The sequence below is a fragment of the Pseudorasbora parva genome, chromosome 22, assembly GCF_024679245.1.
Source record: "Pseudorasbora parva isolate DD20220531a chromosome 22, ASM2467924v1, whole genome shotgun sequence".
Lineage (NCBI taxonomy): Eukaryota > Metazoa > Chordata > Actinopteri > Cypriniformes > Gobionidae > Pseudorasbora > Pseudorasbora parva.
In genome coordinates, this window is record NC_090193.1 from 36,143,136 (window position 1) to 36,213,853 (window position 70,718).

At 38.3% G+C, this 70,718-nt stretch overlaps 7 protein-coding genes across 10 annotated transcripts in view; 4 read left to right on the plus strand and 3 right to left on the minus strand.

The window, feature by feature from the left end:
• The first annotated feature begins 9,598 nt into the window (after positions 1–9,598).
• On the plus strand, positions 9,599–13,458 carry LOC137058420 (PHD finger protein 13-like). Of its 3 annotated transcripts, none has more exons than XM_067431686.1 (5): positions 9,599–9,797; positions 10,523–10,563; positions 12,772–12,873; positions 12,960–13,069; positions 13,152–13,458. In XM_067431686.1, the coding sequence occupies exons 2-5, from the start codon at positions 10,525–10,527 to the stop codon at positions 13,228–13,230; spliced, it is 330 nt and encodes a 109-aa protein (XP_067287787.1). In that variant the 5' UTR covers positions 9,599–9,797; positions 10,523–10,524; the 3' UTR covers positions 13,231–13,458. The 3 variants fall into 3 exon arrangements, with proteins under 3 accessions (XP_067287787.1, XP_067287789.1, XP_067287788.1); XM_067431688.1 differs by having other exon boundaries at positions 9,603–9,797; positions 12,956–13,069; positions 13,152–13,437; XM_067431687.1 differs by having other exon boundaries at positions 9,606–9,797; positions 12,956–13,425.
• Positions 13,459–18,556: 5,098 nt separating this feature from the next.
• Positions 18,557–21,444, minus strand: LOC137058762 (F-box only protein 2-like). Its single transcript, XM_067432175.1, has 5 exons — positions 21,408–21,444; positions 19,582–19,708; positions 19,308–19,403; positions 19,085–19,223; positions 18,557–18,832 (listed from the first exon to the last, which is right to left on the minus strand). The coding sequence occupies exons 1-5, from the start codon at positions 21,442–21,444 to the stop codon at positions 18,698–18,700; spliced, it is 534 nt and encodes a 177-aa protein (XP_067288276.1). The 3' UTR covers positions 18,557–18,697.
• An 8,968-nt stretch (positions 21,445–30,412) lies between these two features.
• LOC137058299 (PHD finger protein 13-like) lies at positions 30,413–34,666 on the plus strand. Its single transcript, XM_067431532.1, has 4 exons — positions 30,413–30,590; positions 31,311–31,351; positions 34,170–34,271; positions 34,354–34,666. The coding sequence occupies exons 2-4, from the start codon at positions 31,313–31,315 to the stop codon at positions 34,459–34,461; spliced, it is 249 nt and encodes an 82-aa protein (XP_067287633.1). The 5' UTR covers positions 30,413–30,590; positions 31,311–31,312; the 3' UTR covers positions 34,462–34,666.
• Positions 34,667–38,911: 4,245 nt separating this feature from the next.
• Positions 38,912–42,433, minus strand: LOC137058144 (F-box only protein 2-like). Its single transcript, XM_067431334.1, has 6 exons — positions 42,338–42,433; positions 41,799–41,854; positions 39,938–40,064; positions 39,666–39,761; positions 39,443–39,581; positions 38,912–39,188 (listed from the first exon to the last, which is right to left on the minus strand). Exons 2-6 carry the CDS (start codon positions 41,833–41,835, stop codon positions 39,054–39,056), a joined length of 534 nt encoding a protein of 177 aa, XP_067287435.1. The 5' UTR covers positions 41,836–41,854; positions 42,338–42,433; the 3' UTR covers positions 38,912–39,053.
• A 5,005-nt stretch (positions 42,434–47,438) lies between these two features.
• Positions 47,439–60,435, plus strand: phf13 (PHD finger protein 13). Its single transcript, XM_067431191.1, has 5 exons — positions 47,439–47,593; positions 48,321–48,361; positions 51,834–51,935; positions 56,377–57,061; positions 58,238–60,435. Exons 2-5 carry the CDS (start codon positions 48,323–48,325, stop codon positions 58,462–58,464), a joined length of 1,053 nt encoding a protein of 350 aa, XP_067287292.1. The 5' UTR covers positions 47,439–47,593; positions 48,321–48,322; the 3' UTR covers positions 58,465–60,435.
• Positions 60,436–61,348: 913 nt separating this feature from the next.
• Positions 61,349–70,718, minus strand: part of dnajc11b (DnaJ (Hsp40) homolog, subfamily C, member 11b) — an 11,138-nt gene continuing 1,768 nt past the window's right edge. Inside the window, exons 3-17 of one of the 2 annotated variants that reach the window (XR_010900744.1) lie at positions 70,090–70,163; positions 69,886–69,987; positions 69,082–69,210; positions 68,880–69,002; positions 68,731–68,804; positions 68,460–68,649; positions 68,270–68,355; positions 65,454–65,570; positions 65,195–65,350; positions 65,014–65,083; positions 64,841–64,898; positions 64,075–64,217; positions 63,849–63,978; positions 63,094–63,176; positions 61,349–63,025 (exon numbers count right to left, since the gene is read on the minus strand). Coding sequence is in view for 1 of the 2 variants with exons in the window: in XM_067431864.1 (XP_067287965.1) it covers positions 63,000–63,025; positions 63,849–63,978; positions 64,075–64,217; positions 64,841–64,898; positions 65,014–65,083; positions 65,195–65,350; positions 65,454–65,570; positions 68,270–68,355; positions 68,460–68,649; positions 68,731–68,804; positions 68,880–69,002; positions 69,082–69,210; positions 69,886–69,987; positions 70,090–70,163 (1,478 nt within the window). In the remaining variant the exon portion in view is untranslated. The remainder of the gene's footprint in view (positions 63,026–63,093; positions 63,177–63,848; positions 63,979–64,074; positions 64,218–64,840; positions 64,899–65,013; positions 65,084–65,194; positions 65,351–65,453; positions 65,571–68,269; positions 68,356–68,459; positions 68,650–68,730; positions 68,805–68,879; positions 69,003–69,081; positions 69,211–69,885; positions 69,988–70,089; positions 70,164–70,718) is intronic. The other variant, XM_067431864.1, reaches the window with a different exon arrangement.
• The window catches only part of camta1b (calmodulin binding transcription activator 1b), a 391,981-nt gene continuing 386,277 nt past the window's right edge, over positions 65,015–70,718 (plus strand). The window contains exon 1 of the mRNA XM_067431861.1: positions 65,015–65,126. The gene's annotated coding sequence lies outside the window, so the exon portion shown is untranslated. The remainder of the gene's footprint in view (positions 65,127–70,718) is intronic.

The following is a 70,718-nucleotide window of genomic DNA, read 5'->3' on the forward strand; positions in this document are numbered from 1 at the left end:
GTCCATACAATAAAAGGTACCCCCGACCCTTCAAGCCAATGACGCCACTCCTCCAACGCTAACTTGACGGCCAACAACTCTCTGTTACCAATGTCATAATTGCGTTCGGCAGGAGAAAGACGATGGGAGAAAAACGCGCACGGGTGCATCTTGTCATCTGAGGGAGAGCGCTGTGAAAGAACCGCTCCTACCCCCACCTCTGACGCGTCGACCTCTACCACGAACTGACGTGTGGGATCAGGGGCGACTAAGATGGGAGCCGAAACAAAGCGGCTTTTCAGTTTGGCGAATACAGCCTCGGCTGTATCGGACCACCTGAACGTCATTCGGGGAGAGGTCAAGGCAGTCAGAGGTGCGGCTAGTTGGCTGAAATTGCGAATAAAACGCCGATAGAAATTGGCGAACCCCAGAAACCTCTGTAGGGCCTTACGGGAATCTGGACTTGGCCAATCCATCACAGCCTTAACCTTGTCAGGATCCATGCGCATTCCCTCCGATGACACGATGTACCCTAAAAAAGGAACAGACTGTGCATGAAAAGCGCATTTCTCCGCCTTGACAAAAAGCCCATTCTCTAACAACCTCTGAAGCACTCGTCTGACGTGTCGAACATGTTCCTGGAGAGACGAAGAAAAAATCAAAATGTCATCCAGGTAGACATATATGAATTGGTCGACCATGTCTCTCAACACATCATTGACGAGTGCCTGGAAAACCGCTGGGGAGTTGGAAAGGCCGAAAGGCATGACCAAGTATTCAAAATGCCCCCTGGGGGTATTAAATGCGGTTTTCCATTCATCCCCCTCCCCGATGCGAACCAAATGATAAGCGTTACGTAAGTCCAACTTCGTGAAGACGGATGCTCCCTGTAACCTCTCGAAAGCTGAAGACATCAACGGCAAAGGATAGGTATTCTTTACCGTGATGTTATTCAGCCCTCGGTAATCAATGCAAGGTCGCAGAGAACCATCCTTCTTCCCCACGAAGAAGAACCCCGCCCCCGCTGGAGAAGAGGAAGGGCGGATGAATTTGGAGGCTAGAGAATCAGAAATATATTTCTCCATGGCCTCCCTCTCTGGAATAGAAAGAGAGTATAGTTTGCCCTTAGGCGGAGACTTACCTGGGAGTAAATCTATAGCACAGTCATAGGGACGATGCGGAGGGAGAGAAGCAGCTCGGGACTTACTGAACACTTCCTTCAGGTCGAGGTACTCCGGAGGCACGTTAGACAGATTCACCGTCTCACTCTGAAAAACAGAACGAGAAACAGACGAACAAGCAGACACCAAACAAGACTCATAACATCTATCACTCCACGCAGACACAGAGTTTTGTCCCCAGTCAACCCTTGGATTGTGTAACTCCAGCCAAGGGTGACCGAGGACAACGGGAGCCAAAGGGGAGTCCAGGATGAAAAATGAAATGCGTTCTGTGTGGTTGCCGGAAGTGATCAGTGTAAGTGGTTCAGTGGTGAATGAAATGTCAGGGAGAACTTGTCCGTTGAGTGCGTTGACAGAAATGGTGTTCTTGAGTGCAATGGTGGGTATGTTAAGTTTGTGAGCAAGGGCAGAGTCAATGAAGTTACCTTCCGCTCCCGAGTCGAGGAGGGCGAGGCTGGAAAAATCCTGAGCTGCCCACAGCAATCTCACCGGGAGGAGAGTGGAGGATGAGGTCTTTTCCACGGAGATCCCGCCCGACAGTAGCCTTCCTTTTACCGCCGGGCGTGGTCTTTTACCGGGCAGGAGTCTAGCAGGTGTCCGTTCCCGCCGCAGTACAGGCAAAGACCACGGGATCTCCGTCTCGCCTTCTCCTCCCGGGAGAGCCGAGCTCGACCCACCTGCATGGGCTCCGGGTCGACGGTGTAGCTGACCGCATCCGTAGCGCTGGCCTGAGGGCATTCGACACTCCCATGCTGAGGCTCCATCCTGGACCTCAGCCGACTCAGACGAGCGTCCACCCTCAAAGCAAGGTCAATGAGACCGTCAATCTTCTCCGGAAGGTCGATGGCGAATATCTCCTTCTGGATGCGGTCAGCCAGCCCATGCAGGAACATGTCCCACTGTGCCTCCTCGTTCCACTTGCACTCGGCGGCCAGGGTGCGGAACTCGATGGAATAATCCGAGACCGAGCGGTTACCTTGGCGGAGCTCTGCGAGTTGACGTGCCGCTTCTCTTCCGGTCACCGCTCGGTCAAACACCCTTCTCATCTCTGCCGCCAGCGTCTGGAACGAGGAGCAGCAAGGATGTTGGTTCTCCCACACCGCCGTTCCCCAAAGTGCGGCTCGTCCGGAGAGCAGGGTGAGGACGAATGCCACCTTGGATCTTCCCGTGTTGAAAGTCTGTGGTTGAAGAGCGAAAAACAAGGAACACTTGGTAAGGAAGGCTCTGCAATAATTGCTCTCACCGGCGTAACTCTCGGGGGTAGGCAGACGTGGTTCCGGTTGCCGTGATGCAGATGGTGTGTGGGGAATCGGCGGTGGGTCGGGCACAGTGGGACCGACGAGTTGTTGCATCTGTTGGGTCAGCTCGGCCACCCGTGCCACCAAGGTGTGTACTGCCTGTCCTGTGGCAGTTAAGTTCGCCTCCTGCTGGTCCAGTCTCTCGTTGCTGCTGGTCAGTAGGGCGTTGATACTCGCTGAATCCATGGTTGGTCAGAGCGTTCTGTAACGGATTCACAGAGGCAGGATTCAATTGCAAGTAACTAGTTTATTGACAGAAGTGTCACAGAAGCCAAAACTCAGAACACAGAAGAAGTCCGGATAAGACGGAGCAGTGAGAGAGACTCTGTTGGCGACACGGGCAGGCTGTGAGCAGCAGTGACTCGGGAGCGCGGTTGAGGTAATCCGGGAAGGGATCCAGCGTTTCACGGAAGGGGGAAACGACAACCAACACAGAGACACAAGGGGAAACATCCAACAACGCTCTGACAAAGACAAGAGAGAAACAGAGAGACTAAATAGGGTGAAGGTGATGAGTTGCAGCTGGTGCAGGTGATCAGCCACAGGTGCGTGATGAGCCAATCCCAGGCTCCGCCCTCACCTACATTCAACACGGACCCAAGAGTGAGACAGGGAATCCATGAACCGTGACACTTTTACCCACACGATAGTAATCCAAAGAGCGTCTTCACGACACGCTGAATACAACACCTTACTTCCCTTAATTTTTCCACGCCACTTTCAAAAGGTCCCCACCGGGCCCTCTCTTCCCTTTTCCTGCTTCCTACTTCCTCTTTGCTATATCCACTTTCCCTAACGAAATCAACAAAACCCCACCTCTTTTCGTTCTCCCATTTAGCTTTTCATTTGCATGAATTTTAATAATGTAAAAACTGGAAATATATTTAGACTATTTGAACAATTTGATTTTTAGTTACTTTTGTTTCTTTTGTGCACTGCTACAGAGGACCCTAAGCGACGGTGAGAACCGAATAAACAAGTCCAATAAGAGAAAAGAGTTAAATAGATTAATCAAACACGTACTCAAATTTATAAATTATTAAAAATCTTTGGAAACCTTTTAGTTTATGGAGTCAGATGAAATATTGAGGTAATGCATATAGAAATGTATTGGATTTTAATCTTGTGTTGCATTGGGTTAATTCCCAGTGCCAAAAGGGAGGGGTTGTGCTGTTATCTTTTGCCTTTACAAGAACACAGCTATATGTGTGGCACTAATAATAGCAAACCAATTCACCCTTCACCACAGAAGTACCTCAATTTTTTTACAGGTCACAGAGACCTTGTTATCTTTTGCCTTTACAAGAACACAGCTATATGTGTGGCACTGATAATAGCAAACCAATTCACCCTTCACCACAGAAGTACCTCAATTTTTTTACAGGTCACAGAGACCTCAAATAATCAAATGTGTGTGCGACACCGTAAAACAAAATTCAAAGCAGACAACACCAAAACAGGTGAATCAATTTCTGCCCACAGATCTGACTGTAAAGAGAGCAACTGGAAATAAAGCCATGGGAACCAACCCATCGGAATTCATGACAGTATGAGCGATAAAAGCTCTGATTAATCCAGAAAAATTCTCCAGCAGAACTGGGGTTTCTAATGCTCACAGCAGACTGTGAAGGCTCGACTGTAAGAACAGTTTTAAGGTGTCACACACTGTACTAAAACAACAGCAACAATTCAGACCTGGCCGATGAAACTCTGTTTCATGTGACAGCCAGGATGAAAATTGCAACAGGCATAATAGTGCCATTCAAATAAGTCCACATCTGACTGAAGCTGTTGATAATGTCAGAATTAACTGTGATTCTCTTTGCATTATTTCTGTCTCAGGTTGACAACTGCAATTCCTTGGAGGATGGACACCAGGATGGGGCTAACACCCCCATCAGAGCCAGAACAATGGAATTGTCAGAACAACCTGGAATGATGGAGATGGGTGCGAAAACACTTAATGGGGTCATTCACACTTCACAAAATGTATACCTCCCAGTGTAGCACTGGAACTAAATTTTGCAACACAGATTGTTATTGATAAGACTCCACCCATCTCCACACAGAACACACACCTCCTTCACTACACCCTCATTTCACCTGAAACAGATCAAATCTATCCAGGTTGTACACTACACATAAAAGATGGCATAGAGTCCAAAAGTGTTACCTCACTAAAGATCTATTGTCCATCTTTTCACAACAACAGATCCAAATAGCTTCACACACACAGGATAGTAGAGTTGGTCACATGATGACAGTATCACAAAGACACACATAGCAAACGCTATTCACAACATCCTCATGGGAAAACACTGTATAACACATGTGCAAGGCTAATCACAAATTGATGAGGCAAATTCTAAAGCAGAAAGACAGACCTGCTATGGAAATTCAAAATTTTTAAACTTTCTGATTGTTATTGATGTGGTTGGAAAGTCAGAGGGCCCCTGATTTGTCAACACATCACTAATAACAGAAATATTATCAAAGTAGATAAAGCTGAAGTGTGACCACTTCAATCAATTTACAAAAATTAAAATTTGATCCTGTAATCGATTTTGATGTAGCCTGCCTGCTGCACTCACACACACACACACACACACACACACACACACACACACACACACACACACACACACACACACACACACACACACACACACACACACACACACACACTGTGACAAGGAATACACAATCTCCATTATTGAATGACTAAACTTATTTAGATCTGCCTTAATTGCATTGGAAGATTCCCGAACAAACACAGTGGTTATTATATATATATGTATATCTTCATAATTGTGATTGAATATTATTGATGTTATTATTATATGCATATCATCTATTTTAATATATAAACTGCACTGACTTTTTGCTGCATTTCTTTAAGTAATTCAGACCAAGAATACTAAAATTTCACTCTCACTTTATCCCAGTAATAGTAAAGAATTAGGTGATTAAATATATTTAATCCACCCCACCAATTATGACCTTGAAAAACACTTGAGAGAAGGTGTACCAATCGCACTGCTGACGTGAACCCACATTGTTCTTTCTTTTATGTTTTCTTGCATTATATGTTCTTATGCATTTCTTTACGGCTTCAAGTTCATCAGTGTTCAGTCGTTAAGTGGACATTAAGATGCTTTCAGGTGTCAACTATGGAGAAGCCTTCCACCTATTGAAGTCTACCCAGTGAGCCACACCATTGGAGGTGTGAGGATTACACAAGGAGAGTCAGATTATCGGGAAAGTGCTACAGAAGCAGAAGCTTCCCCATGAAGAAGTGACACGTTAACTGAACATTCACCAAGGTCCGAGACTGACTCTATGAATATGCTGTGCTGAACTACAGGTAGAACACCTGAACACATTTACCCACCAGCTGAATCTCAAGCTACACAAACCTGGCGAGACGGTGTCCTGCAGGTGAACAAAGAGCCTTCCGAAGAGCTCTGCAGCTGCTAAGACAATTTCTTCATCTCAAGGACTGAACCAACGTCTAACCAACGTCTAACAGTGATCCCATAGGACCACCAGAGTTTGACCCATTGGGATCAAGAGGTGGAACTGTAAGACTGAAAAAACTAGTATATGCCGAAATGTCTGAATGAAGAACAAGGACTCTCTGAGAAAATAAAGGAAATTAACATCTGAACTGTCCCTCACACAGCACTGGAGACGCAAGTCTCACCTCACTATCAGCTTATCTACATCTTTCCCTTTTGACCCACTCTCCCCCAATTCCTTCCCACTTTCATGCTGAGATCACTGAAAATATACCCCAGAATCTCTATATTACAATGTCAATCCACACGATACAGTATTATATGTGTTTGATATCGTTTGAAATGTCTCAGTGCGACTGGTACAAATATCTCAACTCCACAGAAGTTAACCAAAAGATAATCAATGTTTTAAGAGTTTAAAGATATCTTGTCTTAGTTTGGTGGGTGTGGCTTTCAGCCATTTGGCCTTTACATCAATACAAGTCTTGATCAATGCAAATTCCCATTGTGCACTCGTGTTTACATTTGAAAGAGTTTGTGCATTTGTTTCTGGGTATTTAAGGAAATGTTGCAAAGAGCTCAGGGCTTGACACTTTAAACCGGTCAGCCCGTAATGTTGGATGTCTCAAGATAGCCAGCATTATGTAGTTTTCAGAAGTCAGGTATATATTTCATTCTTTACTTCAGAGTATTTGATGTTATATATGGATTACCTTTGAATTGACTATGTAATTGGCTTTATACATTTACCTGACTGTTAAATAAATTGTTACACTTTGATTGATTCTGACTTGCTCTGGAATTATTCAGGTTGGGTATAATTTCAACAAAGGGTTAAACGGAATAATTAAATGTGTAGTTAAACTATTAAATATGAATGACCAAATAACCAAATGGCATTCTAACCTAAATTCTAAATTATCATTAAATGGAGTCAGATAACGAGGAATTGGAAATAAAATCCTTTATGCCCCGCTGAAAAGACCGAACGCGCAGCGACCTTCACCCGCCGATCGTTAGCCTTCGTTGGGACGATTTGGGCGGCCTTACAATATGTATAGAAGTTCAAGTTCATGGAATCCAGGGGCAGAATTTTAAGAAAAAATAATGATATTTGACCTTCTGGTAAAACATCAGAAAGCGTATACGTGTGAATTTAAATGTAAAGTTCAAAGACTTTTTGTCCAAAAATATATTCAAAAAGTCATACTTGAACTAAAGATGAAACAGCAGAAGGAATCTATTAGTAGGCATAGAAAGTTCAAGTTCATAGGATCCATACTCTATAACACTATAATAGTGATTGTATATATAATATATATTACAAATACCAAGTGCAATGCAAAGTGTGGGATGCAGTGGTGTAAAGCACGCCACCACTGGTCTCTAGAGCAATGGAGACAAGTTTTCTAGAGTGACCAGTCACGCTTCTCTGTCTGAAACAATTGTGTAAAAAAAAATCCATATTTAAAAGTTTATAAACTAAAATAACTAGCTGCAAACAGACATCTGTATGCATTTGATTTAAGTCAACACCGGTCACAAATTAGAAGTAAAAAAAGAGTTTTCAAAGAGAAGAGGATCTTTAGTTTGTTGCCCAGCACTAATTTCACAAATTAAAAACTAATTTCACAGTTCACAAAATTCCATTTTTTTGGTGAACTATCCCATTAAGTGATTGAATACCAGTGGACAGGGCCTTTGGTGAGATGATTTGAAACTCTTTGCGTTCAGTAGTCAGGGCACCGATCAGGACATAAGTCAACTAGCCTGACATGGTCATACTCAATTCTAGTCAGATTATGAGTCTGATGCTCCATTGGGCTGTGATTATGGGGCGTGTTTCAACCGAACCAGGAAAGACCTGAATTGGATAGACCTACAACCAATCAGAGCAACGAAGCGACGCATTGTCAAATGTTAACAGAGCTCAACTTCACTGTGTTGCCAAGTCCGCGTTTTTTTTTCTTCTGCGGGTTGTTTTCTATGTCCGCGGGTTGAAGCGACTATTATGTGATATATAGACCCATGAGTGCGAATTTTAGCAGGCAACCTTGCCAAAATAACACACACATTTTACCCCCCAAACGCCATTTTTTTCCGGTGAAGGTGAATGCATATACAAACAAGCTTTCTGTTTAAGATTTGAACAAATATAATCCAAGCCCTTTTGATGACGTGCATGATTACGTTACTGTTGATCATCTGTCCGTCATCGTCTAAAGCCCGCCCTGATGATTTCATTGGTCCGAACAGTTTCTGTTCTGGGATAATTACTCCTCTATGGATCGAGGTCAGACCGAACCTTCTGACCTAAAAATGTTGTGGGCGGGGCTAAGTTCGGCTGGCATCCAGGCTATAAGTCAACGGGATGACTCCCTGATCAGCGCCCTAACTACTGAACTAGGGAGCTGATTGAGACGCACCCTTCGTCATGTCTTGTTCTGAAGGCAGTCATATGCAAATGTTTTGTCAGTGTGATTTGCACAGATCCTGCACTATCAAAAAACGAGACATTATTGGAGCTTGATTAAATAAATTCTTTGTTTGTAATGAGGAGGACATTTTAAGCTATGAGACTTCCAAGATGTTTTAATGGTACAAAATTGTCTTATATGTTAAAAGATCATGGCAAATTTGATTTCAAATCTTATGAAAAAAACAACTCAGTACGTTTTGCAAAAATATTTTTGTGTAATGGAAGAAAGGTTCCTATTTGCAAGTATTACTAACAAATACAGAATTAAGTTAATTATTACAGGATATTAGTTAATTCATTATTAAATGAAATTACTTAATTTGAGATTAGTTAACTGAGTCAGATGCACCTGCACTATAATTTTTTTTAAATGACCCCATGTGAAATAATGTAATGCAGTAATGCTAACATTTTTGAGTGAATTGGTCAGCTGAAGGAAGGAGCTGATCATTCTGCTGTAAAAAGGAAACAAAGTTTGGAAAGTTGGAACCTACCCTTGATTTTGGTTCTTGTTTAAAGGGTTTATTAATGTATAGCTCCCAATGTGGCATTAAAAAGAAGTCTAAATCATGCTGTCATCTGGTGGCATGACATAATCAAGGTGTATTAACACTTTCTTCATTTAGTGATAATTCAGATCGAATCTATTTAGTATTATTTTACTTTTTTGGAATATAACCATATCTGAAACATGACTTAATATAATTTTATATAAAAGGATATGAAATTATTTATTAATTATTTTTGCTATAGGATTTTTAAGTATAAGTTTTAATTTGTAGACTGTAATTATGTGTATTGTGTTTTAGACTGCAATTTTATGCAATTAATAATTTTTTTTTTTTACTTTAACATTTTTCTGTTAATATTTATTGCAGTATGTTTCTCTTTAAAAATATCTAAACCTAGTCGGACAGAGTAAAAGTGTAAAATAAATAAAACTTTTGATGTAGTCCAACAAGTCAGACTTTTTACAGTAACAAACTCGTTTTTGTTTTTTTGTTTTTTGAAATAAATCACACTTGGTTCGAGTTTTTATCTAATTTAATTCTAATTCCAACTGCTTAGTGTATAATATTCGCATTTGTAAGTGAATATTATACTTCTGGCCAGTAAACTGACCAATAGATGTGTGATTCATATGAATCAACGGGGGGCTTTTATTTTGGCAGATGAGCAGATCGGTCTGTCTGGGTTTCACCCATCACATCTTCATCACATTCGGACATATATCATCACTGTTTTCTATCTCTCCTGCCACTGTCATCGTCTGTTTTTCGATCCAGGATAATTATCTGCCTCTTTTCCGTCGTGTGGTCCACTGTCTGTGTTTCAGCACCAGGTAAACGTGAATAAAACACCCCAAACACCAGTCACAAGAATGTTAGCATGACGGCTAGCCAATTAGCAAGTTCCAGCAGGGGAAGAAAAAAAGTGGATCAACTTTTGTTTAAAGACATTACAGTTCGAGCTAGTTGAAGATTTAGATGTGTAATATTGGGTATTGGTCATAATTAATGTGTTATGAATTATATAGTGCTATTAAACTTAACGTTAGATCAGGTAGTGCTAGCAGGCTAAGTTAACTGAGCTCGAGGACTGCCCATCAAAAAGATTAATAAAATAAATAACCCATATAACCATAACATACCTTTAATTTGAGATGTGAAGATTAATGTATAAAGTTGTCAGAGGAATGTTTTTGCAGGGCTTTTAGGTGTGGAGAAGTAACGTTAATTTACGTGACGTGACTCTGCATTATATAATATCATAAATCCCTTTAAAAAAACTTGTTCACTAATCTGACACGATTCATCTATTTAGTGATCGATTAAACTTAACAGTTATACCAAGGTTTTTAAATAACAGTTTGGTCCAGTCAGATGTTGATATGCGGCATATGTTATTATCAGAACTGATAGTATGTACGTTATGCATCAAAACAGGAAAGTTTAATTCGATGTATTTGTATTTTGTCTGTTATTTTGACGATATATCTGTCAGGATGTGAGTCGGATGTGGCCTAAAATGTGACCATAACCTAAAGCCGTTTTTTTTTTACACTAGAAATGGACAACAGCTCGACGACTTGTCCCTTTGATACACAGGTAAAATAATTTGATTTTCTAATTTCTTACCCAGATATGTTTTTTATTATTATTAATATTATTTTGGAGGTTGTTGCTGTTGTGTCATTCCATCATTTCGGCATGGATATATTTTGATATTATATTTTTCAGAGGAAGTGTCATTGTTTTAGGCTATCTCATTAGCCATAGCTGGCTAACCCATCGATGCGGTTTAGTTTGATTAAATTAGAGGAGATATAGTTTTGTTTCTGCTTTTCCTCATTGTTCTCACAGCTTTCATACGATATTTATTTTGTAACACTCGTTTTCATTCTCTCTTTGCCTGTACATGGAGTTGCTAACAAGCCTTTTAGTCACTCGGTAATATTCATTAAATTACGAAATGATTATTTTTGTCGATGCAGACGGCGTTTTAATATATCAAGCAAATTCATTGGGGTTTGATCGTGTAATTGAATGACGGGGATGTGTCGTTTACTCAGGTGTCAAATATGTCGAATTTTTGCACAGTTGACAGAGCCAATGAGCGAATGCGCATGCGCGTACATTGCTTCACTCCCCAACCTCTGGTTGGGAAAGTAAAGCTTAGCACAATATGTAAGATTAAAGGCACAATATGTAAGATTTTTTTAATTCAAATATCCAAGAGCAACAAGAACAATGTTTTATATTTCGTTGATTTGTGTACTTGCATTATCCAACATTTTTCCAAGAATGTTTAAATCAGGAGAAATAAGCAATTTTAAGCAGGACAATCAATGACAGCCATGTGTTATCCTCGATTTCTGGAAATCATGGAAACACCAAAGACACTTTATTATATTTTGTGTTTTATTAGACAGGTGAGCAACTCTTTGGATACATTCATGGAACACAGTTAGGTTTATTGTTGAAATCTCATTTTCTTGATTTACCGTGAGTACCATGTTTTACCATGCCTAATATCGATCTAGCTCACTGCAGTGTGACCAAGTGTGTCATAGCAGCCATCGAGCAAACACACAGAGTAGCATTATAACATAACATAACATAACATTCAGCACTCAAATAATGTATCTAATAAGATAAACAGCGCTGCGTTACCACACATACGCATGAGTGGAAGAAGCGGCAGCGGCAGCTGTGACATAATCAAAGCTCAGCGAAATCAAGCCGTCATCGAGCTCTTGCTGCGAAAAATAACACAATGTGGCTTTAACTAGAGTTAAAAGTGTTTGCCTTTTAATATATAGAAAATTTCAGAAACGGTGCCCATTCACTTTTTCACCTGTCTTGGTTCCAGAAGTTTTCCATAGGGATTTAAAAAGAAAAAATCTTTAAAAGTTATTAACCATAACCCAAACCAACCTGCTACAATGTAAACTAACATTAAATATTTTGATTTAAAGCAACAATTATTTGAAATTCTGACTTTAAGGTAAAGTTGACAGATTTGGTTTTGGTCCAAAAATATCAAAAACTACGACTTCATTCAGCATTGTCTTCTCTTCCGTGTTGCTCAACGTGTCAAACTGCTGAAATCACGTGACATTGGCGATACTCGTGGCAGATTAGGTTTGCTGCCGCTAGGGTGCGTCTAGATTTCTAGGCTATTAATTTATAAGTTATTGTTAAAGATCAATTTCCCTGTAGAGACCGTGAATAGGATTTTTAGTTTTGTAATCCGACTGACGCATAGAGAGAGATAAATACAAGTAAGCCTTTCTATGTTGATTCTCTTGAGAAGTGTTCAGACTTTGACTCTGTAAGGCTTTCAGAATTGTGCATTTTTTTTTTTTTGTGCTTGTTTGAACATCACGACCAGCCCAAACACACCCGTGACTCAACTAATGGTTAATGGCCTTTGTTCAGGGTGGGACTACCTGTTTGAAAGCAGGCATTCGTTTTTGTTGTTTTAATACATTAAATGATGTTGGTGATGAAGAAATGACACATTTCAACAAATATAATCCTGAGTCGTTTTGATGCATGGTTCACACTTTCAAATTCGGATTAATATGATGCGTAATAGTGCTCTTGTGATTGCGCAAACTAAGTGCATGAATATTTAATGAGGCATGCATTGCTTCGTTTCTGATTGGCTGATTATCTTTGCTTAACAACATTTAGTTAATAATCTGGTGCTAATCCTTTTAAAAAGTGTGAAATGGTATGGCATTAACCTTTTACAAAGTAAAAAAGTATATGCTTAAATGATTATCATTATTGACTCCGTTTATATTGCAGGGATACAGTTCAACATTTAAGCGGAAACGGACAGTGGAAGATTTCAACAAGTTCTGCACATTTGTGCTGGCATATGCTGGTTATATTCCGTATCCACAGGAGGTGAGTATTATCATGTCTTAGTCATGTAACTGAGGAGATTGTGGTAAAAATGATACTCTTAATGTGCTTGTACGTTTGCTAGAAAGTGCTGTCAGTGTTGCAGGGTGAAGCGGCCTTGCATTTCCTCAAGATCGCTCTACGATCTGACACATCCGACCTCCAGAGGTTCCTATCCTTGGCAGTGGTGTAGCACTGGGTGCTTTTTCTTTCTTTTCTTTTTTTGGAGGTGCAACCCCTTATGAGCTGCTTTGCTGCTGATGCTCTTGTTTGATCCACAGAAATGGTGGTGGCTCTTATGTCACGGCCGCTGAGAGACATCTCCCTCCAAAAAAACCTCAGCCCTCCCTCCCAGGGTAAGAGGGCCACTCCAGTCTCCTCATTCTCATCTCAGACCCTGTCTCTAAGTGCCATTCTTCACAACAGCAGTGTGTGTGCATCCACAAACACTTCAGTTTCAGGTCTTCCCTTTAATGGATCCTTCAAATGGATGGAGGCTAAATCGAGGAAACTCTGTTTGCAGGGAAAGGCATGAGGGCAGATAATAGCTCCAAATGTTCCAAAACCTAGTGAGCTGTCTGCTGTCTACAGAGGTCGCTGCCTTCTAAGGGAGCATCCTAACTGCTAGAATAAAGTGCATGGGACACTCAAGTCTCAGTTGACACTTGTATGTTGTTTAAAATGAAAGTATCTAATAGGGCTGGGCGATATGGCCCAAAAAAAAAATCCCCGATTTTTTCACCAAAAATTCGATTTACGATTTAAAACGATTTTTTTCCCCTCCTACTTAAAATCAGTCTGCAGATGACAAAGAAATTGTTCAAAACAAGTTTTAACTTTATTTTGTTTAGGTAAAATTAAATATTTGCAGCTTGGTAGAAGTGCCACCTGGGGTGCAAAACTTTCAGCATGTGAATAACCCCGGACTATTCCACAGTATAAATGGGCACCATATCTTTTGCAATATACAGTATACATATCAAAGGTTTATGAATTGATATGCAGATAAAATTAACTTTTATTAACAACAGTAATGTGCAAAAAAAGTATAGGGAAAATTTAAATGTAGCCTAATGCTCTTATTAAATATAGATTAGCATTGTTCTTCAATAGTCTCACACTGAACTGATCGACAGCTTCAGTGATTATTAAAGGAGCTCTTTGCTTTACTGTAATTTAGTCACAATTTGAAGAAAAGTTTAGTTTTTCCTGAGACTGTGACTTCGTACTTTCCATACATTAGGGAGTGAAAATCGCTAATAAATCAATAAGTGCTCTTCTGCTGGTTATAGTGGTGGGCATTTCATATCTTTTTTTAAAATAAAAATGCTACAAAATGGATTACACATTTTAAAAAAATAAACTAAAAAAAACATTCGACTATTTCTTTCACAAGACCCCTTTAAACTTTTAGTTTTACAAACCATCACATTAAAAATAACATTACAATCGGATATCTAGAGCTTTGAAGTGCTGGAAATAAGTGTGAAGCTCTTGAAAACCATTGGAAAGTGCTTGAATTTCAATCTCAAAAGGTTGTACGAATCCTGAGATAAATAATGACAACAACAACATTAAATCCATGTGGTTTTACTACAGTACAATTGTGGTAAATGTTGGTGTTTTGTGACTGAAACCCCTGACCTTCGCTCAGCTCTGTTTGATCTGATATCTGTGGTTTATAACAGAATTCTGCGCCGACCGCTTCCACTAGATCACAGTAGCAATGGTGTGTTGATTTAAACGGTCTCTCACTGGATCACCAGCGCTGTGTATCGTGTCTGTCACGAGATTGGCCCGTGTGTGAGCTCGCGCTGCGTTCGTGTCAGCGCAGCTTTAAATGAGTATAGCGCCTACCGCGGTTCCGTTCAGACTTCAAACACACTTTGCAGCGGGGTATTGTTAATTGTTCTGTGAAAAACTGAACCAATTACGAATGACACGGTATGTTGTTAGACGCGCTCCTTGTTGTTTGTGTACCTCTGTGGCAAACGCGCGCGGGGAGGGCTGAGCCATTACGGGAGCTCAGAGGGGGGCGTCGGCGGATTTGAAAGAGAACCGATTTTCATTCACAAAAATCGTCGTAAACTAAAAACTCGAATTAATTCATAAAATCGATTTATCGCCCAGCCCTAGTATCTAACAAATATTGGGTAGAATAGTCAGTTTTGGGTGCTAAGTAGGCAGTGAGGATAAATGATGATACTAACACTGTGGCACCCTCAGTTAATGATGAACATTCACTGTTAAGCAGATAAAAAGGCAGTGGCAAATCAAACTTTTTATTTTTATGAATTTTTTTTTAAATAGATGTGTATAACCTAGGTGGCCGATATGACCAAAATCTTATATCACGATATGATTAATTTCTTTTTTTCATGATAACGATTTATCACAATATAATTATTTTTTTGCTTTATATAAGGTTTTTATGATATAAGTTTTATATGCCATTGAGATTTCGTAATTCTTATTACCTTTTTCATTATAAATTCAATTAAAAAAAAAATTAAAAAAACTAATACCAGCCTAAAATAATATCAAGCTTACTGAAAGCAAGTAAACAGTGATAAAAAACAACAACAGAAAAGACAAATTAAATGGACCTACCTGAAAAACTCCAAACAGTAGTAATAAGAAATACAACACAAAATGTACTCTTTACTGTGTAAATTAAAGCTGTAGTCTGTAGTTTTTCCTCTTTGTCGCCATCTCTGTTCGAAAACTGCAATTGCAGTTATTCGCGGCATTATCAACTTCACGTGGGTTGTGCCTCGGTCGGCACAGCGCGGAGGAATCCATTGTTTTAAAGAGACTGTGCAACTGTCAGTCACCGCGCCGGTGTGGATACTCTGTCATTCAGAAACACAGACCTTACTGTTTGAAAGTATGACTGACATAATAATGCCATTTGAATACGTAAGTAGCTAACAACTACTTTTGTTTTGACCAACTAAGGGGGGAAAAGCATTGCAATAAATCAAAAAGATTAAATCTGATGATCATTTATCATTATCACGTCAAACCATGCAAACTATAATTTTTCAAAATGTAAATGTTAACATCAGCAATGTGTGACTACATTTAATGTCCATTAGGGCTACCAGTAGTTCAGTTTCCATTTATGTGCAGTGTGGAGTAACGTTAGAGGTGAATTGCTTCCTCTCAGAGCTAGCACAAAAAAATTGATGTTTACTATAGCACATAGCAAAACGAGAAAGGCACAACAAAGAAAACTCCATAACGTAATGCATTATGCGAAAAGTGTGCTGCTGTTGCATAGCCTAATTCAACCATTGATATGTCTTACCTGTCCAGCTGGGAAAAAACCCATTCAAAACATGGAGTTCACCTTTATTATCCTTGTTTTCGCATCGGCCTGGTTGTAGTCTCTTCTTTCTGTAGTCTCTCCGAAGTCCGAAGACTTTTGCATTTTTACAACGAACGAATGAATCTGAAATGGAGCAATATAACCTGCTTACCGGGACTTCTTTATGTGTACAGATATTACCTTAAGACGCAAAGATATGGTTGAAGTTCCCACGGAAATCCACCAGTACCACTGGAATTAAAAACATTATTATAAGCTCACTGTTGTAAATCGAGCTACGTTAAGCAGATAGTTTTGAACACTGGCTGGTTGTGTACTTGCTCAAATTTATTTTGAATAATTTTTAACCCCAAAAAGTTACAGACAGCAGCTTTAAATATGCACGTATTCTTATTAAAGTTACAAAAGTGATTCTGTCAAGAGCAGGTACGACAGCAGGATGCTGTCACTTTAAGACCGACTGCACAGATCCATTATACTCGTGTGTTTTCTTTCTCAACAGTATATGTTCACTTAAGACATAACTTACTTGCAAAGACATGGTCACTTTAGCCCTGTTTCCAATGAAATTACCCGGAACAATTTGTACCAGGAACTTTTTTCCAGGAGCTTTTTTTCCCCCAGTTCTGCTACTGTCTGCGTTTCCACTGTGGTCTAAAGTACCGTGAAGATTAGGCAAATTAGTCCGGTGATGTAGGGAACTTCATTTAGACCCTGTTTCCCACGGTCGAAACACACCGAGTACCACCCAAAGGTCCTATTTCCTGGGGAAAGTTCCTGCGGTGGAAACACGGCTTTTGACACATAGGTATGTACATTTACCAGTTTAAGCAGAAATAGGCTGAATAAAGCACTCATTTCAGTTTTTTAAGTGCTTTTTATTACTTCGAATGAAATTTCCAGAGAATAAATGAAACATTTTTCTTGTGCCTTTGTATGTCTGAATCGGAATGCAAAAAAAGATGGTCTTGATATTGTTGTGGCAAAATGCAAATCTTGGTATAACCATATGTTTACCTTCCCATGGTGTGAGATATGCAGTAAATGACATACGTGTACTATGAGCTGTTTAATTTTGCCATTACAATATTTATAGAATACCGTCATCGAAGACGCTCTGTGAAGACATTTATGGTTGCAAGCCACAGACTGGTCTGATGAAACCTGCGACGATTAGTCTACTACTAAAGCATGGACTTTATGTAAACCATAGATCTACTTAATATTGACATATGCAGTTCATAGGGGCATAATAGCTTTACAGTTACAATATGAAATATTTAAAAATATAACGTTTTATATAGGTACCATTTAAATAACATTTTAGGCCTATATTTTTCTCACAACTGCTGCGAGTTGTCAATTCAGAGAGGAAAAAGACAGAATAAATTAATTTATATTTTGCAATTCTGATTTCTCTTAGAATTGTGAAATATAAACTGAAATGCAAAAAAAGGTTTTATTGTTTTATTACGTGGCTTTCACAATGCTACTGTAGAACTGTTATTTTCTGTTATTTTCATAACTCATCATCGCTGTTTACAAACAAAACGGTAAAAAAATTATTCAAAAGAAATTAATATTTTATTTAGTAATGAATTATGAATTAAATTGATCAAAACTGATGATTTATTTCAGATAAAGGCTGTTTTAACTTTCTATTCATCATGGAATCCTGGAATTAATTTTTTTTAATGATTTTTTTGAAGTAGTAATGGTGATAAAACTTTGCATCTACTTTGCATCCTAGGACTGAATTATATTCCAAAATCGCTTGCTGAATTCAGAACTGCACACTAGCATATTACTCTTACTATTTCTGCCATAGAAAGATATGGTAAATGAACGTAGTATACTAGTATGCGGTTCCAAATTTAGTAACTGTTTTACTGTATTTCTTGATCAAATAAATGTAGCCTTGGTGAGCACAAGACACTTTCAAAGACAGTGCGAATACACTTGTCAGTTGAATTCTCAGCAGGGACTGTCTCGTGCCACAGAAACAGTGTCTGGAAAAGTGTGCCTGAGGTCTTCAGACAGACTTGCCCACTTCCAGTCAAGTGAAAGGGGAAAAAAGCTATTTGATGTTGCCACTGTTTCCAAGTCATGATATAATAACACAAACGTTTCAATGCAAAACCATACATTTAACGAAGAAAGGTCAGGAACAGATAATGTTTTGTCACTTGTTTTTTATTATAATTTTTTTAATGTGGCATGAGCATGATTTTAGACATATTTGGATTTTATACCACATTATAAGATTATAATTGCATATAGAGAGTTAGTTGTGTATCTTGCAGGAGCACAGAGGTAGTTAGTGGTCGAGCAGACAAGATTTCTAATATAGCCAGATGCTTTTTTAATGCCTAGCATTACATGTTTAACCTTAATTCCTTAGTATTACACTTACTACAGCATGTGCAAAAATAAAAAGCTGTGAAGTTGTGAGAAAATATTTTTAGCCAATGATTCATATTTTTGCCTGATTGGTGTTTAGAGGTCTATGGTGACAGAGCTCCCAGTAACTCTCACTCCATACCAGCCCTTCCAAAACTTGGTGTCCTGACCGCCATGCTCAAAAGAGATGAAGCGCAACCCCGGGCCGTAGCCAGTGAATGTGTGGCTCACCTATGACAGAAATGATAAAACAGTGTGTTTGCATGCACACACTTGAGTTGAACTGAATTAATACGGCAGGCTTTATAATAAAGAAACACTTGTATGATGTAGAACCTAAATATACCACTGTATAAATCACATGAAGATTTTAGGTCATTGATATGACAAGTGGTTTTGCATATCATTTGTTTTATATTTTCATATTAATTTCTTTAAAGCTTTTAGGTGGGTTTGTAATGCCAAACAGGACCACACTCATACCTTTCTCCAAGAGCAGTCTCCGCAGTCAGGGTCAAGGATCACTTTTTCCGGCTTAAACTCAGCGAGGACCTCTTGGTTTTTATCAAGTAGGACCACAGCGATCTTATAAATGCACCCACAGTCTGTTCGGCCAGAGTACCTAAACACGTTTAAAAGAAGTGATTGAATGGACAATGTGACAAAACAAAATTCCTCCCATTATGTCCATAACATCAAGGCTTACCAGTCCTCCACATTGACAGCTGGCTGTCTAAGATCTAAATATTTGGGGTCGTAACCCTCTGCCAGCAAGTTAATCACTTGTCTTTTTATACACGGCCTGGAACAGTGGATAGAAATGGACACACACAGATGTGCAATTGAACAACACACACCAAAACAAAAGCAGGGACATTGCGAGTGAAACACATGGATCCTTCTTCACCTGGTGCTTTTAAAGAAAAACACCCTTATTTTTTTCACCCATGTCTATTAAGATACTATTCGTTCTCTCTTACGCAAAAGAGGTGCAGAAGTATTTTGTGATTAATTCATTATCATAAGCGTATCCGCAGTCCCCCGGGATGTCCTCGATCCGCCACTGGTCGCCTCCATTCTCTGTCAACTGCCAGTATTTCAGACCATCTGATGAAAATACATGCGACAACATATCACATATTTAAAGTAATGATCTGAGCTGTCATGTGATAGCAAATGAGTTCTCCTTCATCTGAAACTACTACAGTACAGCGTTTTATTTTATTTTGTTATGCATGCAGTATGACGTCAATTAAAGGTGCAGTAAGTGCTTTCTGAGAAACGCTGTTGAAGTGGATGGGGCCGAGCACAATGTAGCCAATCAGCAGTAGGGGGCGTGTCTACTCATAATAGCGGAGGAGATAGCGTGAGCAAGAGGGAGATTATAAGAGCCTGTAGAAAGAGAGATGGCTGAGAGACATTACAAAAGAGAAATGGTCAGAAGAATGTCACTGGAAAATGAAGGGTTATGATCAGGCGAGAGCTTTAGGATCCGCATTAATATTATAAAAGCTTTCGTTGTTTCTGCTGTTTCAGAACCATACTGTTGTAGTAATGTGAGTAACAGGACAGTCTTGAGTGTCATTGTTTGTCTGGAGCTGGAGGTATTCCAGAAATCAAGGTTAACTTAACGTCACATATACATTTAATAACAATGTAGGCTTTTATAAAGATCCATTTGGTGATAAACTTTTAAATGCATCTCTCTCCGTATAAAAGACCCGCCGCTGCAGATCAACGAGCTATTCCATTTCTCTTCGATGCGGTTGGAAATTAAATGAAAAGAAATGTGGAGGATGTTAACTGAGAACTATGACAGGCCAGTTTACGGTGACAGAAGGCGTGCAGGATGTGATGTGATAGTGTGTCCCAAAGCTTGTGTACTCTTTTGCTACACACTCAAAAGTATGCACTTTTTCTTCACAAATATATAAGTTGGTGAATTGGAACACAGCATAAGAAGCAAGCCATACGTACGTCTTTTTTAAAAATGCCAATTTACATTCTCAGTGCATATTTTCATTCGAAATCCTTTAGCTATGGCTATTTACCCAGAAAAATGCTTCCATAGATTCCAAAGATTCCGGAAACTTGAGGTTAATCCTCTTACTCTGAGGAAACTTCCCAGGTATGTCGCATGACGGGCTTTCTGGAATACCCTGCAGGTGTGCTGATGGGGGCTAACACGTTACCAACTCTTATTTGTGTGTACTCTACTTTGCTCTACAAAGTTCTTCCTTTTGTTCGAGAACAAATTGTTCTTCTATGACATTCGCACGCATCTTCCGTTTTATTTTTTGGCGAATAATTATTTTGCTTCATTTCAGCTATGATAAAGAGATACACTAGCCTAGAGATACACACTCTTCCATTGTTTGTGCATTTTGGGAGAAGAAGAATGAAGGGAGGGTAGGTTTCAAGTTAAAGGTGCTGCAAGCGATTTGAGCTTCTCAGAAATCACTTGATGCACCTTTAACGAACTTCATGGGATGTTTGTACTTTTAAAAATGTATTTCTCACACTACAAGGCTGTTGTGTACTGCTAAATGTGATTAAAATGGTGACTAGTTGTTGTTTTTTTCTTATGCACTATTACCTAAAATCAATCTAAAAGTTTGAGGTTATCAATGTTGAAAACAATGCTGCTTAATATTCTTTTGAAACTGATACATTTTTTTTTTTTTTAGGATTCTGAACAGAAAGTTCGAATGAACAGTATTTATTTGAAATATAAATCTTTTGAGACATTATAAATGCCTTCACTGCCACATTTGATAAATCAAATTCATCCTAATATAAAACTTACCATCTCCATTAGGATTTTTTAGGAGGTTTCTATACATTTTGTTGAATCAGCTTTTCCTGCGAGAAAAAGGGCAGATAAAACAGTTTAAGAGTGACACTTTATGCAACAAAAAAAACTTTTCAAACTATTCGTTGCTGTGACTTCTGTATTGTTTTATCTTTTTAACATCAGCAATCCCTTTTGTCATTCATATGCCTGGGGTTGATTACATTACCTGGATCCTGCAGTAGTGCTTGAGCATTGACTTTCAGGACATTCATTCCCAGGAGACCAATGTGAAAGAAGGCATAAATTACACCCCACTATTAATGTGATGCTAAAGCCTACAACTTTAACCAGAACCGTTCATTATAAAGCAGTAGTGTTTCTTTTCCTTTAAATGAGAGGCATTTGCTCATTGAAAAGAGTGTACATGAGCTCTAGCTTAGCTCTTGCTGTAAACTTTAGCATTAGGAAGGAGTCTCTGCTCATTGATAAAGTAAATGTATCACAGCATACATATAAAAAAGCGATGAGTCATATAAATTGTACTTACAGTGAGAGTGCGTACAGTCAGCTGAGCCCAGTTCTGTCTGTGTGTGTGTGTGTGTTTGGTTGGTTATAGCTTCCTGTAGCTCCAACCCACCAACCCATCTGATGCCCCTGCAGAGCTCTCTGGTTGGTAGAATCAGGCACATGGGCCGTCCTGCAGCCGCAGCTGTATCCACCCCCGACACTTCTGCACAGCTCAGCACAGTGTACATTAGCACAAATGTCATTCAATCTACAGAGGAAAAAGCCTTGTCAAAGCCTTTTTTTTGTTTCTATATACCAGGGATGGGCAACGTCGGTTCTGGAGTGCTACTGTCCTGCAGAGTTTAGCTCCAGCCATGAAAATATAAAGCGTTTACTTCCTGTAGGCTATCCCTGCTTTTATGACACTACACTAAAAAAATACCCATCAAATTTACGGTAAAAAACCGGCAGCTCTGGTTGCCAGAACTTTACCGTAAAAAATACGGCAGTAACGTTTTAGGTTTTACGGGACAACAGGATATAATTTAAAGGTTTATAATGTGGTAATTACGGTTAAAAATTGTTTATTTTACAGTTAAAAACCCTATAATTTGAAAGTTTATATTGAAATAATTATGTGTACACACTACACTATAAAACTATATAATACTATGTAATATATATAAATAATGGTATAAATAATTATAACCACTATATAATAATGGTTAAAAAAATGTATTGAACTGAAATATTAAATTACCAACTTATTGAAATACTAATATCTGTTATTTTCCTTTTATATAATTTGACAATCACCAATGACAGTGGTGATGAGAATCACATGATGAATCAAAGCTCTTCACATGCAGCTTTTGGAGGGACAATATTTATATATATAGAAGGTGCACACACAAACACTAAACACAGTGCTTTATGTAAATACAAAAGTGCTTTATAAACACAGTTCATGCAGCCAAAAAAATAATGTTGGAGAGTCAAGGGTCAAGAGCCCAACTAAAGCAAACACTGCTCACCATCATGGTGACTTCAAATAAAACTATTATTTTAATTAAAACAGAAATTACAACAATAAAGTCAGTTTGGTTAGTAATGCATGAAGCTGGTAATGCTGTTTGTGGAGTTGTTTAATCCTCTGCTGAGATCTTCAGAGATGTAATGTTTTCTTTTATCTTCAGTTGATTTCATCTAAAGCTGTGGCTGAAGTCAGTCGTAGTTCTCGTGTTTCTCTTTCCTTCAGTGATTCTGTTCATTATCATCAGGTGTTGTAGTTGTATCAAATAAAATGTATTATAATCACATGTTGTAAATATAACAAAATATTCTGTTTAATAGTTAACAAAAGTCCACTGTGATTCAAACAAAAAATATATGCTTTTGGGTTTTCTATAATTTTCTGTTGGGATTTTACATTGTTTTTCTGTAAATTTCACGGGCATAAGGTTAGATCTATTGCAGTTATTCACCGTATATAGTAAGGAAACTTTGTGTTAACCAAATAACAGTTTTTAACTGTAGCATTTTTACAACTTTTGACCGTTAAAATCACGATCAATTTTTACAGTGTAAAATCCATGTCAAAAGTGTTAAAGAGGTCATGGCATTTTCTTTATTTATAATTATTTTAATGTTCTTTAAGGTTCACTTATAATGTTAATACATTTTTACACACACACACACAATATTGCCAACAGTATTGGGACACCCCTCCAAATCATTGAATTCAGGTGTTCCAATCACTTCCATGGCCACAGGTGTATAAATCAAGCACTAGGCGTGCAGACGCTTCTACAAACGTTTGTGAAAGAATGGGTCGCTCTCAGGAGCTCAGTTAACTCAAGCGTGGTACCGTGATAGGTTTCCACCTGTGCAATAAGTCCATTAATGACATTTCCTCACTACTACTAAATATTCCACAGTCAACTGTTAGTGAATAAATTGGAAGCAATTGGGAACAACAGCACCTCAGCCATGAAGTGTTAGGCCATGTAAAATCACAGAGCGGGTTCAAAAGTTGGTGACTTTCTGCAGAATCAATAGCTACAGACCTTGGAGAGTGAGTGGAATTGGTTTTCATGGCCAAATACACTCACCTAAAGGAATATTAGGAACACCATACACTGTAAACAATTATTTAGAAAAAAGTTACCTGGTTGCCTTAAAATTTTGAGTTCATTGAAATAAAATTTTTGAGTTAATACAATGAACATTTTTTGAGATTCAACAACCTTTATTAAAATATTATTTAAAGATTTTGTAAGCATATTGGGTAATTGTGTGTTTTATTTTTGATGACGCAGTGAAACAAGTTCAAGTTCAAGTTCAAGTTCAAGAGTTTTATTTGTCACATACACAGTTATACGGAATACAACCGGCAGTGAAATGTAAACAGGTCCGCTCCATGGACAGCAAATAACAATTAACAAAAAAGGCACAATAAATTATAAAATAGGAATAGGATAAGGTGCTATATATATATACATATGTAGAATTATGAATAAATCAAGTAAAAGAAATAAGAGATGTGGAATAAAATAAGTGAGATAAAGTAAACTGGAGACTATAAAAATAAATCTGTGGATAACAGAAGTGCAGGAGTGTAATGTGCAAACAGCATTATAATGAGTAGTTACATGAAACACAAGAATAAAGTGCAGTGCAATATCAGTATGTGAGTTTGTTAATACTGAAGTGAGGTGAAGTCACATGTAGTTAAGTGACAGCGTTCAGGAGTCTGATGGCCTGTGGGAAGAAACTCCTCCTGAGTCTCTCAGTTTTGGCCATCAGGCTACGGAAGCGCTTACCAGAAGGCAGCCGGGTGAAGTGGGGGTTGGCCGGGTGATTAATGTCCTTGATGATTTTTGTAGCTCTGCCTCTGCATCGTTTGATGTAGATGTCCTGCAGAGACGGGAGAGCTGACCCTGAGATGCGCTCGGACAAGCGCACCACTCTTTGCAGGGCTTTGCAGTCGTGACTGGTGCTGTTACCATACCACGCTGTGATGCACTGAGTCAGTAAACTTTCTATCGCCCCTGAATAGAAAGTTTTCAGGATAGCTGGTGAGACCCGGAATTTCCTCAGCTGGCGCAGGTGGAACAGTCTTTGCCTGGCCTTTTTCACCTGAGACTGGATATGTGCAGTCCAGGTCAGGTCCTCGGAGATGTTGACACCCAGGTATTTGAAGCTGCTCACTCTCTCTACTGGTGTCCCGCTGATCATGAGAGGGGAATATGACCGTTGCTGTCTCTTCCTGAAGTCCACAATCAGTTCTTTGGTCTTGTTCACATTCAGAAGAAGACAGTTGTCTTGGCACCATGATGTCAGTTGCTCCACCTCATCCAAGTATGCGGTCTCATTGTTGTTGGAAATGAGGGCCAGGACAACAGTATCATCCGCAAACTTGATGACAGAGGTGGAGCTGTGTGTGGACAAACAGTCATGCGTGTAGAGAGAGTAGAGCAGGGGACTGAGGACACAGCCCTGTGGAGCTCCCACACTCACGGTGATGGAGGTGGAGGTGAACTGTCCTACTCTCACCACCTGAGGTCTGCCAGTGAGGAAATCTTCAATCCAGTGACAGAGAGAAGAGTTCAGTCCGAGATCCAGGAGTTTGTTAGTTAGCTTAATGGGAACTATGGTGTTAAAGGCTGAACTATAGTCAATAAATAGCAGTCTTACATAGTTCCCATTCTTGCTGTCGATGTGTGTGAGGGAGGAGTGGAGGACGTGAGAGATGGCATCTTCAGTCGATCTATTGGGACGATAAGCGAACTGAAGAGGGTCCAAGGTGTCAGGGATGGAGGAGCAAATGTTGTTTTTGATGAGTCTCTCAAAGACCTTCATGACTAAAGACGTGAGAGCCACTGGGCGATAGTCATTTAGGCAAGAGGGTTTACTGTTCTTAGGGACAGGGATGATGGTGGATTTTTTGAATGAGGTTGGGACTACAGATGTAGCAAGGGACTCATTGAAGATGGATGTGAGGAGTCCAGCGAGCTGATCAGCACAGGACCGCAGGACACGACCTGAAACACCATCCGGACCAGCAGCTTTCCTAACATCCACACGTTTGAGTGTCTTACGAACGTCATCCCCCGAGACAGAGATCACGTGATTGTTGCAGCTCTGAGTGATTCTGTCTGACGCGTCACTCGGCGGTGTCGCGCTGCCGCGATTGCCATCAAAGCGAGCGTAGAAAGAGTTTAACTCGTTCACAAGCAACGGATCAGCTCTCACTTCTGCAGAGGATTTCGTTCCAAAAGCACAGATGGTCCTCAGTCCCTGCCACATCCGCCGGGAGTCGTTGAGTTGGAAATAAGACTCCACGCGATCCCTATAACGGAGCTTTGCGGCTTTAACGGCGCGTCGGAGAGCATAACACGATGATTTATAATCCCTCATATTCCCTGTTAGTAGACCGGCGTTGTATGCGGCAGTGCGGGCGTTCACTGCAGCGCGGATTGAACTGTCCACCCACGGTTTCTGATTAGAGAAGGACGTTATAGTTATTGTTTGTGTGGCTTGCTCTGTCAGTGTGTTGATGAAGCAGAGCGCCACATCAGTGAACTCGCTGACGTCCGATGAACTCGCCTCGATGAAATAGTGCTATTTTCAAGATTTATCAAATTTATGTGGTTCAGATACAATACTATTTTGAGTTTCTATTTATTTAAAAGAAATTCCTTCTTTGCATCAACTCAAATTTTTTATTTACTCAAACTCGAAGCTCCCTTTCCACCACATCCCAAAGATGCTCTATTGGGTTGAGATCTGGTGACTGTGGGGGCCATTTTAGTACAGTGAACTCATTGTCATGTTCAAGAAACTGATTTGAAATTATTCGAGTTTTGTGACATGGTGCATTATCCTGCTGGAAGTAGCCCTCAGAGGATGGGTACATGGTGGTCATAAAGGGATGGACATGGTCAGAAACAATGCTCAGGTAGGCCGTGGCATTTAAACAATGCCCTATTGGCACTAAGGGGCCTAAAGTGTGCCGAGAAAACATCCCCCACACCATTACACCACCACCAGCCTGCACAGTGGTAACAAGGCATGATGGATCCATATTCTCATTCTGTTTACGTCAAATTCTGAGTCTACCATCTGAATGTCTCAACAGAAATCGAAACTCATCAGACCAGGCAACATTTTTCCAGTCTTTAACTGTCCAATTTTGGTGAGCTTGTGCAATCTGTAGCCTGTTTGTCCTATTTGTAGTGGAGATGAGTGGTACCCGGTGGGGTCTTCTGCTGTTGTAGCCCATCCGCCTCAAGGTTGTGCGTGTTGTGGCTTCACAAATGCTTTGCTGCATACCTCGGTTGTAACGAGTGCTTATTTCAGTCAAAGTTGCTCTTCTATCAGCTTGAATCAGTCGACATATTCTCATCTGACCTCTAGCATCAACAAGGTATTTTCGCCCACAGGACTGCTGTATACTGGATGTTTTTCTCTTTTCACACCAGTCTTTGTAAACCCTAGAAATGGTTGTGTGTGAAAATCCCAGTAACTGAGAAGATTGTGAAATACTCAGACCGGCCAGTCTGGCACCAACAACCATGCCACGCTCACAATTGCTTAAATCACCTTTCTTTCCCATTCTGACATTCACCTGACCAGGACCACACCCCTAAATGCATTGAAGCAACTGCCATGTGATTGGTTGATTAGATAACTCCATTAAAGAGAAATTGAACATGTGTTCCTAATAATCCTTTATTAGTTGCAGAAGGAATTATGCATAGAAAGTTCCAGTTAATATGATCCAGGGTCAGAATTTTTTTTTTGTCAAAAAATGTCATCCTTGAATTACTGATGAAGCAACAGAAAGTCTGTATAGGTTCAAGTTCAAAGACTATTTGGCCACAAATAAGTTCAAAAGGTCATTCTTGAACCACTGCATAAGAATTAATCTATTTATATGTATAGAAGTTCAAGTTCATGGAATCCAGGGGCAGAATTTTAAGAAAAAATAATGATATTTGACCTTCTGGTAAAACATCAGAAAGCCTATACGTGTGAATTTAAATGTAAAGTTCAAAGACTTTTTGTCCAAAAATATATTCAAAAAGTCATACTTGAACTAAAGATGAAACAGCAGAAGGAATCTATTAGTAGGCATAGAAAGTTCAAGTTCATAGGATCCATACTCTATAACACTATAATAGTGATTGTATATATAATATATATTACAAATACCAAGTGCAATGCAAAGTGTGGGATGCAGTGGTGTAAAGCACGCCACCACTGGTCTCTAGAGCAATGGAGACAAGTTTTCTAGAGTGACCAGTCACGCTTCTCTGTCTGAAACATTTGTGTAAAAAAAAAATCCATATATAAAAGTTTATAAACTAAAATAACTAGCTGCAAACAGATATCTGTATGCATTTGATTTAAGTCAACACCGGTCACAAATTAGAAGTAAAAAAAGAGTTTTCAAAGAGAAGAGGATCTTTAGTTTGTTGCCCAGCACTAATTTCACAAATTAAAAACTAATTTCACAGTTCACAAATTTCCATTTTTTTGGTGAACTATCCCATTAAGTGATTGAATACCAGTGGACAGGGCCTTTGGTGAGATGATTTGAAACTCTTTGCGTTCAGTAGTCAGGGCACCGATCAGGACATAAGTCAACTAGCCTGACATGGTCATACTCAATTCTAGTCAGATTATGAGTCTGATGCTCCATTGGGCTGTGATTAGGGGGCGTGTTTCAACCGAACCAGGAAAGACCTGAATTGGATAGACCTACAACCAATCAGAGCAACGAAGCGACGCATTGTCAAATGTTAACAGAGCTCAACTTCACTGTGTTGCCAAGTCCGCGTTTTTTTTTCTGCGGGTTGTTTTCTATGTCCGCGGGTTGAAGCGACTATTATGTGACATATAGACCCATGAGTGCGAATTTTAGCAGGCAACCTTGCCAAAATAACACACACATTTTACCCCCCAAACGCCATTTTTTTCCGGTGAAGGTGAATGCATATACAAACAAGCTTTCTGTTTAAGATTTGAACAAATATAATCCAAGCCCTTTTGATGACGTGCATGATTACGTTACTGTTGATCATCTGTCCGTCATCGTCTAAAGCCCGCCCTGATGATTTCATTGGTCCGAACAGTTTCTGTTCTGGAATAATTACTCCTCTATGGATCGAGGTCAGACCGAACCTTCTGACCTAAAAATGTTGTGGGCGGGGCTAAGTTCGGCTGGCATCCAGGCTATAAGTCAACGGGATGACTCCCTGATCAGCGCCCTAACTACTGAACTAGGGAGCTGATTGAGACGCACCCTTCGTCATGTCTTGTTCTGAAGGCAGTCATATGCAAATGTTTTGTCAGTGTGATTTGCACAGATCCTGCACTATCAAAAAACGAGACAAATTATTGGATCTTGATTAAATAAATTCTTTGTTTGTAATGAGGAGGACATTTTAAGCTATGAGACTTCCAAGATGTTTTAATGGTACAAAATTGTCTTATATGGTAAATTTGATTTCAAATCTCATGAAAAAACAACTCTACGTTTTGCAAAAATATTTTTTGTGTAATGGAAGAAAGGTTCATATTTGCAAGTATTACTAACAAATACAGAATTAAGTTAATTATTACAGGATATTAGTTAATTCATTATTAAACGAAATTACTTCATTTGAGATTAGTTAACTGAGTCAGATGCACCTGCACTATAATTTTTTTTAAATGACCCCATGTGAAATAATGTAATGCAGTAATGCTAACATTTTTGAGTGAATTGGTCAGCTGAAGGAAGGAGCTGATCATTCTGCTGTAAAAAGGAAACAAAGTTTGGAAAGTTGGAACCTACCCTTGATTTTGGTTCTTGTTTCAAGGGTTTATTAATGTATAGCTCCCAATGTGGCATTAAAAAGAAGTCTAAATCATGCTGTCATCTGGTGGCATGACATAATCAAGGTGTATTAACACTTTCTTCATTTAGTGATAATTCAGATCGAATCTATTTAGTATTATTTTACTTTTTTGGAATATAACCATATCTGAAACATGACTTAATATAATTTTATATAAAAGGATATGAAATTATTTATTAATTATTTTTGCTATAGGATTTTTAAGTATAAGTTTTAATTTGTAGACTGTAATTATGTGTATTTAGTTTTAGACTGCAATTTTATGCAATTAATAATTTTTTTTTTTACTTTTACATTTTTCTGTTAATATTTATTGCAGTATGTTTCTCTTTAAAAATATCTAAACCTAGTCGGACAGAGTAAAAGTGTAAAATAAACAAAACTTTTGATGTAGTCCAACAAGTCAGACTTTTTACAGTAACAAACTCGTTATTTTTTTTTTTTTTTTAAATAAATCACACTTGGTTCGAATTTTTATCTAATTTAATTCTAATTACAATTGGTTAGTGTATAATATTCGCATTTGTAAGTGAATATTATATTTCTGGCCATTAAACTGACCAATAGATGTGTGATTCATATGAATCAACGGGGGGCTTTTATTTTGGCAGATGAGCAGATCGGTCTGTCTGGGTTTCACCCATCACATCTTCATCACATTCGGACATATATCATCACTGTTTTCTATCTCTCCTGCCACTGTCATCGTCTGTTTTTCGATCCAGGATAATTATCTGCCTCTTTTCCGTCGTGTGGTCCACTGTCTGTGTTTCAGCACCAGGTAAACGTGAATAAAACACCCCAAACACCAGTCACAAGAATGTTAGCATGACGGCTAGCCAATTAGCAAGTTCCAGCAGGGGAAGAAAAAAAGTGGATCAACTTTTGTTTAAAGACATTACAGTTCGAGCTAGTTGAAGATTTAGATGTGTAATATTGGGTATTGGTCATAATTAATGTGTTATGAATTATATAGTGCTATTAAACTTAACGTTAGATCAGGTAGTGCTAGCAGGCTAAGTTAACTGAGCTCGAGGACTGCCCATCAAAAAGATTAATAAAATAAATAACCCATATAACCATAACACCTTTAATTTGAGATGTGAAGATTAATGTATAAAGTTGTCAGAGGAATGTTTTTGCAGGGCTTTTAGGTGTGGAGAGGTAACGTTTATTTACGTGACGTGACTCTGCATTATATAATATCATAAATCCCTTTAAAAAAACTTGTTCACTAATCTGACACGATTCATCTATTTAGTGATCGATTAAACTGAACAGTTATACCAAGGTTTTTAAATAACAGTTTGGTCCAGTCAGATATTGATATGCGGCATATTATTATCATAACTGATAGTATGTACGTTATGCATCAAAACAGGAAAGTGTAATTCGATGTATTTGTATTTTGTCTGTTATTTTGACGATATATCTGTCATGATGTGAGTCGGATGTGGCCGAAAATGTGACCATAACCTAAAGCCGTTTTTTTTTACACTAGAAATGGACAACAGCTCGACGACTTGTCCCTTTGATACACAGGTAAAATAATTTGATTTTCTCATTTCTTACCCAGATATGTTTTTTTTTATTATTAATATTATTTTGGATGTTGTTGCTGTTGTGTCATTCCATCATTTCGGCATGGATATATTTTGATATTATATTTTTCAGAGGAAGTCATTGTTTTAGGCTATCTCATTAGCCATAGCTGGCTAACCCATCGATGCGGTTTAGTTTGATTAAATTAGAGGAGATATAGTTTTGTTTCTGCTTTTCCTCATTGTTCTCACAGCTTTCATACGAGATTTATTTTGTAACACTCGTTTTCATTCTCTCTTTGCCTGTACATGGAGTTGCTAACAAGCCTTTTAGTCACTCGGTAATATTCATTATATTACGAAATGATTAGTTTTGTCGATGCAGAAGGCGTTTTAATATATCAAGCAAATGTATATGGGTTTCGATCGTGTAATTGAATGACGGGGATGTGTCATTTACTCAGGTGTCAATATGTCGAATTTTTGCACAGTTGACAGAGCCAATGAGCGAATGCGCATGCGCGTACATTGCTTCACTCCCCAACCTCTGGTTGGGAAAGTAAAGCTTAGCACAATATGTAAGATTAAAGGCACAATATGTAAGATTAAAGGCACAATATGTAAAAAATTTTTAATTCAAATATCCAAGAGCAACAAGAACAATGTTTTATATTTCGTTGATTTGTGTACTTGCATTATCCAACATTTTTCCAAGAATGTTTAAATCAGGAGAAATAAGCAATTTTAACCAGGACAATCAATGACAGCCATGTGTTATCCTCGATTTCTGGAAATCATGGAAACACCAAAGACACTTTATTATATTTTGTGTTTTATTAGACAGGTGAGCAACTCTTTGGATACATTCATGGACATAAATCTAATCATTGTAATACAGCTCAACACAGTTAGGTTTATTGTTGAAATCTGTTTTTTTTTTGATTTACCGTGAGTACCATGTTTTACCATGCCTAATATCGATCTAGCTCACTGCAGTGTGACCAAGTGTCATAGCAGCCATCGAGCAAACACACAGAGGAGCATTATAACATAACATAACATAACATAACATAACATAACATAACATAACATAACATTCAGCACTCAAATAATGTATCTAATAAGATAAACAGCGCTGCGTTACCACACATACGCATGAGTGGAAGAAGCGGCAGCGGCAGCTGTGACATATATTTAAAGCTCAGCGAAATCAAGCTGTCATCAAGCTCTTGCTGCGAAAAATTACACAATGTGGCTTTAACTAGAGTTAAAAGTGCTTGCCTTTTAATATATAGAAAATTTCAGAAACGGTGCCCATTCACTTTTTCACCTGTCTTGGTTCCAGAAGTTTTCCATAGGGATTTAAAAAGAAAAAAATCTTTAAAAGTTATTAACCATAACCCAAACCAACCTGCTACAATGTAAACTAACATTAAATATTTTGATTTAAAGCAAAAATTATTTGAAATTCTGACTTTAAGGTAAAGTTGACACCTGTAATGAGTTGGAAAAAGTACAATTCGACTTGCAAACATCAAATGATGAATAAATTTGAACTGTTTTAAAGATGCTGATTTTTCTTTTGTATAGAAACACTATAATTTACATTTATTACAAATATACAAATATTTAAAGGGTTATTTCACCCAAAAATGAAATTGATGTCATTAATGACTCACCCTAATGTTGTTCCTCACCCGTAAGACCTCCGTTCATCTTCAGAACACAGTTTAAGATATTTTATATTTTAGTCCCAGAGCATATGCTGTCTAGCCTGACAAGCCAGACCCACATCAAGTGGAAACTCACCATTGGCAGGGGTCAATCCGAGGGGCGGGACAAATGTCCCTGTCCATGTCCAGAATACTAATAAAAACATCATCAAAGTAGTCCATATGTGACATCAGTTGGTTGATAAGAATCTCTTGAAGCATCGAAAATACATTTTGGTCCAAAAATATCAAAAACTACGACTTTATTCAGCATTGTCTTGTCTTCCGTGTTGCTCAAATAAAGAGTCAAACAGTCATGAATCAGTGAATCGATCAATGATTCGGATCGCCAATGTCACGTGATTTCAGCAGTTTGGATCACGTGTCAAACTGCTGAAATCACGTGACATTGGCGATACTCGTGGCAGATTAGGTTTGCTGCCGCTAGGGTGCATCTAGATTTCTAGGCTATTAATTTATAAGTTATTGTTAAAGATCAATTTCCCTGTAGAGACCGTGAATAGGATTTTTAGTTTTGTAATCCGACTGACGCATAGAGAGAGACAAATACAAGTAAGCCTTTCTATGTTGATTCTCTTGAGAAGTGTTAAGACTTTGACTCTGTAAGGCTTTCAGAATTGTGAATTTTTTGTGTGTTTTGTGCTTGTTTGAACATCACGACCAGCCCAAACACACCCGTGACTCAACTAATGGTTAATGGCCTTTGTTCAGGGTGGGACTACCTGTTTGAAAGCAGGCATTCGTTTTTGTTGTTTTAATACATTAAATGATGTTGGTGATGAAGAAATGACACATTTCAACAAATGTAATCCTGAGTCGTTTTGATGCATGGTTCACACATTCAAATTCGGATTAATATGATGCGTAATAGTGCTCTTGTGATTGCGCAAACTAAGTGCATGAATATTTAATGAGGCATGCATTGCTTCGTTTCTGATTGGCTGATTATCTTTGCTTAACAACATTTAGTTAATAATCTGGTGCTAATCCTTTTAAAAAGTGTGAAATGGTATGGCATTAACCTTTTACAAAGTAAAAAAGTATATGCTTAAATGATTATCATTATTGACTCCGTTTATATTGCAGGGATACAGTTCAACATTTAAGCGGAAACGGACAGTGGAAGATTTCAACAAGTTCTGCACATTTGTGCTGGCATATGCTGGTTATATTCCGTATCCACAGGAGGTGAGTATTATCATGTCTTAGTCATGTAACTGAGGAGATTGTGGTAAAAATGATACTCTTACTGTGCTTGTACGTTTGCTAGAAAGTGCTGTCAGTGTTGCAGGGTGAAGCGGCCTTGCATTTCCTCAAGATCGCTCTACGATCTGACACATCCGACCTCCAGAGGTTCCTATCCTTGGCAGTGGTGTAGCACTGGGTGCTTTTTCTTTCTTTTCTTTTTTTGGAGGTGCAACCCCTTATGAGCTGCTTTGCTGCTGATGCTCTTGTTTGATCCACAGAAATGGTGGTGGCTCTTATGTCACGGCCGCTGAGAGACATCTCCCTCCAAAAAAACCTCAGCCCTCCCTCCCAGGGTAAGAGGGCCACTCCAGTCTCCTCATTCTCATCTCAGACCCTGTCTCTAAGTGCCATTCTTCACAACAGCAGTGTGTGTGTATCCACAAACACTTCAGTTTCAGGTCTTCCCTTTAATGGATCCTTCAAATGGATGGAGGCTAAATCGAGGAAACTCTGTTTGCAGGGAAAGGCATGAGGGCAGATAATAGCTCCAAATGTTCCAAAACCTAGTGAGCTGTCTGCTGTCTACAGAGGTCGCTGCCTTCTAAGGGAGCATCCTAACTGCTAGAATTAAGTGCATGGGACACTCAAGTCTCAGTTGACACTTGTATGTTGTTTAAAATGAAAGTATCTAACAAATATTGGGCAGAATAGTCAGTTTTGGGTGCTAAGTAGTCAGTGAGGATAAATGATGATACTAACATTGTGGCACTCTCAGTTAATGATGAACATTCACTGTTAAGCAGGTAAAAAGGCAGTGGCAAATCAAACTTTTTATTTTTATGATTTTTTTTTTTAAATAGATGTGTATAACCTAGGTGGCCGATATGACCAAAATCTTATATCACGATATGATTAATTTCTTTTTTTAACGATAACGATTTATCACAATATAATTATTTTTTTGCTTTATATAAGGTTTTTATGATATAAGTTTTATATGCCATTGAGATTTCGTAATTCTTATCACCTTTTTCGTTATAAATTCAATTAAAAAAAAATTAAAAAAACTAATACCAGCCTAAAATAATATCAAGCTTACTGAAAGCAAGTAAACACTGATAAAAAACAACAACAGAAAAATCAAATTAAATGGACCTACCTGAAAAACTCCAAACAGTAGTAATAAGAAATACAACACAAAATGTACTCTTTACTGTGTAAATTAAAGCTGTAGTCTGTAATTTTTCCTCTTTGTCGCCATCTCTGTTCGAAAACTGCAATTGCAGTTATTCGCGGCATTATCAACTTCACGTGGGTTGTGCCTCGGTCGGCACAGCGCGGAGGAATCCATTGTTTTAAAGAGACTGTGCAGCTGTCAGTCACCGCGCCGGTGTGGATACTCTGTCATTCAGAAACACAGACCTTACTGTTTGAAAGTATGACTGACATAATAATGCCATTTGAATACGTAAGTAGCTAACAACTACTTTTGTTTTGACCAACTAAGGGGGGAAAAGCATTGCAATAAATCAAAAAGATTAAATCTGATGATCATTTATCATTATCACGTCAAACCATGCAAACTATAATTTTTCAAAATGTAAATGTTAACATCAGCAATGTGTGACTACATTTAATGTCCATTAGGGCTACCAGTAGTTCAGTTTCCATTTATGTGCAGTGTGGAGTAACGTTAGAGGTGATTTGCTTCCTCTCAGAGCTAGCACAAAAAAATTGATGTTTACTATAGCACATAGCAAAACGAGAAAGGCACATGCGAAAAGTGTGCTGCTGTTACATAGCCTAATTCAACCATTGATATGTCTTACCTGTCCAGCTGGGAAAAAACCCATTCAAAACATGGAGTTCACCTTTATTACCCTTGTTTTCGCATCGGCCTGGTTGTAGTCTCTTCTTTCTGTAGTCTCTCCGAAGTCCGAAGACTTTTGCATTTTTACAACGAACGAATGAATCGGAAATGGAGCAATATAACCTGCTTACCGGGACTTCTTTATGTGTACAGATGTGACCTTAAGACGCAAAGATATGCTTGAAGTTCCCACGGAAATCCATCAGTACCACTGGAATCAAAAACATTATTATAAGCTCACTGTTGTAAATCGAGCTACGTTAAGCAGATCGTTTTGAACACTGGCTGGTTATGTACTTGCTCAAATTTATTTTGAATAATTTTTAACCCCAAAAAGTTACAGACAGCAGCTTTAAATATGCACGTATTCTTATTAAAGTTACAAAAGTGATTCTGTCAAGAGCAGTTACGACAGCAGGATGCTGTCACTTTAAGACCGACTGCACAGATCCATTATACTCGTGTGTTTTCTTTCTCAACAGTATATGTCCACTTAAGACATAACTTACTTGCAAAGACATGGTCACTTTAGCCCTGTTTCCAATGAAATTACCCGGAACAATTTGTACCAGGAACTTTTTCCAGGAGCTTTTTTCCCCCCAGTCCTGCTACTGTCTGCGTTTCCACTGTGGTCTAAAGCAGTGGTTCTCAAACCCGTCCTGGGGACCCTCAACCAGTGCACATTTTGCATGTCTCCCTCATCTAACACACCTGATTCAAATCATCAGCTCATTAGTAGAGACTGCAAGACTTGAATTGGGTTTGTTTGATGAGGGAACATGCAAAATGTGCAATGGTGAGGGGTCCCTAGGACAGGTTTGAGAACCACTGGTCTAAAGTACCGTGAAGATTAGGCAAATTAGTCCGGTGATGTAGGGAACTTCATTTAGACCCTGTTTCCTATGGTCGAAACACACCGAGTACCACCCAAAGGTCCTAGTTCCTGGGGGAAGTTCCTGCGGTGGAAACACGGCTTTTGACACATAGGTATGTACATTTACCAGTTTAAGCAGAAATAGGCTGAATAAAGCACTCATTTCAGTTTTTTAAGTGCTTTTTATTACTTAGAATGAAATTTCCAGAGAATAAATGAAACATTTTTCTTGTGCCTTTGTATGTCTGAATCGGAATGCAAAAAAAGATGGTCTTGATATTGTTGTGGCAAAATGCAAATCTTGGTATAACCATATGTTTACCTTCCCATGGTGTGAGATATGCAGTAAATGACATACGTGTACTATGAGCTATACATGGGCTACGTGGCATCCTGACTTAAACAACGGCCTGTATGGAAATGTACTGAGAGGGGAGGATGCTGCCAACAGTATAAGAGATTGTGATTTCTGTTATGACTTCAGTGTACGCTTGGTGTGGCCTTGTGGTTGCATCAACCGTGCCTCTTTCTTGCAAGAAACTTTTTATTAAATAAACCTTTATAATTATAATTGGCTAATGTTTGTCTCTTATTCAGTCAAGCGACGGAGTTAATTATTTTGCCATTACAATATTTATAGAATACCGTCATCGAAGACGCTCTGTGAAGACATTTATGGTTGCAAGCCACAGACTGGTCTGATGAAACCTGCGACGATTAGTCTACTACTAAAGCATGGACTTTATGTAAACCATAGATCTACTTAATATGGACATATGCAGTTCATAGGGGCATAATAGCTTTACAGTTACAATATGAAATATTTAAAAATATAACGTTTTATATAGGTACCATTTAAATAACATTTTAGGCCTATATTTTTCTCACAACTGCGAGTTGTCAATTCAGAGAGGAAAAAGACAGAATAAATTAATTTATATTTTGCAATTCTGATTTCTCTTAGAATTGTGAAATATAAACTGAAATGCAAAAAAAGGTTTTATTGTTTTATTACGTGGCTTCCACAATGCTACTGTAGAACTGTTATTTTCTGTTATTTTCATAACTCATCATCGCTGTTTACAAACAAAACAGTCAGTAAAAAAATTATTCAAAAGAAATTAATATTTTATTTAGTAATGAATTATGAATTTAATTGATCAAAACTGATGATTTATTTCAGATAAAGGCTGTTTTAACTTTCTATTCATCATGGAATCCTGGAATTTCTTGAAGTAGTAATGGTGATAAAAATTTGCATCTACTTTGCATCCTAGGACTGAATTATATTCCAAAATCGCTTGCTGAATTCAGAACTGCACACTAGCATATTACTCTTACTATTTCTGCCATAGAAAGATATGGTAAATGAACGTAGTATACTAGTATGCGGTTCCAAATTTAGTAACTGTTTTACTGTATTTCTTGATCAAATAAATGTAGCCTTGGTGAGCACAAGACACTTTCAAAGACAGTGCGAACACACTTGTCAGTTGAATTCTCAGCAGGGACTGTCTCGTGCCACAGAAACAGTGTCTGGAAAAGTGTGCCTGAGGTCTTCAGACAGACTTGCCCACTTCCAGTCAAGTGAAAAGGGAAAAAAGCTATTTGATGTTGCCACTGTTTCCAAGTCATGATATAATAACACAAACGTTTCAATGCAAAACCATACATGCAAGATTACATCATTTAACGAAGAAAGGTCAGGAACAGATAATGTTTTGTCACTTGTTTTTTATTATAATTTTTTTAATGTGGCATGAGCATGATTTTAGACCTATTTGGATTTTATACCACATTATAAGATTATAATTGCATATAGAGAGTTAGTTGTGTATCTTGCAGGAGCACAGAGGTAGTTAGTGGTCGAGCAGACAAGATTTCTAATATAGCCAGATGCTTTTTTAATGCCTAGCATTACATGTTTAACCTTAATTCCTTAGTATTACACTTACTACAGCATGTGCAAAAATAAAAAGCTGTGAAGTTGTGAGAAAATATTTTTAGCCAATGATTCATATTTTTGCCTGATTGGTGTTTAGAGGTCTATGGTGACAGAGCTCCCAGTAACTCTCACTCCAAACCAGCCCTTCCAAAACTTGGTGTCCTGACCGCCATGCTCAAAAGAGATGAAGCGCAGCCCCGGGCCGTAGTCAGTAAATGTGTGGCTCACCTATGAGAGAAATGATAAAACAGTGTGTTTGCATGCACAAACTTGAGTTGAACTGAATTAATACGGCAGGCTTTATAATAAAGAAACACTTGTATGATGTAGAACCTAAATATACCACTGTATAAATATCACATGAAGATTTTAGGTCATTGATATGACTAGTGGTTTTGCATATCATTTGTTTTATATTTTCATATTAATTTCTTTAAAGCTTTTAGGTGGGTTTGTAATGCCAAACAGGACCACACTCATACCTTTCTCCAAGAGCAGTCTCCGCAGTCAGGGTCAAGGATCACTTCTTCCGGCTTAAACTCAGCGAGGACCTCTTGGTTTTCATCAAGTAGGACCACAGCGATCTTATAAATGCACCCACAGTCTGTTCGGCCAGAGTACCTAAACACGTTTAAAAGAAGTGATTGAATGGACAATGTGACAAAACAAAATTCCTGCCATTATGTCCATAACATCAAGGCTTACCAGTCCTCCACATTGACAGCTGGCTGTGCAATATCTAAATTTTCGGGGTAGTAACCCTCTGCCAGCAGGTCAATCACTTGTCTTTTTAAACACGGCCTGGAACAGCGGATAGAAATGGACACACACAGATGTGCAATTGAACAACACACACCAAAAACAAAAGCAGGGACAGTGTGAAACACATGGATCCTTCTTTCACCTGGTGCTTTTAAAGAAAAACACCCTTGTTTTTTTCACCCATGTCTATTAAGATACTATTCGTTCTCTCTTACTCAAAAGAGGTGCAGAAGTATTTTGTGATTAATTCGTTATCATAAGTGTATCCGCAGTCCCCCGGGATGTCCTCGGTCTGCCACTGGTCGCCTCCATTCTCTGTCAACTCCCAGTAATTCAGACCATCTGATGAAAATACATGCAACAACATATCACATATTTAGGTGGCTAAAGTAATGATCTGAGCTGGCATGTGATAGCAAATGAGTTCTCCTTCATCTGAAACTACTACAGTACAGCGTTTTATTTTATTTTGTTATGCATGCAGTATGACGTCAATTAAAGGTGCAGTAAGTGCTTTCTGAGAAACGCTGTTGAAGTAGTTGGGGCCGAGCACAATGTCAGCAGTCAGCAGTAGGGGGCGTGTCCACTCATAATAGGGGAGGAGATAGCGTGAGCAAGAGGGAGATTATAAGAAAGCCTGTAGAAAGAAAGATGGCTGAGAGACATTACAAAAGAGAAATGGTCAGAAGAATGTCACTGGAAAATGAAGGGTTATGATCAGGCGAGAGCTTTAGGATCCGCATTAATATTATAAAAGCTTTCGTTGTTTCTGCTGTTTCAGAACCATACTGTTGTAGTAATGTGAGTAACAGGACAGTCTTGAGCGTCATTGTTTGTCTGGAGCTGGAGGTATTCTAGAAATCAAGGTTAACTTAACGTCACATATACCTTTAATAACAATGTAGGCTTTTATAAAGATCCATTTGGTGATTAACTTTTAAATGCATCTCTCTCCGTATAAAAGACCCGCCGCTGCAGATCAACGAGCTATTCCATTTCTCTTCGATGCGGTTGGAAATTAAATGAAAAGAAATGTGGAGGATGTTAACTGTGAGAACTATGACAGGCCAGTTTACGGTGACAGGAGGCGTGCAGGATGCAATGTGATAGTGTGTCCCAAAGCTTGTGTACTCTTTTGCTACACACTCAAAAGTATACACTTTTTCTTCACAAAGGTATAAGTTGGTGAATTGGAACACAGCATAAGAAGCACGCCATACATACGTCTTTTTTAAAAATGCCAATTTACATTCTCAGTGCATATTTTCATTCAAAATCCTTTAGCTATGGCTATTTACCCAGAAAAATGCTTCCATAGATTCCAAAGATTCCGGAAACTTGAGGTTAATCCTCTTACTCTGAGGAAACTTCCCAGGTATGTCACATGACCGGCTTTCTGGAATACCCTGCAGGTGTGCTGATGGGGGCTAACACGTTACCAACTCTTATTTGTGTGTACTCTACTTTGCTGCACAAAGTTCTTCCTTTTGTTCGAGAACGAATTGTTTTTCTATGACATTCGCACGCATCTTCCGTTTTATTTTTTGGCTAAGAATTATTTTGCTTCATTTCAGCTATGATAAAGAGATACACTAGCCTAGAGATACACACTCTTCCATTGTTTGTGCATTTTGGGAGAAGAAGAATGAAGGGAGGGGAGGTTTCAAGTTAAAGGTGCCGCAAGCGATTTCTGAGAAGAAGAATAGATTCCGTTGAGCTTCTCAGAAATCGCTTGATGCACCTTTAACGAACTTCATGGGATGTTTGTACTTTTAAAAATGTATTTCTCACACTACAAGGCTGTTGTGTACTGCTAAATGTGATTAAAATGGTGACTAGTTGTTGTTTTTTTCTTATGCACTATTACCTAAAATCAATCTAAAAGTTTGAGGTTATCAATGTTGAAAACAATGCTGCTTAATATTCTTTTGAAACTGTGATACTTTTTTTTTTTTAGGATTCTGAACAGAAAGTTCAAATGAACAGTATTTATTTGAAATATAAATCTTTTGAGACCTTATAAATGCCTTTACTGTCACATTTGATAAATCAAATTCATCCTAATATAAAACTTACCATCTCCATTAGGATTTTTTAGGAGGTTTCTATACATTTTGTTGAATCAGCTTTTCCTGTGAGAAAAAAGGGCAGATAAAACGGTGTAAGACTGACACTTTATGCAACAAAAAAAAAACCTTTTCAAACTATTCGTTGCTGTGACTTCTGTATTGTTTTATCTTTTTAACATCAGCAATCCCTTTTGTCATTCATATGCCTGGGGTCGATTACATTTCCTGAATCCTGCAGTAGTGCTTGAGCATTGACTTTCAGGAGATTCATTCCCAGGAGACCAATGTGAAAGAAGGCATAAATTACACCCCACTATTAATGTGATGCTAAAGCCTACAACTTTAACCAGAACCGTTCATTATAAAGCAGTAGTGTTTCTTTTCCTTTAAATGAGAGGCATTTGCTCATTGAAAAGAGTGTACATGAGCTCTAGCTTAGCTCTTGCTGTAAACTTTAGCATTAGGAAGGAGTCTCTGCTCATTGATAAAGTAAATGTATCACAGCAACATATAAAAAAAGCGATGAGTCATATAAATTGTACTTACAGTGAGAGTGCGTACAGTCAGCCGAGCCCAGTTCTGTCTGTGTGTGTGTGTGTGTGTTTGGTGGGTTGGAGCTTCCTGTAATCTGATGCCTCTGCAGAGCTCTCTGGTTGGTAGAATCAGGCACATGGGCCGTCCTGCAGCCGCAGCTGTATCCACCCCCGACACTTCTGCACAGCTCAGCACAGTGTACATTAGCACAAATGTCATTCAATCTACTGAGGAAAAAGCCTTGTCAAAGCCTCTTTTTTTTCTATATACCAGGGATGGGCAAAGTCGGTCCTGGAGTGCTACTGTCCTGCAGAGTTTAGCTCCAGCCATGAAAATATAAAGCGTTCACTTCCTGTAGGCTATCCCTGCTTTTATGACACTAAAATCCATGTCAAAAGTGTTAAAGAGGTCATGGCATTTTCTTTATTTATAATTATTTTAATGTTCTTTAAGGTTCACTTATAATGTTAATACATTTTTACACACACACACACACACACACACACACACACACACACACACACACAATATTGCCAAAAGTATTGGGACACCCCTCCAAATCATTGAATTCAGGTGTTCCAATCACTTCCATGGCCACAGGTGTATCAAATCAAGCACTTGGCGTGCAGACGCTTCTACAAACGTTTGTGAAAGAATGGGTCGCTCTCAGGAGCTCAGTTAACTCAAGCGTGGTACCGTGATAGGTTGCCACCTGTGCAATAAGTCCATTAATGACATTTCCTCACTACTACTAAATATTCCACACTCAACTGTTAGTGAATAAATTGGAAGCAATTGGGAACAACAGCACCTCAGCCATGAAGTGTTAGGCCATGTAAAATCACAGAGCGGGTTCATGCTGAGGGTCACAGTGTGCAAAAGTCGGTGACTTTCTGCAGAATCAATAGCTACAGACCTTGGAGAGTGCGTGGAATTGGTTTTCATGGCCAAATACACTCACCTAAAGGAATATTAGGAACACCATACACTGTAAACAATTATTTAGAAAAAAAGTTACCTGGTTGCCTTAAAATTTTGAGTTCATTGAAATAAATTTTTTGAGTTAATACAATGAACATTTTTTGAGATTCAACAACCTTTATTAAAATATTATTTAAAGATTTTGTAAGCATATTGGGTAATTGTGTGTTTTATTTTTGATGACGCAGTGAAACATGCCAAATAGTGCTATTTTCATGATTTATCAAATTTATGTGGTTTAGATACAATACTATTTTGAGTTTCTATTTATTTAAAAGAAATTCCTTCATTGCATCAACTCAAATTTTTTATTTCAATAAACTCAAACTCAAAGCTCCCGTTCCACCACATCCCAAAGATGCTCTATTGGGTTGAGATCTGGTGACTGTGGGGGCCATTTTAGTACAGTGAACTCATTGTCATGTTCAAGAAACTGATTTGAAATGATTCGAGTTTTGTGATATGGTGCATTATCCTGCTGGAAGTAGCCCTCAGAGGATGGGTACATGGTAGTCATAAATGAATGGACATGGTCATAAACAATGCCGTGGCATTTAAACAATGCCCTATTGGCACTAAGGGGCCTAAAGTGTGCCGAGAAAACATCCCCCACACCATTACACCACCACCACCAAACTGGACAGTGGTAACAAGGCATGATGGATCCATATTCTCATTCTGTTTACGTCAAATTCTGAGTCTACCATCTGAATGTCTCAACAGAAATCGAAACTCATCAGACCAGGCAACATTTTTCCAGTCTTCAACTGTCCAATTTTGGTGAGCTTGTGCAATCTGTAGCCTGTTTGTCTTATTTGTAGTGGAGATGAGTGGTACCCGGTGGGGTCTTCTGCTGTTGTAGCCCATCCGCCTCAAGGTTGTGCGTGTTGTGGCTTCACACATGCTTTGCTGCATACCTCGGTTGTAACGAGTGGTTATTTCAGTCAAAGTTGCTCTTCTATCAGCTTGAATCAGTCGACATATTCTCATCTGACCTCTAGCATCAACAAGGTATTTTCGCCCACAGGACTGCTGTATACTGGATGTTTTTCCCTTTTCACACCATTCTTTGTAAACCCTAGAAATGGTTGTGCGTGAAAATCCCAGTAACTGAGCAGATTGTGAAATACTCAGACCGGCCCGTCTGGCACCAACAACCATGCCACGCTCACAATTGCTTAAATCACCTTTCTTTCCCATTCTGACATTCACCTGACCAGGACCACACCCCTAAATGCATTGAAGCAACTGCCATGTGATTGGTTGATTAGATAACTCCATTAATGAGAAATTGAACATGTGTTCCTAATAATCCTTTATTAGTTGCAGAAGGAATCTATTATGCATAGAAAGTTCCAGTTAATATGATCCAGGGTCAGAATTTTTTTTTTGTCAAAAAATGTCATCCTTGAATTACTGATGAAGCAAAAGAAAGTCTGTATAGGTTCAAGTTCAAAGACTATTTGGCCACAAATAAGTTCAAAAGGTCATTCTTGAACCACTGCATCAGAATGAATCCATTTATATGTATAGAAGTTCAAGTTCATGGAATCCAGGGGCAGAATTTTAAGAAAAAAATAATGATATTTGACCTTCTGGTAAAACATCAGAAAGCCTATACGTGTGAATTTAAATGTAAAGTTCAAAGACTTTTTGTCCAAAAATATATTCAAAAAGTCATATTTGAACTAAAGATGAAACAGCAAAAGGAATCTATTAGTAGGCATAGAAAGTTCAAGTTCATAGGATCCACACTCTATAACACTATAATAGTGATTGTATATATAATATATATTACAAATACCAAGTGCAATGCAAAGTGTGGGATGCAGTGGTGTAAAGCACGCCACCACTGGTCTCTAGAGCAATGGAGACAAGTTTTCTAGAGTGACCAGTCACGCTTCTCTGTCTGAAACAGTTGTGTAAAAAAAAAATCCATATATAAAACTTTATAAACTAAAATAACTAGCTGCAAACAGACATCTGTATGCATTTGATTTATGTCAACACCGGTCACAAATTAGAAGTAAAAAAAGAGTTTTCAAAGAGAAGAGGATCTTTAGTTTGTTGCCCAGCACTAATTTCACAAATTAAAAACTAATTTCACAGTTCACAAATTTTCATTTTTTGGTGAACTATCCCATTAAGTGATTGAATACCAGTGGACAGGGCCTTTGGTGAGATGATTTGAAACTCTTTGCGTTCAGTAGTCAGGGCACCGATCAGGACATAAGTCAACTAGCCTGACGTGGTCATACTCAATTCTAGTCAGATTATGAGTCTGATGCTCCATTGGGCTGTGATTATGGGGCGTGTTTCAACCGAACCAGGAAAGACCTGAATTGGATAGACCTACAACCAATCAGAGCAACGAAGCGACGCATTGTCAAATGTTAACAGAGCTCAACTTCACTGTGTTGCCAAGTCCGTGTTTTTTTCTTCTGCGGGTTGTTTTCTATGTCCGCGGGTTGAAGCGACTATTATGTGACATATAGACCCATGAGTGCGAATTTTAGCAGGCAACCTTGCCAAAATAACACACATTTTACCCCCCAAACGCCATTTTTTTCCGGTGAAGGTGAATGCATATACAAACAAGCTTTCTGTTTAAGATTTGAACAAATATAATCCAAGCCCTTTTGATGACGTGCATGATTACGTTACTGTTGATCATCTGCCCGTCATCGTCTAAAGCCCGCCCTGATGATTTCATTGGTCCGAACAGTTTCTGTTCTGGGATAATTACTCCTCTATGGATCGAGGTCAGACCGAACCTTCTGACCTAAAAATGTTGTGGGCGGGGCTAAGTTCGGCTGGCATCCAGGCTATAAGTCAACGGGATGACTCCCTGATCAGCGCCCTAACTACTGAACTAGGGAGCTGATTGAGACGCACCCTTCGTCATGTCTTGTTCTGAAGGCAGTCATATGCAAATGTTTTGTCAGTGTGATTTGCACAGATCCTGCACTATCAAAAAAAGCGAGACATTATTGGAGCTTGATTAAATAAATTCTTTGTTTGTAATGAGGAGGACATTTTAAGCTATGAGACTTCCAAGATGTTTTAATGGTACAAAATTGTCTTGTTAAAAGATCATGGCAAATTTGATTTCAAATCTCATGAAAAAAACAACTCAGTACATTTTGCAAAAATATTTTTGTGTAATGGAAGAAAGGTTCATATTTGCAAGTATTACTAACAAATACAGAATTAAGTTAATTATTACAGGATATTAGTTAATTCATTATTAAATTAAATTACTTCATTTGAGATTAGTTAACTAAGTCAGATGCACCTGCACTATAATTTTTAAAAAATGACCCCATGTGAAATAATGTAATACAGTAATGCTAACATTTTTGAGTGAATTGGTCAGCTGAAGGAAGGAGCTGATCATTCTGCTGTAAAAAGGAAACAAAGTTTGGAAAGTTGGAACCTACCCTTGATTTTGGTTCTTGTTTAAAGGGTTTATTAATGTATAGCTCCCAATGTGGCATTAAAAAGAAGTCTAAATCATGCTGTCATCTGGTGGCATGACATAATCAAGGTGTATTAACACTTTCTTCATTTAGTGATAATTCAGATCGAATCTATTTAGTATTATTTTACTTTTTTGGAATATAGCCATATCTGAAACATGACTTAATATAATTTTATATAAAAGGATATGAAATTATTTATTAATTATTTTTGCTATAGGATTTTTAAGTATAAGTTTTAATTTGTAGACTGTAATTATGTGTATTGTGTTTTAGACTGCAATTTTATGCAATTAATAATTTTTTTTTTACTTTTACATTTTTCTGTTAATATTTATTGCAGTATGTTTCTCTTTAAAAATATCTAAACCTAGTCGGACAGAGTAAAAGTGTAAAATAAACAAAACTTTTGATGTAGTCCAACAAGTCTTTTTACAGTAACAAACTCGTTTTTTTTTTAGTTTTTTTTTTTTTTAAATAAATCACACTTGGTTCGAATTTTTATCTAATTTAATTCTAATTCCAATTGGTTAGTGTATAATATTCGCATTTGTAAGTGAATATTATATTTCTGGCCATTAAACTGACCAATAGATGTGTGATTCATATGAATCATAGGGGGGCTTTTATTTTGGCAGATGAGCAGATCGGTCTGTCTGGGTTTCACCCATCACATCTTCTTCACATTCGGACATATATCATCACTGTTTTCTATCTTTCCTGCCACTGTCATCGTCTGTTTTTCGATCCAGGATAATTATCTGCCTCTTTTCCGTCGTGTGGTCCACTGTCTGTGTTTCAGCACCAGGTAAACGTAAATAAAACACCCCAAACACCAGTCACAAGAATGTTAGCATGACGGCTAGCCAATTAGCAAGTTCCAGCAGGGGAAGAAAAAAAGTGGATCAACTTTTGTTTAAAGACATTACAGTTCGAGCTAGTTGAAGATTTAGATGTGTAATATTGGGTATTGGTCATAATTAATGTGTTATGAATGATATAGTGTTATTAAACTTAACGTTAGATCAGGTAGTGCTAGCAGGCTAAGTTAACTGAGCTCGAGGACTGCCCATCAAAAAGATTAATAAAATAAATAACCCATATAACCATAACATACCTTTAATTTGAGATGTGAAGATGAATGTATAAAGTTGTCAGAGGAATGTTTTTGCAGGGCTTTTAGGTGTGGAGAGGTAACGTTAATTTACGTGACGTGACTCTCTGCATTATATAATATCATAAATCCCTTTAAAAAAAACTTGTTCACTAATCTGACACGATTCATCTATTTAGTGATCGATTAAACTGAACAGTTATACCAAGGTTTTTAAATAACAGTTTGGTCCAGTCAGATATTGATATGCGGCATATTATTATCATAACTGATAGTATGTACGTTATGCATCAAAACAGGAAAGTGTAATTCGATGTATTTGTATTTTGTATGTTATTTTGACGATATATCTGTCATGATGTGAGTCGGATGTGGCCTAAAATGTGACCATAAACTAAAGCCGTTTTTTTTTTTACACTAGAAATGGACAACAGCTCGACGACTTGTCCCTTTGATACACAGGTAAAATAATTTGATTTTCTCATTTCTTACCCAGATATGTTTTTTTTTTATTATTAATATTATTTTGGATGTTGTTGCTGTTGTGTCATTCCATCATTTCGGCATGGATATATTTTGATATTATATTTTTCAGAGGAAGTGTCATTGTTTTAGGCTATCTCATTAGCCATAACGCTAGCTGGCTAACCCATCGATGCGGTTTAGTTTGATTAAATTAAAGGAGATATAGTTTTGTTTCTGCTTTTCCTCATTGTTCTCACAGCTTTCATACGAGATTTATTTTGTAACACTCGTTTTCATTCTCTCTTTGCCTGTACATGGAGTTGCTAACAAGCCTTTTAGTCACTCGGTAATATTCATTAAATTACGAAATGATTAGTTTTGTCGATGCAGAAGGCGTTTTAATATATCAAGCAAATTCATTTGGTTTTCGATCGTGTAATTGAATGACGGGGATGTGTCATTTACTCAGGTGTCAATATGTCGAATTTTTGCACAGTTGACAGAGCCAATGAGCGAATGCGCATGCGCGTACATTGCTTCACTCCCCAACCTCTGGTTGGGAAAGTAAAGCTTAGCACAATATGTAAGATTAAAGGCACAATATGTAAAATTAAAGGCACAATATGTAAGATTTTTTTAATTCAAATATCCAAGAGCAACAAGAACAATGTTTTATATTTCGTTGATTTGTGTACTTGCATTATCCAACATTTTTCCAAGAATTTTTAAATCAGGAGAAATAAGCAATTTTAACCAGGACAATCAATGACAGCCATGTGTTATCCTCGATTTCTGGAAATCATGGAAACACCAAAGACACTTTATTATATTTTGTGTTTTATTAGACAGGTGAGCAACTCTTTGGATACATTCATGGACATAAATCTAATCATTGTAATACAGCTCAACACAGTTAGGTTTATTGTTGAAATCTCGTTTTCTTGATTTACCGTGAGTACCATGTTTTACCATGCCAAATATCGATCTAGCTCACTGCAGTGTGACCAAGTGTGGCAGCAGTTGGGGCGGCAGTGGCTCAGTGGTTCATGTAGGTTGTCTACAAACCAGAAGGTTGGTGGTTCAATCCCCGGTTCCACCTGACCAAGTGTCGAGGTGTCCATGAGCAAGACACCTAACCCCAGCTGCTCCCGGCGAGCTGGATGGTGCCTTACATGGCTGACATCGCCGTCGGTGTGTGAATGGGTGAATGTGAGGCAAAAATGTAAAGCGCTTTGGATAAAAGCGCTATATAAATGCAGTCCATTTACCATTTACCAAGTGTCATAGCACCCATCGAGCAAACACACAGAATAGCATTATAACATAACATAACATAACATAACATAACATAACATTCAGCACTCAAATAATGTATCTAATAAGATAAACAGCGCTGCGTTACCACACATACGCATGAGTGGAAGAAGTGGCAGCGGCAGCTGTGACATAATCAAAGCTCAGCGAAATCAAGCCGTCATCAAGCTCTTGCTGCGAAAAATTACACAATGTGGCTTTAACTAGAGTTAAAAGTGCTTGCCTTTTAATATATAGAAAATTTCAGAAACGGTGCCCATTCACTTTTTTACGTCTTGGTTCCAGAAGTTTTCCATAGGGATTTAAAAAGAAAAAAATCTTTAAAAGTTATTAACCATAACCCAAACCAACCTGCTACAATGTAAACTAACATTAAATATTTTGATTTAAAGCAAAAATTATTTGAAATTCTGACTTTAAGGTAAAGTTGACACCTGTAATGAGTTGGAAAAAGTAAAAAAAAATTTGTATAGAAACACTATAATTTACATTTATTACAAATATACAAATATTTAAAGGGTTATTTCACCCAAAAATGAAATTGATGTCATTAATGACTCACCCTAATGTTGTTCCTCACCCGTAAGACCTCCGTTCATCTTCACAACACAGTTTAAGATATTTTATATTTTAGTCCCAGAGCATATGCTGTCTAGCCTGACAAGCCAGACCCACATCAAGTGGAAACTCACCATTGGCAGGGCTCAATCCGAGGGGCGGGTCAAACGGTTGTCTTTCAAACTCCCTCTGCACGGCGTGCACGCAATTGGATAGTGCTACAACCAACCAGAGCTCGTTGACAGATTAAACTTTCGCAGTATCCGGTCGGCAAAACTCTGAACACATCTTTCCTTCTTAAGAATGACTTCAGTGCCGTTCTTTGTTCTTTTCTCAGAGAAAAGCTTAACTCAAGGTCTTATCAGAGTCGCGGTCAAAGCTGATTCAAATGACCACCGTTCGCCAGTTTCTGTGTTTACTAGAAGCACGCAAGCGCAACTTGGACGTCATTATGTTAAGCCTCGCCCACCGACTCTATACACAATGTGATTTGCCCGACCAGAGTTTGGCGTTTACAGCTCAGAAGTGTATTGAGAGTTATTAGACGACACTCGCGGGCAGATTAGATTTGCTGCTGCTAGGGTGTGTCTAGATTTCTAGCCTATATGCTGTCTATGCACACTTTACTGTCCATGTCCAGAATACTAATAAAAACATCATCAAAGTAGTCCATATGTGACATCAGTTGGTTGATAAGAATCTCTTGAAGCATCGAAAATACATTTTGGTCCAAAAATATCAAAAACTACGACTTATTTCAGCATTGTCTTCTCTTCCATGTTGCTCAATTAAAGAGTCAAACAGTCATGAATCAGTGAATCGATCAATGATTCAGATTGCCAATGTCACGTGATTTCAGCAGTTTGGATCACGTGTCAAACTGCTGAAATCACGTGACATTGGCGATACTCGTGGCAGATTAGGTTTGCTGCCGCTAGGGTGCGTCTAGATTTCTAGGCTATTAATTTATAAGTTATTGTTAAAGATCAATTTCCCTGTAGAGACCGTGAATAGGATTTTTAGTTTTGTAATCCTACCGATGCATAGAGAGAGACAAATACAAGTAAGCCTTTCTATGTTGATTCTCTTGAGAAGTGTTCAGACTTTGACTCTGTAAGGCTTTCAGAATTGTGAATTTTTTGTGTGTTTTGTGCTTGTTTGAACATCACGACCAGCCCAAACACACCCGTGACTCAACTAATGGTTAATGGTCTTTGTTCAGGGTGGGACTACCTGTTTGAAAGCAGGCATTCGTTTTTGTTGTTTTAATACATTAAATGATGTTGGTGATGAAGAAATGACACATTTCAACAAATGTAATCCTGAGTCGTTTTGATGCATGGTTCACACTTTCAAATTTGGATTAATATGATGCGTAATAGTGCTCTTGTGATTGCGCAAACTAAGTGCATGAATATTTAATGAGGCATGCATTGCTTCGTTTCTGATTGGCTGATTGTCTTTGCTTAACAACATTTAGTTAATAATCTGGTGCTAATCCTTTTAAAAAGTGTGAAATGGTATGGCATTAACCTTTTACAAAGTAAAAAAGTATATGCTTAAATGATTACCATTATTGACTCCGTTTATATTGCAGGGATACAGTTCAACATTTAAGCGGAAACGGACAGTGGAAGATTTCAACAAGTTCTGCACATTTGTGCTGGCATATGCTGGTTATATTCCGTATCCACAGGAGGTGAGTATTATCATGTCTTAGTCATGTAACTGAGGAGATTGTGGTAAAAATGATACTCTTACTGTGCTTGTACGTTTGCTAGAAAGTGCTGTCAGTGTTGCAGGGTGAAGCGGCCTTGCATTTCCTCAAGATCGCTCTACGATCTGACACATCCGACCTCCAGAGGTTCCTATCCTTGGCAGTGGTGTAGCACTGGGTGCTTTTTCTTTCTTTTCTTGTTTTGGAGGTGCAACCCCTTATGAGCTGCTTTGCTGCTGATGCTCTTGTTTGATCCACAGAAATGGTGGTGGCTCTTATGTCACGGCCGCTGAGAGACATCTCCCTCCAAAAAAACCTCAGCCCTCCCTCCCAGGGTAAGAGGGCCACTCCAGTCTCCTCATTCTCATCTCAGACCCTGTCTCTAAGTGCCATTCTTCACAACAGCAGTGTGTGTGCATCCACAAACACTTCAGTTTCAGGTCTTCCCTTTAATGGATCCTTCAAATGGATGGAGGCTAAATCGAGGAAACTCTGTTTGCAGGGAAAGGCATGAGGGCAGATAATAGCTCCAAATGTTCCAAAACCTAGTGAGCTGTCTGCTGTCTACAGAGGTCACTGCCTTCTAAGGGAGCATCCTAACTGCTAGAATAAAGTGCATGGGACACTCAAGTCTCAGTTGACACTTGTATGTTGTTTAAAATGAAAGTATCTAACAAATATTGGGTAGAATAGTCAGTTTTGGGTGCTAAGTAGTCAGTGAGGATAAATGATGATACTAACATTGTGGCACCCTCAGTTAATGATGAACATTCACTGTTAAGCAGGTAAAAAGGCAGTGGCAAATCAAACTTTTTATTTTTATGATATTTTTTTTTAAATAGATGTGTATATTTAATGTGTGTACCAATTATGTGTACCAAAATCTTATATCACGATATGATTCATTTCTTTTTTTCACGATAACGATTTATCACAATATAATTATTTTGCTTTATATAAGGTTTTTACAATATAAATTTTATATGCCATTGAGATTTCGTAATTCTTATCACCTTTTTCATTATAAATTCAATTAAATAAAATAATTAAAAAACTAATACCAGCCTAAAATAATATCAAGCTTACTGAAAGCAAGTAAACAGTGATAAAAAACAACAACAGAAAAGACAAATTAAATGGACCTACCTGAAAAACTCCAAACAGTAGTAATAAGAAATACAACACAAAATGTACTCTTTACTGTGTAAATTAAAGCTAAAGTCTGTAGTTTTTCCTCTTTGTCGCCATATCTGTTCGAAAACTGCAATTGCAGTTATTCGCGGCATTATCAACTTCACGTGGGTTGTGCCTCGGTCGGCACAGCGCGGAGGAATCCATTGTTTTAAAGAGACTGTGCAGCTGTCAGTCACCGCGCCGGTGTGGATACTCTGTCATTCAAAAACACAGACCTTACTGTTTGAAAGTATGACTGACATAATAATGACATTTGAATACGTAAGTAGCTAACAACTACTTTTGTTTTGACCAACTAAGGGGGGAAAAGCATTGCAATAAATCAAAAAGATTAAATCTGATGATCATTTATCATATCACGTCAAACCATGCAAACTATAATTTTTCAAAATGTAAATGTTAACATCAGCAATGTGTGACTACATTTAATGTCCATTAGGGCTACCAGTAGTTCAGTTTCCATTTATGTGCAGTGTGGAGTAACGTTAGAGGTGAATTGCTTCCTCTCAGAGCTAGCACAAAAAAATTGATGTTTACTATAGCACATAGCAAAACGAGAAAGGCACAACAAAGAAAACTCCATAACGTAATGCATTATTCGAAAAGTGTGCTGCTGTTACATAGCCTAATTCAACCATTGATATGTCTTACCTGTCCAGCTGGGAAAAAAGCTGAAAAACCCATTCAAAACATGGAGTTCACCTTTATTATCCTTGTTTTCGCATCGGCCTGGTTGTAGTCTCTTCTTTCTGTAGTCTCTCCGAAGTCCGAAGACTTTTGCATTTTTACAACGAACGAATTAATCGGAAATGGAGCAATATAACCTGCTTACCGGGACTTCTTTATGTGTACAGATGTGACCTTAAGACGCAAAGATATGCTTGAAGTTCCCACGGAAATCCACCAGTACCACTGGAATTAAAAACATTATTATAAGCTCACTGTTGTAAATCGAGCTACGTTAAGCAGATAGTTTTGAACACTGGCTGGTTGTGTACTTGCTCAAATTTATTTTGAATAATTTTTAACCCCAAAAAGTTACGGACAGCAGCTTTAAATATGCACGTATTCTTATTAAAGTTACAAAAGTGATTCTGTCAAGAGCAGGTACGACAGCAGGATGCTGTCACTTTAAGACCGACTGCACAGATCCATTATACTCGTGTGTTTTCTTTCTCAACAGTATATGTTCACTTAAGACATAACTTACTTGCAAAGACATGGTCACTTCAGCCCTGTTTCCAATGAAATTACCCGGAACAATTTGTACCAGGAACTTTTTTCCAGGAGCTTTTTTTCCCCCAGTTCTGCTACTGTCTGCGTTTCCACTGTGGTCTAAAGTACCGTGAAGATTAGGCAAATTAGTCCGGTGTTCGAGGGAACTTCATTTAGACCCTGTTTCCTACGGTCGAAACACACCGAGTACCACCCAAAGGTCCTAGTTCCTGGGGAAAGTTCCTGCGGTGGAAACACGGCTTTTGATACATAGGTATGTACATTTACCAGTTTAAGCAGAAATAGGCTGAATAAAGCTCTCATTTCAGTTTTTTAAGTGCTTTTTATTACTTCGAATGAGAAATTTCTATCTAGATACACCACGGGTCTCCTTACAGTGAAGTCGCCAAAGCCAATAAACTCACTACTCAAAAATCAAATACTGGTCAGCATTTGCTTGTAGCAGTTGCTGCACACTTTCAGAAATCCTCCTCCACCCCAGCTCCACCTGTGTAAATCTGCTATGGGTAATTAATGTGCTGCACATGTATATTGTACAGCAGCAGCAGCACGTCATGTATGTATTGGCAGTAGCAAGTCCCGTACTTGCTCTGCAGCAGATCTATTCTGCAAGACCAAACATATCAACATTATCAAATCCATTACCATGCCAATCACTCGAAAAGCATAACAGATGTATCCTACTTTGATTGAGCTTGTTGCGGTGCATTCTGGGTACACTTTCTTTGTGAAGATATCTTTGAAACTTGCACCTTTTGAAACAGCTTGTCCTGCTATCTGATGTCTAGGTAGGCAACTCACTGTGTTTTGGAACCGCGAGTGCAGTCATAATATACATTTTCACATCCTTTCAGCTTAAAGAGTGTGTTTTCAGAAATATAATTTATTCTTTATTTGCTTACTACTTGCTTTGTTTTTGCAGGCTACTCAGCACAAAGGAGACATAGCACTTCATAGCACACAAATAATGATGGCTTTAACAACAAAGAAATCGTAAATGAGGGTATAAACAAAAGTAAGTGTAGACAGGGACGGACCCGTGAGAAATGCTCCAAAATAATCCACCATTGATGTGGGATCCATGTGTTTCTGAGCTCATTAGTCGTGACCAAGAAAGCTGATTAAGGTTTGACAGCAAAATGAGGAGGAGGTTTTAAATTCTCTGAACATACAGTGGAAGTTTATGAACCTGCCATTTATGTGCCTTATTTTTTACAGCGTGCAGTCATTCTTGGATTTCATTGTGCAGGCGCTTGCATTTCTGATGACCCGTAATTTATGTTTTTCTTAGGTGGTAGCCATTAACTTTTGGAGTGACTCCACTTTGCTTCTCTAACATTGGTTTGTGATAGGCATTTTGTTTTACCAGTCTGTTTCTGTTGGCGTTCATTTACTTTTGTATGTTTTGTTTGGCTTTTAGTGTTAAAAGACTAAACTGGCTATTAATCTAATAAAGAATTGCTGAGATTTTCACTATTGTTCTATATGTTCTTACATTTTAGTTTATCATATATAAATTTGACTCGCTACTCAAATTAAATTTTATTAGCAGTGTTTCTGCCAGTTGACCTTCCTCAGGCATGTGCAAAACCTTGCTAATACATTTTTTGTAATGAATTAAGATTGAGTAGTGTGTGGGATTTAAACATTTTATATTGGACTTTTATCCAATGCACCTACAAAGGATTCAGGTGCATCAGACACTTTTTTTCTATTTAGACTGCAAAATGTGAAATGTTCCATCTTAGAGAGCTTGATTTGAAATAGGCATTTTCATCTTGCACCAATGTGGTCTGCATTTCTTCTCATTACAAATATTGCTCCATAACCAGCAGGGTTTGTGGGTGTGTTGAATTCGCCGTAAGTCTTATCGAAACATGCAGTGAAGTTATTTGGTCACTGTTTGCTCATCTTCAGACTTCAGACCGATGTTTCAGTCCAAGAAATTCATTGCATTGGTGGTTAAAATAGTGTTTTCTATTGCTGTCCACAGGAGGCACACTTGAGGAACAGCTCTAGTCCTCCTAACAGCACCGGCAGCACTGCAGACAGTGACGGATGGGAGAACCAGAGGCTGGGCTGTGACCTCTCGTCTCCAGACGAGCCCCCACCTAAAAACCGCAAAAGCTTTGCTGGATTCAAAAGACCCTCGAGTGAAGATTCAGAGCCTCAGAAGCGACCTAAGTCAGCGGGTCTTCTCCTGGAGGGTCGAACGAAGGCCGACAAGGTGAAAAAGAAGAAGAAGAAGCTGAGGAAGTATAAGGATGAGGAATTTTGTTCTTTCGCTCCATTTACTTCTCCCAGCGCTGAAGGTGAGATTGCCAATTTTGGACGTACCATCAAAGAAGAACCAGAAGATTACCTCAGCATCTCTCTACCCACCGCTGGGGTGGGTTGTGACCAGCCTACGCACACTGGCACATGTTCAAAACTTGCCTCTAATTCACCGGGCACCACAACGTGCAAAGAGGAGCCCGATATTGGCCGTCCGTGCTGGGATGATTTTAAAAGATCAGAGTCGGAGGATGTCGAGAGACCCTCACAACCTAAAGAAGAGTCCATAGTCTTTAAAGTTGAAGGTTTTCCTGGTAAAAGGACTGTGATCCGCCAGGGAAAACAGGTGGTGTTTAGAGATGAGGATGGATCGGGAGACGATGAGGACATCATGGTTGATTCAGGTCAGTATAAAGTTTCCTCTTGTCGTTTGCCACTTTTAAAAGAGCAATTGTATATATCGTATTAAAATTGCAAACACAATCCTCTTGGAGTTTGGCATTGTCAACAGTAGATCGTAATCGTATACATTGTAATACGAAGTGCCATCACAGTCGCTTCCTCTTGGAGTTTGGCATTGTCAAAAGAAGATTACGGTCATGTATATCGTCAGGGCTTGACATTTGGTCACCAGTAGCTGTAGCTAGTGGTTTTTCAAAGTTATTAGCCACTAAGTTATTATTCCACAGTTTTGACATCGATACCATGGGGAAAACTGCCATATGGTTATTTTTAAAATTATCTCATATTTTAGCATCAGGTATATTAGGCTGCTGTCAATTTAAAACCTGACGCACGGATCCATTATACTGTTACACATGCGCTTTCTTTCTTAGCTGTGTACATTCACTTAAACTTGACTACATGCATACTTGCCAAGACTAAGGAATAAGAAGTGAAAAATAACTCAATTTAATATTGAGAGGCAGCTTTATGTGCCCCCTGTGGGTGTGAGCACAAAATCTGCATGAATGAGTAAATTGATGTGCAATCCCATGTCGAAATTCAAGCCCTATAACACCAACAAATTTAATTTGGAGCAAATTAAATGAATGAGGGGAGGCGGGTTTGTGTGTCAACTCGCTGTCTGAGAGATCATGAGAGAGTGAGAAAAAAGTGCAGCTGGTACTATGCATTTATTCTGCACAAAATGATTATTGGAAGCGTTTCGGATATTTCAATATTGATATGTAACGAAAAATGAATATTTTTGACAACGTTACATTCAGTTTATTTCAGATGCCGTTTTAAAAGGCTACAACTGAAATGTATATATTATATATAAAATTCAACCTGTGACTGTTACACACCACTGCTGAATGAATGCCACTCGCATTAGGTGAGATTAATGTCTGGCCCTGTGTATTGTAATATGATTGCGATAGCAGTAGCTTCCTCTTGGAGTTTGGCATTGTCAAAAGTAGATTGCTGTTGTATAATTGCAGTTGCAATCATTTATTCTTGCAGTTTGGCATTGTTAAAAGTAGATTGCAGTAGATTGTCGTATATATGTCTGTCTCTCTCTATATATACACATACATACATACAATTATATTTAATTATAACATTTCTCTTCGCAGATGATGACTCTTGGGACCTAGTGACATGTTTCTGCATGAAGCCGTTCGCTGGGCGGGCGATGATTGAATGCAACCAGTGCAACACTTGGATCCACCTTTCATGTGCCAAAATCCGCAAGTCCAACGTCCCCGAGACGTACATCTGCCAGAGGTGCAAAGACTCAAAGTTTGACATTCGCCGCTCCAATCGCTCACGAATGGGCTCTCGAAAACACCTTCTCGACTGATGCCGCTCTTCTTGTTCGGCCCATCCACATGTACAGAAACTCATAAAAGTGTCTTTTTGGAGACGAGACTCAGTAAGTACGGAAGAGAAAGGGCTCGCTGACTTACCTGGGTCACGTTTTTCTGTTCTTGTTTTTAATATTTCTCCCCTTCCTAAATGTTTGCGTCAGGCAATCAATACTCACATGATGCATTATTAAGAGCAGATTTCCACCGTACAGACGGTTGGCGTTGCGACGGTACATGCCTGAAGGTATTACACAATTGGAGTTGTGCTGGTAAGAAGGGAATGGGGTGTCGGATCGCACTTTTTTTTAAAGAATGAAGTGGTAGCTAGAGATACCACTTTGCACCCATAGCTTTCAACAGTATGTGTATTTGTTAAAGTATATATATTATATGAAATAACTAAGATATTAGTGTTCAAGGTGTTTAGACTCCTCATTTTGTGTGGATCTTTTCTGAGACTCCCAAATGTGTATAGGCAAAGAGTTCTGTTTGTTGGATAATGTTGATTGAAGTTTTCGTCAGCAGTCACTTATGCTTTGGAGTGACGCATCAGAAACGGTTCATGCTACATTGTGGTATTTTTATATATATTTTTATTCTTAAAGAACAGGGGGACAAGCAGGTCATAGGAGACTGTATGTCGTTTTGATTTATAAAGCCTGATCACTTCTGCATTTTCTTCCCTTTTATTGAGTTTTTTGTTTGCATGTTGTAATCTTTGACTAAAAGCGTTGATATATTTTTTGTGTCTTTTTCTGCCAATAGATGTCAAATACAATAATTATGTGAATAGTTATTGCAGGTTAGGAAGGGGTAATTTTTACTGGGTGAATCTCAGAATCTTACAAAACACATCTAGTTTGCATTTCGCCCAATTTTATTTATATATATATCATCATAAATTAATACTTTTTTTAAGGAACATTTACATTCTTGTTTCTCCAAATTTCAATTTGCTTTGAGTGTTTTGCTTTTATTCCCATTATTCTCAGTGCTGATTCTTTTTGTAAACTAGTGACTAAGAAAGAAAGTAACTTTTTTTAATTTATTAAAATAAACATGATGCAATTTTTACCCAGATATTACCCAGGAGTGTTCTTGTCTGGTTCTGTGAGATTTACTGCCAAAGGGAAGAATATTTTTTTACCTGCGTATTCTGAAATCCTTACTTGGTACTAGTATTCATATTTACATTCAAAGCAGTGCTAGTATATTTGGTCGACAAATCGTTGCTCTTCTAAACTCGCTGGCGAAGCTTGTAATAGAAGGAATTATTCATGAGGGTGATTTCTTGCTAACTACTGTGACTGGTCCAGGCTGGTTATTAATCGATGAGTCGGTTTCATGTTCATAGGCATGCTCAGATACAAATGTGATTGTGTCCTATTAGATGTTCCACTCTCATCAAAAAAACTTAGGTTTGTTTCTTGAGGACATTATGTGCATTTGTTTATCTTGTGTAAGTTGGATGTCATTTTAGAATGTATTGTTCTGATTGATGAGAGAAACACTGCAGAGATAAACATCTTTAGTATGGATATTTGCAATGTAAAATGAAGACTAATAACGCTGATAGTTCATAGTTGACCGTGTCTTATTTTCTAATGAATCCATGGACAGTTTCCATGGGGATTTTTTGTTTTGTTTTGGGATGCACATTGAAACTGTATATTCTTTAAACTTATTTTTGGCACCATTTGTCTTCCCATCTAAGGACGTGCTGAGAATGTGTAATTTCCAGGCCTAGATTAAACAAGCTAGCCATTTTTTTAGCTTATTGTTTTGCCATTTATTAAGTGTTTATGGATGATGGTTCTGTACATTTTGTTTATGTTGTATGATGTTCATAATTCAGGGCAGTTTGAGCTCGCACTGTTATGCTGAGAGTACAATGATAAGAGAGAGAGGGATGTTTCTGTGAAACTTCATGTAAACTGTTGTAAATAAAGAGAGGATAATTTTAATGCCCGTTTCATACGAGTCATTCTTAATCTTCGAGGCATGGACTTAACTAGACTCCTGAAGGTGTGCTGTGTTATCTGGCACCAAGATGTCAGCAGCAGAGCCTTTAAATCCTGTGAGTTGTGTCCAAAATGAGGCCTCCATGAATCAGACTTGTTTGTTCAGCACATCCCACAGATGCTCGATTGGATTGAGATCTGGGAATTTGGAAGCCAATTAACACCTTAAACTCGCTGTGCTCCTCAAACTATTCCTGAACCATTTTTGCTTTTTGGCAGGGTGTATTATCCTGCTGAAAGAGCCACAGCCACCAGGGAATAGTTTCCATGAAAGGTTAGGTAGGTGGTACGTGTCAAAGTAACATCCACATGGATGGCAGGACCCAAGGTTTCCCAGCAGAACATTGCCCAAAGCATCACACTGCCTCCGCCAGCATGCTTTCTTCCCATAGTGCATCCTGGTGCAATGTGTTCCCCAGGTAAGAGATGCACATGCACTTAGCCAGCCAATTGATGTAAAAGGAAAAAGTGATTCATCAGACCAGGCCGCCGCCTTCCTCTCCACGTGCTTCGTGCACGTGTTCCTTCATTGGAGCACTTTTGATAGATACTGACCACTGCAGACCGGGAACACCCCACAAGAGCTGCAGTTTTGGAGATGCTCTGACCCAGTTATCCATCCATCAAAATTTGGCCCTTGTCAAACTCGCTCAAATCCTTACACTTGCCCATTTTTCCTGCTTCTGACACTTTGAGGACAATGTTCACTTGCTACCTAATATATCACACCCACTGACAGGTGCCATGATGCAGACATAATCAGTGGTATTCACTTCACCTGTCAGTGGTCATAATGTTATGCCTGACTGGTGTGTATTATATCTAAAGAAAATAAGTGTAGAGATCAGATGAAGTGTAGTTTTCATCACTTTTTATTGTTTAAATTACTCCAGGTCGATAACATTACATGAATACATTTATAAGGTTTTGCATCAGATAGGAATGCAACACTGGTTTCATTCAGAGTTGCAAAATGTGGCTTGAAAAATCCATATACATGAACATGAGCTATGTTAAAAAGTTCAGGAGACGTGCAAGGTGTAATGGACAGTACTGGATAACAAACCAAGAGAACATTAAAAGGCCCATTTTTAAATCATACCAAGACGACGCCATGGCCTATCAATTGTGCATGTATTTAACACTGACCCATTTTCACTTTTGAATGAGAAGATTATTGTTGCTATTCCAACAACAAAATGCCTTGATGTTGAAATTACTTTTTCCCTTATAGCCCAAGAGACAAAAGGTGCATCTCAAAAGATGGTTACAAATAAACCCGTTGACAAATTGCACTAATATCACAATGTAAAATTAAGACGACTAAAACAAAAGAAACATTCTTAAAAGACACAATGAATGAACAAATGAGTCGGTGGATTGTACAAGTAAGGAAAATATGAATCTTTAAATATGATTTTGAACATGGTGCTTTTATATTTGTTTAATCCTCTTCATTCAAAACGCCAAACATTATCCAAAAGGCATTTTAGTTTTATATTAGCTCAATCTAATCATCTTGCTTTCAAGGCAAATGTTCAAATGCAAAGAAAAACAATCTAAACAAATAAAAACGGCAGCCAGCAGGTCTCTTTTTCCGATGCTCTGACTATGTTAAGTACAACCGTTTACTTCATTGAGTATTTGGAGAATATACAGTGTACAACTATCGTTGATATGGAGGAACTGGTGAATCTGGTAATAATTCACCTATAAAAGTTATATGCATTAAAGAAAATTATTTAAGATTTCTTGCAAGTTCATTTAAATAACCTCCTTTAAATGTCAATATCCTGTACTGTAATACAAAAGATCTCATTTTAAGAAAATTGGACATCTTTTATTCCGATTTTATTCAGATTACAGTAATGAGAACTATTATTATCTAGAATTTACCATAATATTTTTTAGTGACATTTACCTGTAAATATAAATATTAACATAAGTTTAATCCAAATAACATTTCTACCGGAGGAAAATAAAATCATGATCGTGTGGCAGCTTCTACAGTACTGATTTTAGAGGCAGTGTGAGCCTAAGATTTCCTCTTCGTAAGCCCAGTGTACAAACATGCAAAACCGTCTGTCTAAAAAAAAGTCAATATCAGTACCATTTTATGAAACCACAGGGTGTTCAGCACTTCATTACGATTTGAACATCCTTTTTTTTGTTACAGGAGCCTTTATTGCTGTCCTATCCAGTAGATATCATCAGATAGTGTAGTATTGACACCGATTAAGACTGACACATGGAGCGATATGGTATTTGGCCACCTCCTACCACCTGAAAACAGACAGCTATCGAAGCTGCAGACGGCTTCAGGTGGTTCATCGGATGTTTTCCACCCATTGACGGCATATGTAAAGGGATTGGAGATAAACAGACAACACAAAGGTGATACACGGGTGACTACGTGGAATGAAGAGGAGCAGCCCTTCGGATCACTTGATGTCTGACTGTCCCTTTATGTTCCTTTGATGTCCACTGAGTTCATCGGTCCTTTCCTCTTATGTCTCTGAACTGATTCTATGAGCTGAATGAAAAGAGAGACACTAGCTTTGAATTTAGGGATGTCATGAGAACCGATACTTTGGTACCAACATTTTAAAATCCAGGGATTCGGCGGTACCGCCTCCCTCTCAGAAATGCGCAAATGGCTTCAAAGCATCCACATTGCTTTTGCTCTGCAAGCAAGATCGTTTTACATCACATCAATGTATAAATTCAAGCGATTTTAAACCATAAAGTACTTGCACACGTTCTGAGAGATGGTCTTCAGTCAGTGCACACACGCAAGTGTCAGATTTTCGCCAGCTTATTAGCCTACACATATATGTTCCAATATACAGTCATGTCAAAACACCTTTCTTGGCAAATATTTGCGTCGGTTATGTGAATGTTAACAGCATGTGTAATAACATATCGTCTCCGTCCATTAGGTCTTAGTGATAGCAGTCTTTAAAACCTGCTACTGGATACTATTGACTGTCTTAATTATTAGTGATAATCAAACGCCAAAAGAAAAGCTTTAATAAGGATTAGTCTATATTTAACTTATACAGTTATGACTGTTCAGAGTTATTTTAATTAATCAATTTCTGTGATATTTTTATTTGGATAATACTGTTATACCTACCTGAGGTCAAACACATTGGTGAGATTTCTTTTAAAAAAACATCTATAAAAATGTTAGTTATTTTAATTTTATTTTTTACCGTGGTATTGACTTTTGTATCTAGTGTCGTGTACTTCTGGTGGTATCAGTAACGACTACAAGATTTTTGGTATCGTGACATCCCAATTTGAATTAACCATTTTTTTGAAAAACATTCCCAGTTTTTTTCCGTAATACTCACATTGTTTAGGTATCCTAAGAGGCTCTGTGTCTCCAGACAAGACTTGGTGCATCGCACCTCGGAACTGGTACAGCAGCTTTAGGCTCTTTTCCTCCCCGACGCACGGGTCATAAAACCCCGGCAAGCCAGCCTGATTAACACAAGACAGAGCTAATTAATGTAAAGCACCTGGTGAGATTTAAGCATCGTTGATGTAAAGCACCGGTTGATGTTTTGCGTGTCTAACCTTGGATGCCTCGGTAAGAACAAGTTTAGAGTCTTTTACTAAACACTGGAGCGGGATGGTCACGTCGATGACCTCTGCTTTCTCACGTTTCTGACCATTGTCCAATACAAATTTGCCATACCAGGCATTTAGAATGATTAGACCTAGAATAAAAGCACGAGTCATTTCTAGTCATATTTAGTCCATGTTCAGTATAAGTCAAGCTGTATGGACAACAATGTGTAGCATTGTTTCATCTAGTTCCAGTTTTTGCAGTTTACTATAATGTACCAACAGTAGAAAGTGTACACTTTATAAGAAAAATTCAGCGAATTTTAGCGAATGAATGATTTTAACCAAAGAATATAATAATATATCTTAATAATCTTTTTTTAAACTGCTGAAAATAATTGTTTAAAGATTGCACAAAAAAGTAATTTCTACTGAACATATACAGTACTTTAGAACTGAACATTACTATAAAAAGATATATTACTTAAAGAAATGTCCATGACTTTTTTAGAAGTTACTTCTGAACTGATGTAAATAAGTGTTTATGAATTGTTACATCATGTCCCCTGGTATCTTTGCACATACTGTATATTTACTGGGTGTCTCAGCATAGTATAAATATCGGATACAACACATTAATGTTGGTTTAGGTTGTTTTGAAAATGAATGGAAAAGATTTTCTGTGGTAATTGCCAGTATATCACAGATGCTGTCCATAGCGCTTAACTTGTATCCATCTGAATGTATAAAAAAAAATGTATGGGCTTTCACAAACCCATTTTAGATTCCTCAGCGTCAATAATTCTCTTCACTGACTCTTGCATCAGCAAAACCTGAAAAACCAAAGACACAATAACCCAAGAAATCAACATATCTGTCCTGATAAATGGTTGTTGGTGTTGGCATGATGGAGATAGTCATTGTTGTCTATGTATTTATTTTCCTCACAGCAGCTTCAGCCTCTTGCTTCCTGCGAGCAATTTCTGAAGCAGAATCCTCCTTGTGTTTCTCCAACTCCCTGTAAACAGCCAGAGTCAGGGCCTTTCATCAGAGTCACTGAGGTAATGTAAAGACAGGGGTTTCAGGAAAATGGGCGGTTTCAGAACAGTAATTATGGATAATAACTTACTGTTCCTTCTGGGCTTGTATGTAAGGCATAATAATAAGCTTCTGGACAGCTAAGTAGATGGCCAGTGGGCCCACAGTGGCATAAAACACAGCGCTGGGTAAAATCTGGTCGGTCAGGTGGATCGGGAAGAGGTAGGTTTGACTGGCTCTGTTCAACCTGTAGAGAGAAGAAAATGACCATCATAAATAGACCAGCCATGATCAGCTTGAGTTTAGCTTGCTGTTCTACAGAGTGCTTATAAGCTTAACTCAGTGCTAACCTGATTTTGAGGGAGACTCCTTGGGGTACACCAATGCTGACGGTAGCAGCCAAAACACTGTGGCGACTGATCTTACGCTCTGCACCATATTCAACCACGGTGCCAAAGAACCCAGTCCTGTCAGATATAATGACAATGAGCTATCAGGTTAGACATAAGGAACCTCTATACCTCTATAAAGCCAGAGGTTTTTTTTTTTTTTTTTGTGCAACAATTTTTTTTTTTTTAAACAGCATTGTGAGCATATCAATCTGCTTGTCATTCGGCCATTAAGTTTCCTAAGGGTCAGGGTCCAGTTGCATGAAAGCCATTTAAGTTAAGATTAAGTTAAAACCCTAAATTCTAAGGTTAAGGGCACCCTTACTAAAGAATGGGCTCTAAGGAAAGACCTAAGGGTCATACATATTTTCCCTTAAAGGGTTAGTTCACCCAAAAATGAAATTGATGTCATTAACTCCTCACCCTAATGTCGTTCCACACCCGTAAGACCTCCGTTCATCTTCAGGACACAGTTTAAGATATTTTATATTTAGTCCGTATGGAAGTGAATGCACACTATACTGTCCATGTCCAGAAAGGGAATAAAAACATCATCAAAGTAGTCCATATGTGACATCAGTTAGTTCATTAGAATCTCTTGAAGCATCGAAAATACATTTTGGTCCAAAAATAACAAAAACTACGACTTTATTCAGCATCAGTCTTCTCTTCCGCGTTTGTGTTCAATCCTCAAATAAAGATTCAAACGGTTATGAATCAGCGGATTGATTCATGATTCGGATCGCCAGTGTCACGTGATTTCAGCAGTTTGACACGCGATCCGAATCATGAATCAATCCGCTGATTCATAACCGTTTGAATCTTTATTTGAGTTTTGAAAACAAACGCGGAAGAGAAGACAATGCTGAATTAAGTCGTAGTTTTTGTTATTTTTGGACCAAAATGTATTTTCGATGCTTCAAGAGATTCTAATGAACTAACTGATGTCACATATGGACTACTCTGATGATGTTTTTATTCCCTTTCTGGACATGGACAATATAGATATAAAATATCTTAAACTGTGTCCTGAAGATGAACGGAGGTCTTACGGGTGTGGAACGACATTAGGGTGAGGAGTTAATGACATCAATTTCCTTTTTGGGTGAACTAACCCTTTAATTACTTAAGTGTTCCTATAAAGGGATTCCAAGCTTTATAATGGTTCACAGCTCCGGGGGGTTAATAAAGTCCTTCTGAAGTGAATTGATTGGTTTTTGTAAGAAAAATATAAATATTTAACACGTTATAAAGTAAAATACTTTCCACCTTTAGTATTTAACTTCTGCAGAAAGTGTAACGCCTCTCGCAGTTCAAAATGCTTACACTACATGCAGCGCCATCATCGTGCCAGTTAGGCTTTTTTGCGTAAGTTGAATATGGAAGGTGGTGTGCCGGAAGCTATATATTTTACTTTATAGCTTGTTAAGTCGTGACGTAAGGAACGCCGTTTCTGGGTCCAAGCCTCAACTCGTTTCACTTGAGAATGCCATTGACGCCCGTTTATGAGCGCGATTTATTCATATTAAACATCAAACGTTTAAAAAAGTTTAAGATTTTAAATACTTACAGTCTACACAACAGTCTCTGTGCTCACAGCGTCACATACATTAATATTTTAACGATTTAAAAAAGATAAATCACTGTCTGGCCATCTGGAATTTTGGTATGGAGAAAAAGGTTATGATTATAGCTTTTTTTGTAGTATTACACCACATTGTGTGTGTATATTAGCACGGTTTGTAGTTTTTCTTGTGGTATAAGAGAGCGTTTGGACCCGGAAGCGCTGCCGCGTGACGTCAGCCTTAACAACCGGATAGCTTGTTAAATATGGATATTTCTTAACCCGCCTCCAGAGCCGTGTGGATTACTTTTATAATGGATGGATGCACTTTTTTGGGCTTCAAATTTTGACTGCCATTATAAAGCTTTGAAGAGCCGTTTTAATATAACTCCGGTTTTATTCTTCTAAAAGAAGAAAGTCAAATAAACCTAATGGATGACCTCAGGGTGAGTAAACCCTTTCGTTTTTGGGTGAATTATCCCTTTAAGTGGCGTGGCATGATTTTGAGCACCCTCTGGTGTCGTAGCTGGTTGCAACCGGTGTGCATGCACACACTCAGGAACAATGTGCTAAAATTTTAGGACACACTGTGTTGTCTGCCAGACCCCATCTAATAATCTCCATAACTCGAATAATATAGTATAGCTGTATAATTTAGTAAATATTAAACTTGCTTAAAAGTCAGTGATCCGCTATGTTTTCTTTATTGTGGAAGATTTTGTAACTAATGCAACTGCACTCCATTGCCATTTTTTTTTGTTGCCTGAAACTATCCAAAAAAAGCATAGTATAAACACTTGGGTAAGGATGACGTTTAAGATGTTTGTTGCAATGCTCTAAAATAAATTCCTTGCTTCAGGGATTTTTTCCCCATCAGGGGTACTTTTAAGTCAAATGACTTAGATTTGACTTTTAATTTAAGATAAATGTTTCATGCTACCAGGGGCTACTTCATGTGTCACACTTGTGATCAATGAGCATAATACTGTTAATACATAAATAATACCACCTCTACTTTAAGTTCTTTCACCACTTATTCAACAATTTGTAAAAAACTAAAATTGTAATAATATTCCACAATACTGTTTCACTGTATTTTAGATCAAATAAATGCAGCCATGGGAAGCTGAGGAGACTTTTTCAAAAATATTTGAATGGTAGTGTATATACTAGATTGCCCATCTCTATTGAAAGACACAGATACAACACATACTTGATGGAACCTTTGACCTTGGTCTGGTCTTCATCCTGGAATTTGTACTGGTAGCTCATCATCAGGTAGGAATGAGGAACGCCCAGCTGAGGAACAGAAGTAAGAACAGATGAACTGCATTCCTATTGTATTAGCTTTGTTTTGAATGAAACCAATTGCCATCGTCAATGTACCCCTGTGAGGGCTTCACCTGCAGGGCCAGGGTGAAGTGGCTTGTTTTAGTGTCCCTGACGATGCTGGTGGTCATGGCAGACTGGCTTCCCCAGCGCCACTGCAGGTAGCCCATAGTGTTCTGGTCTAGGTGGCGGGCCATCATTGTAGAAGCAGTGGGCCGCACGCCACGCGAGGAGAACTGCAATCCCCATTGGGCAGTCACAAAGCTACATGGCACAATTCATATGAGATTCCCAGAAATTAGAAACACAAATCAGACTACACTCACCATACAGACAGACACTTACCATCGTGCAGTTACATTGCGGAATACTTTCATTCCAAATAAAGGTCCTCTAACGTCCCCTGCACCAAACTCCAGCTGAAGACACACACAAACAAGAACATCAGAACCAGACCACCACAAAACCTGGAGGTGTGTTGGAATGAGTCCCACCTCTCCCCAGCCCCTTGTTGAGGTCACACGCCGCACACAAAGGTTTATATTTCCTCCACCATTGCCATTATGCGTAGACAGGGATCCAGAGAGGACAGCGGTATCTGAAGTGGTTAGGGGCGCCTGCCAAACATAAACTTGCATGACTATAGAGCACAAGAGAGATGGCAACATCATGAAATGCTCAATTGTCCCTACTGACCTCAATGGATTGGGAAATGTGCATCCTGTTGATCTCAATATGGGGAAAACCTCCTCCTGGTACATCCTCAAAGTCCTCCTCATATCGGTCGAAGAGGTCTGTTGCATCTATGCCAACACTTATTGTCCCCTGAATGAAAACAGACAAATAATGAGTAAACCTCATACAGATTTATAAATCAAATTTAAGACTATATGGTTATCCATATAGAAAAAAGGTGCTGAAGTAAGTTAGCAAACTGACAATAAAATTCCCCCATTGGCTTTTGGATTATTGCAGAAAAAAAAGTTTATGATACTTACATGTTTTGTGAACACAATTTTTATGATTTTGAAGCTTATATATATATATATGTGTATATATATAAGTTTGAGTCAGAAAAATGTGCAAGAGTGTGGTTTAAACACACAAATGAGGCTTTGAAAATGGACTAGTGAGTACTGTAGTTTATGGTTTACTTTTAATGTCTTTTTAGAATGACTTTTGTTATACCAATTAGGATATTCAAGAATTGTTATGCTCTTAAATCTGATGAAACTAGACTTTTTAAAGACCTATGGGTGCCCTGTGTTTGATAACTTACAATGATACATACGTACATGCACGTATCCCAAAAACAAAATTCAACAATCAAGAAAAGATTTGACTGATATTATTTGGCTTCAATTTTTAGAAGAACCCAAGAAACGGGCTTATTATATCTTGGAGCACAACAAAACTGGAATGTTCAGTGAAATCAAACTGCATTTTGGGATATAAAAACCATCATTATCTCCCGCTGTGATTCTAGTCTGGAACGTCCACCTTAGGGTTCGTTCTCTGCTGGAGTCTCCTCTCATCTCTCTCCTTCTGCAAACGTTCATATTCCTCCCTGATCTCGGCAGGGGTTCTCTTCCTCTCCACCACCTAAAGTTATCAGGGATCAAGCAAACAGACGTGTCATTAGTATCACATGCACCACGGTATCGCACAGTAATACAAATATTAGTTATAAAAAACAAAACTAACCTCCCAACCTTCCACCTCCAGGCCTTTCTTCCCAAATATGTCATATATGGCTCGGGATTGTGGGTCACTGAGAACTAAGCGGAGGTTAAATAATGAAAGTCAAATAAAAATGTCGATTCATAATTTAATTATTTGGACTACACTTATAGTTTTCACACTACACTAAGTATTCAGTGATTACGTTTTTTATTTGTCACAAACATTTTTGTAAATTAAATATTTTATTAACATTATTCACTCTCATGTTATTTTAAATCCGGATGGCTTTCCTTCTTTGTCCTCACTATGAACTTTCCTTGTATGGAAAAGGTATTTCAATATTTTAATAACCCTGTAATGCCTGACAAATGAAGTAAAAATCTGATTTTCCGTTTTTTGGAAGTGTTTTGAAACTGTGTTTTATGTTTTGTATCATACTCATATATGATCTAGAAGAATATTTGAGGGGGAAAAAAGATTATCATCTTATAAGATTATGTTTATTTATATATATATATATATATATATATATATATATATATATATATATATATATATATATATATATATATATATATATAATATATATATATATATATATATATATATTTCACAGCAATTAAACATGAACCACAACCTGTGGGGAGGTT

Coding starts and splice junctions, on each gene's coding strand:
- LOC137058420 (XM_067431686.1), top strand. CDS start 10,525: ATGGACAACAGCTCGACGACTTGTCCCTTTGATACACAG. Junction 10,564..12,771: donor CTTGTCCCTTTGATACACAG/GTAAAATAATTT, acceptor TTTATATTGCAG/GGATACAGTTCAACATTTAA. Junction 13,070..13,151: donor TGGCAGTGGTGTAGCACTGG/GTGCTTTTTCTT, acceptor TTTGATCCACAG/AAATGGTGGTGGCTCTTATG.
- LOC137058762 (XM_067432175.1), bottom strand. CDS start 21,444: ATGTATAGAAACCTCCTAAAAAATCCTAATGGAGATG. Junction 19,709..21,407: donor AAAAAATCCTAATGGAGATG/GTAAGTTTTATA, acceptor TATTTTCATCAG/ATGGTCTGAAATACTGGCAG. Junction 19,224..19,307: donor GCTGTCAATGTGGAGGACTG/GTAAGCCTTGAT, acceptor AAACGTGTTTAG/GTACTCTGGCCGAACAGACT.
- LOC137058299 (XM_067431532.1), top strand. CDS start 31,313: ATGGACAACAGCTCGACGACTTGTCCCTTTGATACACAG. Junction 31,352..34,169: donor CTTGTCCCTTTGATACACAG/GTAAAATAATTT, acceptor TTTATATTGCAG/GGATACAGTTCAACATTTAA. Junction 34,272..34,353: donor ATATTCCGTATCCACAGGAG/GTGAGTATTATC, acceptor TACGTTTGCTAG/AAAGTGCTGTCAGTGTTGCA.
- LOC137058144 (XM_067431334.1), bottom strand. CDS start 41,835: ATGTATAGAAACCTCCTAAAAAATCCTAATGGAGATG. Junction 39,762..39,937: donor TACTTCTGCACCTCTTTTGA/GTAAGAGAGAAC, acceptor CCGCTGTTCCAG/GCCGTGTTTAAAAAGACAAG. Junction 39,189..39,442: donor GAGACTGCTCTTGGAGAAAG/GTATGAGTGTGG, acceptor TTTCTCTCATAG/GTGAGCCACACATTTACTGA.
- phf13 (XM_067431191.1), top strand. CDS start 48,323: ATGGACAACAGCTCGACGACTTGTCCCTTTGATACACAG. Junction 51,936..56,376: donor ATATTCCGTATCCACAGGAG/GTGAGTATTATC, acceptor TGCTGTCCACAG/GAGGCACACTTGAGGAACAG. Junction 57,062..58,237: donor GGACATCATGGTTGATTCAG/GTCAGTATAAAG, acceptor TTCTCTTCGCAG/ATGATGACTCTTGGGACCTA.